The sequence below is a fragment of the Ascaphus truei genome, chromosome 2, assembly GCF_040206685.1.
Source record: "Ascaphus truei isolate aAscTru1 chromosome 2, aAscTru1.hap1, whole genome shotgun sequence".
Classification (NCBI taxonomy): Eukaryota; Metazoa; Chordata; class Amphibia; order Anura; family Ascaphidae; genus Ascaphus; species Ascaphus truei.
The window spans coordinates 119,007,154-119,079,242 of record NC_134484.1 but is presented as its reverse complement, the minus strand read 5'-3'; positions in this window follow the sequence as shown (position 1 = coordinate 119,079,242).

Sequence of the window (72,089 nt, the reverse complement as noted above, 5' to 3'; positions counted from 1 at the left end):
GGGATAGCCTGTTAACTAGGTCAGGACTCCTGGAGAGGGTCTGCACTAGGCTGACCAAGAGAGGTAGATGCCCAAGTACTGCATGGAAGCCCCAGAGTACTCTAGCCATTCCAGATCACTTAGCGAAGGGAGCACAGACTGGGAGGACAGAGATACAGTAGACACTGAGAGAGTGAGCCTAGCCTGAGGTAGTGCAAACACGAGTTAGACCTATGTTAGGTACACAAGGTGGTGCACAAGGCATGTTTATTGTACGGATGTGGTAGCTGCCCCACAGAGCGGAGCTCCATGTACAATAATCCAGTATACAGTGAGCAAGCAGCGACCGTCAGAATGGAGGATTTGCAAAGAGCAGAAGGTCCAGGATGCCGGGATGAGGAAGGAGAACAAGCTATAGGAGAGACTCTTGTGTGTTTGTTATGGAATGGCGTTAAATCTGTGGCTGCGCCGTGTTTGTCATGCCTATGTTCTCGGGAAGATACCCCCGAGAATAGTGAGGATGACAGCCTAGCGAGATTGGAGGAATGAAATGGACTTTGTTACACACCAATAAACAAACAGCCAGACACTACCTCAAATATGAAGAAGGACAGTACTTACCAAAATGGCGGTTCCCGCGTTCCCGGGACACCGCGGGGGCCAGCTGCAGAAAGTCTTGCAACTTTGCAGTTTGCTAATTGTTGGCCAGGATTGGCGGCAATGAGGAAACTCCACCCAGTTGGGGAGTTTGGTGCGGAAGCTGGAGCCGCGCCCTCATGGACTATGACTCACTCCGCCCCAGTGCTGGGTCAGCCTACAAAGCGGTGAGACATCCCCCTAGTTTCAACCAGGGGGAGTGGTCTGCAGTTCCACCGGATGCCGATGGAGGAAGTGGGGGGAAGGATTGCTCTACCATCCCCTGCACTTCAGTTGCGAAGTGCCATTGATCAATACAGACCGCTAGGACTAGTGCTTCCATTGGTGACCATGGCTGAGCAAGCGGAGAAAGTGGAACAGAGTCCCTTGATATCCACCCACCCCTATTCGGCTCCAGGAGGCTTCCTGATTATCCGCGTAGAGGGTGTGGAGACAGTGGTCTGTCTCTGCCTGCAGTGCAGACTGCCTGGCAGAGCCGTGGACAGTGAGGCTCGATGCCCTCATTGTGGACTGCAATATATGTGGCCTATGACGACATTTGTGCCTGTACAAGCCGTGGGGATGAAAGATCCTACCCCGATGTCGGCTGCGGAGCTTCCGGGTGCACTGTGGAGTGTGAGTGCAGGTCCCACGGAGCCGGACTCAAGCCGAGTTCTTAAGGCCGAGAAAACCAGTCATCGGAGAGGTGACCGGAAAGGAGCCCATCGACGGTCCCCTACGGGAATACCACGCCCGAACTGTAAATTAGAGTCCTCGGACGAGGAGTGTGCCAGGTTGGCAGAGGCACAGGACTTGTTGGCGGAGTACCATACTAGTTGTATTCCATGGCGAGATGCTATCCCTCGTGGTGTGGAGACACGGAGTCGAGTGTCTCCAGTACCGCGACAGCCCGATCGCCGGAGTCCCACTGCCATGGTGACTAGCGGGTCGGAAGGAGGTCGATCCACCCCGACCCTGCGGAGCAGTAGGTTAACTCTGTGCTCACCGCAGATTCCGGTGGTGGAGGTGAACGAGGAGCGGATCCAGGGTCAGGCTGGACCGCGCAGCAGAAGGGCATTGCCGGATGTCCTCATGGAGGAAGAGGTCTCGATTGGGGACCCAACCCCTTTTGGCGTTGCAGCACGTGCGTGTCCAGAGGCAGTTCAGGATGACCTGAGCTGTGTCGAGTGGGAGGCGATTGCGCCTCTACGGTCGAGCAGTGGGAGTCGATCCCCTAAGGACAGACGGAGTGGGCGCTCGAACCGGAGAGCGAGAGGCTCAGCTGCCGAAGGAAAGAATGAACTTTGTGGCGGACGTGAGTCAGGTATAGCGGAGGAGCAGGCCGTGACCCTGCCGGTACCTACCGTCCGGCCCCGTCCCCCAACCCCGTCCATCCCCAAAGTTAGCCCCAAGGCCCTAGTTCAATCCCCTGTCCCTGTCACCTGTTCATTCGGGTCAACCTCTAGCCTGGGGATGTCAGGGGATTCCCTGGGTCCTACCGAAGAAAGGACTGGAAGCCTGGACTGGGGAACTTCGGATGATGGGTCGGAGGGTGGAGGGAGGATTTCCCGACGAGGGTCGGTACCCAGTGATAGCACTAGTATGCTGAGTATCACGGGTGGACACTGGTCAATGCGTAAGGAAAGGGTTGCGCCATCTGAGGGTACTTCAGGGGTATCATCTGGTGGGCCTGAGGAGGAAGAGCCACTAGAACCCAACTCAGGGGAGGTACGGGAGACTAGGTGGTGGGCACCATTATATGAGGGTTATGTCGCCTGGATAGACCGCACCCGTTTCATTCTAGAAAGGGATGGGGTGGTTGACCATTGGTGGGCTCCTAGGGATTTTGACGATGAGGCCTATCTCAAGGAGCTATGTGTAAGGTGGGACCGAATACAAGGAGGTCTTATTACCCCAAAGGGATCTGAAGGGTTAGATGATCCGGTGGAGTTAGATGAGCCCCTGTCATGGGTGTTACCGGGAAAGGCTCGGCAAACTAAATTAACATGGGCCTGCCGAGCTGAACGGGCTATTGCAGCCAAATATAAAAGGTCCCCTGGGCTTGAATACCCATATGTCCCTGAACCTCTGATGAGGGAAATAGAGGACAATCGCGAGAGCTGGCTTCGTTATGATATCGAATACTATATTGTTAATAAGGGAGGAGCCATTAAGGGAGTTCAGGCTGAGCAGAGGGTCTCTCAACTGATGCGGGTCTGGAAAATCGGGCGCAGCGTTTATATGCACAAGGTGGTGTATTGTAATGAGTGAGGCTTGCCCCGAGAGTTTAGCGTAACAGTCACTGATGCAGCAGAGCGGGAGGTGAAGAAACCAGACCCTCGACACTATTATTAGGTCCCATCAAAGAGTGGTCTGCCTTTTTCCTTTGATGCTCTCTGCTGGTCAGTGAGCGGATGTTATGTCATTATTATGTGAAGGTGATAATGTTTAACGCTTAATTTGTGTGTTATTTTTCAGTGTTTCCTGGAGCAAGGTACACCAAATTTAGGCCCCAGCCGGGACGGTGGGGATTCACCAGGGGGAGTATATAGCCATGCATAATAATGGTATATTACTTTCCTCTCTGTTGGCAGTAAGTCCTGGTAAGTACAGGTATGCCAGCAGAAGTTATGGGGGGTTTCCCTCACACCATGGTGAGGTGCCCTATGTATGGAGGGGAGTGGCTGTATGCTCTGAGTCCCTGGATAGTGATATTAGGGATGCGCCTGCCTCCTGAAGTATATAAGGCACAACACAGTTAGTGTTAGAGTGTTCCAGCAGCTGTGGAAAGTTGTTGGGAAGTTGTAGTTTCCTGCATAAGGGATTGTAGGAACACTTTGTGACCCTAGTGAAGTAACTAGCGGTCCAGGTTGACCAATCAGCCTGTCTAAGCCACTCTGTGTCCAGGGACCTGGCACAGAGAGGATCTCCCTAGGAGAAGAGGGAATCCCACTCCAATTCGGGAGGGCGTACCTGGCGAAGGGAGAGCACGGAGAGATGTGCGGCTAGAGCCGTCAGCTGCATGGGGCAGTCTGCAACATCACCGTCTACAATAAAGATGACCTTGTTAACGATACCCCCACTGTGTGAGTATGACATTACTCAGCAGTGGATGGCACCACCAAGAAGGAGTTCCTCACCAGGACCATCTCCCTGCGGAAGCACAGATCCTGATGAGGTGGAGGCGCTGCCCATGATGTAAGTTGAACTCGCACCCACTACCTCAGCTACCTGTCCTGATGACATCCCCTAATACCATCCAGCGGGAGACTCAGGAGTCCTGTTGCCTACAGGTGCACCACCAAACACAAACACGTAATGGGGGTTGGTTATTAGAGTACCCGGGCCAATGTGAGATTGGGGGGGGGGGGGAAACCCGTTACATATATATATATATATAAATCAATATATATATATAATTAAATATATATAAATATATCAAAATATATATTTATCTATACATAATTAACTATATATTGTGTGTATATATGTATATATGTGTATATATGTGTATATATGTGTATATATATATATATATATATATATATATATATATATATATATATATATATATATATATATATATTGCTACATTGAAGGCCTTGTGTGCAAACAGGCCTTGTTGTAATTCTCTTAACAGTTCATTACAGTTTATAACATTGCTGGGTGAGTATGTTTGAGGGCCTATTTGAGTCAGCTGTGTAGAAGTTGTATTTAACAGCAAACAAGGCCTCTTTTGAGCCACGAAGGCCTGTACTGTTCATTCTGATTATATATTATATATTATATATATAGAGTGCTAAACTAAAGCCATTGATGTGTGTGTAAGTACAGTAGGCCTTGTTGTAATCATATTGAAAGTTAAATACAGCTCAGTGAATAAGGGGCTCAATCATAGTGATACCATAATTTTAGCAAGTGTCCTAACATTTATATCTCAATAACAGAAGGCCTGTTTGCTGACAACAGTGTCAGAGATATCTATATATATATATCAGTTTATATATATATATATATATATATATATATATATATATATATCAGTTAATACACACACACACACACACACACACACACACACACACACACACACACACACACACACACACACACACACACACACACACACACACACACACACACACACACACACACACACACACACACAGACACACACACACACACACACACACACACACTGTGTGTGTATACATATTTCCATAGAGATACAGAGATAATAAAGATATATTCATACACACTAGCAGATCTGTTATTGTAACCAAAAATCATACATGATCACATGCCAACATTATGAACTATGAAAGAAGATTAAGGTAAGTAATGTGTTACAGAGTTAAGACACCAGAAAACATATCATCAAAATGTATGCTGTTATATGGGTAGTTACTTAAAGTTGTATGTCAATAATATTAGCATGAAATGACTATCTACATTACCAAACAAACCCACATACATCTCATCTTGAACAAGAGCTAAGTGAATGTCAGCTTCTATTAACATGGCAAGTGTGTAATAATGTTGTACCATTAATCAACTGATGATTAATACATATTCATATCTTATTAAATATTAATTCAGTCAGTGAGCATTTCTAAAGATTCATGCGTAAAAGGACATACTTGAATGTTATCAAGCATCTGTACATGATCATACATACACTATGCATGAAATAGTCTGCAGTAAACACCACCAGGACACCAACAAATTTAGGGAATGTGATTATTTATTTTTGTTTATCCTTCTGAGAGCGAGTCACAGGCCTGCTTGTTGGCTGTTGTGTTTGCCTTTTCCCTTTGCCAAGTACTTTGGACTTAACTGTACGACTTGTACTGGCCTGTGGCAGTTCTGTGGCACTGTTTGTGGGCTGTTGCACTTCAGGGGCACTGGTTGTGGGCTGTGGCACTTCAGTGGCACTAAGTGTGGGCTGTTGCACTTCAGGGGCACTGGGTGTGGGCTGTGGCACTTCAGTGGCACTAAGTGTGGGCTGTTGCACTTCAGGGGCACTGGGTGTGGGCTGTGGCACTTCAGTGGCACTAAGTGTGGGCTGTTCCACTTCAGGGGCACTGGGTGTGGCCTGTGGCCTGTGGCAGTTGTGAAGCAGTTGCTAAACATTGCACGACTGATGGTGGAGCAGTTTCTTGTTTTGGTGTTTTAATCTTTTTCCAAAAGCTGTTAGTATTAATTATTGCCCTAACTTTCTTTTTCGTGTCTCATTTGTAGGTGTCCGTTCCTGATTTTGAACAGATGTAAGCAGTTGTATGTTGAGAGGGACCTGCACAGAACTTACACCTACTGTACCGGTATCATCCAGAACTGGGGAATGAAGAACTGATGACTCTGGAGAAAAAGTAGCAGCATGTAAAGATCCATCCTCAGATGGGGTAAAGTGGAATTGTTGTTCTCTTGCTGTAATTCGCAACTGATTTGCTTGGCTTAGATTCACAACTATTGCTTGTAATGTACTGTTTACATTTTGGATTTCTTTAGGAACTTGGATGATGACTCTTTCAATTTGTGACATTTGTGATATTGACCTTTCCTGCAGTAATATCATCCTTTCAAGCACTGACATCATTTCTGAATGGCGACGACTTTCTTCACCCAAGATTCTTTCTTCAGAAGCTGCAATAGCTGAGTAGGTGTCACGAGCAGGAGGACTTGAATGCTGGGTTAATCCAGGAGTGGGAACATCTTCATGGTCACTTGTGTGAATTTGTCCTTGAGTGGCAACATCTGCTTCTACAAATAAAGAAAGACATTATGAACTGCCATGGAACTTTCACTTTTTTTTCAATATAATGATAGTTGTTCTCATAATGTAACACATAACATGTTTCCATAATTTTTAATTTGTGTCAAATTAAAAGTTTATGCTTGAAGTAACAATGATGTTTCGACTCAGTGTGAAAGAAGAATGAATGAAAGTTTGTTGTAACCTCACAACTCCTAGCTGATAGTTTACAACACACACAATACATGTAGTCAGGAAACACTACATCTTCTGTGACAATAACTGATGTGAAGTTAATTACACGTGAAAGGCATTTATTTAGCATGGCAAATTAACATCTACAAATGTACACATTAGATTTGCTACACCTCATACACTCACCTTCCATGCTTGATGATGAGCTGGATGAGCCAAGTGATGAGACATGTTCAGTGTCAGGTGACACATGAGCTTCAGGAGCAACTATATAGAAGAATAACATAAGAATTTTATTGACATGTGTACATAATTAACATTAAGTTTGTGTAGTGGGAGTATTTATGGCTAAATATCAGCATCACATAACGAAATGACAATGATATGTTTCTGGCAAGCTGTACATTATCCATCTTAACATCAATGAACATGTGAACCTAATTGGCACATTTATTGTAAAAACCATACAACATACAATGTTCATGCAGGAATGCGTTGTAAAATTAAGTGTTCTGTTGTACATACACTGCATATGTTGTGTAATAATCTCACAATAATAATTTATATCACTACCATGACAGCAAAGTTGACTCTGCTTATAATTCAGTATCTAATTTTGGAAATGTGAATGAATGTTTTTAGTGATCTGTGTGAACATTTAAGAGAAGCAGGTGTAGCGATCAATGTGGCTGACACTCATCAACACATGCAGTGTGTAGCTCACAGATGGCACTGGTGTGATAATGTGGTTAAAAGAAGATATGAGTGAACGAATGACTAACGTACGTTTTCATATATAGTGGCCTGGTGGGTGAAAGTCTTCAGAGAATTACCATTTCAAACGAATGTGATGAACTTCTGTTCACCTTGTCACCTTCTAACAACATTAGTCCCTCCCCCAAGACGTGACAGCACCCTGACCTTTTATTTGTTTCTACCACCTGTAAGCCATCCCACAAGACTTGACCGTAACATGACCCTGTGATCTGGCTCGGTGCCCAACCCCACCCCCTGTGTTTTCCTCTATGCTGTGATTACATATTAATTGCAGCTGGTTTCACACACTGGTACATGAGCGAAATAAAAATCTATAGTGAGCTACATATGAACACAATTAAATACCATATGGTACATGTTCCTATTTATGCTCTCAGTATACTACATGAAGCGAAAAAAGAGCTTTAATTAAACATAATGAAATGGGTTCGTGCAAATTATGAATGTTCGCCTTTGAATGCACAATCTTCCATGCAAGACTTGATGAGGCAGTAATGGCCGGTTTATAGGTGTAACATAGATAATCTCTAATTTATTTTTATATATATATATTGTATATATGTATATATGTATCGACACATACATGAAAAAGTGAATTAGACATTTGTGTGCACAGACACAGTATAACGAAGTTATACATTACTGTGACAAACAATGAGTGCGGATGTGCTTTGTGGTTATGCATGTTAACCCATTGTTTGTACAAAGATTCACACATACATTCTGCTTTCAACTATAGGGCAAACATGTTGAATGCTTTGTAAGGTAGAAGGTTGTATTGTGTGTTATTTGGAAGATCATTACACATAATCCCTTCATTCAGGTCAAGTTGTGTATGTTTACTCATAATGATGTCACCCACGATAGCTGAGCAGATACATGTTTCCAAACACATAGAGATATATATATCTATATATATATATATATAAAGCAACTGTAAATATTACTGTATGCTCATTTGCATGTCTTAGACAGGTCTGCAAACCTGTCTTTCCCCATTATCGCCCAGCATACAGCGCTTCCACTGCAGCAAGGGATTCTGGGAAATGACATACAAATGAGCACTCAGTGCCACCTTTTGCCACCATATATATTAATTTTTACTTTTTGTAGGACAACTAGATATAAAGATAGATAGATAGATAGATAGATAGATAGATAGATAGATAGATAGATAGATAGATAGATAGATAGATAGACATAGAGAGAGAGACATATATACAGATATGTATGTAGGTATGCTTATATTGGTAAGAAAGTATAAGTTGTAGCGGAAATATAGATAAGAACTGTAACCTACGACACGCCTAGTACAGTAACATTTGTCACCTGGTGGAAATGGAGCAGAATAAATTCCGATATCTCTGTCCCTGGGCAAACCCTCCACGACGACAGGAAGGAATTTTTCCCGCATCTGCTCCTCCAATGGTGTTAAGATTAGAGCTTGTGCTGGCGGCCCACCTCCAGTGCCAGAAGCATGCATGCGTTGTGCTTGTATTTTTTTCTTTAAGTTTGCCCTGATATCATCGAATCTCTTCCGACAATTCGGCCGGTCCCTGACATGATTCCCACACGCAGACACAGCCAAGGTTATTTGATCCCACATTTCTTTTTTTTTATGCTGTACTTGTCCCCCCTTGAAATACATACAAAATATATGACGTTAATTATTATTATAAAAACGAGCAGTTTCCTAAACTGCTACCTGTTCCAAGAGACACCAAACATGCTGGTTTAGGTGTAATATGTGTACCACATGAGCATTTATGTGTAAACATACAAATGTAAGGAAGCTTGCATGAATATTGTATCAACTTTGCCAAAATTTTTACACTGATTGTTATGGTCGTTCTAAAGCATGAAGGAATATGTGTGTAACAATTACATTTAATTGATAGATATTATAGAATAATATTTTGATATTAAGACATCTCACATGACCTAGGATAAAATGTCTTTGAAGAATCAATGCAAAGATAGACTTACCTAGTAAATGCCCATACAGACAGTCATAGTGCTCCAGAATCCCTGTGACAAGAACTGTGTTTTCCTCGTCATTGAACCGAGGATTACATGGCCGCTCAAGACGTTTCTTCCGAATACGTGCAGGCCCAGAGCTTGGCTGCTGCTGACTGGACTCTCCTTCTTCCAATGGAAGAGACTCCAAAAGAGGGCCACCAGCAACCACCCCACCACCAGATGCACCAGCAGCAGACACTCCACCAGCACCAGCAACAGAGCCACCAGCAGCACTCGCACTCCCAGCAATACCACTCACACTCGCAGCCACAGCACTCCCCTGAATCCTACGTTCACTCAGACGCGTACTCACACGACTACCAGTACCACTCCCACCAGCATCACTCTTCCCACGCCTTTCGGCCATACCTCTAGCACTTACAAAGAACAGAAAAGAAATTTAAAGACAATCGCACTGAACACTTACAAAGTGAAAACAAGACAAAGATGTAAACAAAACAACACAGGACAAACCTCTCACAATACACCAGAACTGTCTCAGTCAATATGAAATATGTAAATACAGAGTTAGGGTGCTCAAACCCGCAGCAACTACATCCAATGACATAAATAATGTAGCCCCTGGAGATACCAGTGGGAGTGGGTACGTAAATGAAGACTTGTAAGTATCACAGTGACAACAGTCAGACTTAACTATAACAGTCTAAACCAATAAGCCCCACTCACGTCATCTCCAGGGTTTTTCTACTGAATATGAAATATGTAAATCGCCCAGCTCTGTGTGTCTCTCTCTCTCTCTCCCAACAACACGGAGAATGAATAAAAATACACGCTGCCTTTAAATGGGCCGCTCAATCCAAAACATGCTTTCTTCGGCAGATTCAGCAAGAAGTTTAATTGGGGAACCTAACACAACCTCGCCATGCACGCTGACACACCTGTGTGTGATCGGCAAATCATCGGCAGAGTGGGAGCAAATGTTTTCGGCTTAATTCAGAAGGGATTCGGCACTTATTGCATATGGAGAGGGAAAATCGGCAGAATCATGCCGATAAGGTACCCTTGGCGATTGCACTTTTTCGGCGCTTACTGCATAGAGCCCTTTATGATCCTTTGGTCACTTTTTTGCAAGTTATACAAGTTATATGGTCATAAATAATGCAGTGCTTAAACTGCTTCTTCAGTTCATGTATAATGGCTCTCCTTAAATTGAGGGGAATCACCAACTTCCCCCTCGAGCCATCATAGTTCAATTGTTTACACCACTGAGAATACTGCTCAAAACTGACATGGTGTTTGAAATTAGCACAGCATATCGATGAGGCAATACTCCGCAATTTGATGCATATCTTGACAGAGTTTCCATTGGTATAATGTAAAGCTGGATGTCACCTAGTGCATGCCCATGGATTATCTATTGTTTTTCCCTTTGTGGTGCCACAGGTATTGCTTTGTAAAACAAGTATAGCTAACAATTGGGGATGATGCTCTTCTGCAGGTCTCTCCCTACTTCAGGGGGGCTGAATGTCCTGTTATGTACAGTCTGGAGACCCAGTGGGTGGGGAGCTGTCTTGTTCTCTCCTGCTGCAGAGGCCTAGAATAGAATAGAGTCCAATGATATCCCACCCCATCCTCCCATTCTGTCCAATATATGGTCCAACTTTGCTTCCACTCTGTCCCTGTATGGCTGCATTGGGACATGTGTTCCAAATCCACCTGGCAGTGCCAACATGTGTCTGATTGAGCTGGTTCCAGGGTGAGGTGAGCTGGGACCGGGTTTGGCTGAGCTGGATTTGGGGAGAGATGAGCAGGGAATGGGTTGGGCTTTGCTGATTATGGTGCAATGTGAGCTTGTATTGGTTTGGGATGAGCTGGATCTGGGGCAAAGTGAGTAGGGACCGGGTTGGGCTTTCCTGGGTCCTATGCAAAGTGAGATTGGACTGGATTGGCTTGTGCCAGATTCAGGGTGAGGTGAGCAGAGTCTGGAGCTGGGAGCGATTGGGGTGCAAGGTGAAGAAGCAGGTACACTGCCCCAAAATCTTGAGTGGAAAGGGTTTTGACCATCTTCTTCTTTCTCCACGCCTAAGTGTACCTGGATGTTACCTTAACCCTGTATAATAGTGTTAGACAGAATAAAATGTTTGACAGTAGTACTGTGAATTTATCTGAATGTGACCCTGTCTCCGTATAACAGTGTTACATTTGTTTGTTTTTTTATCAGAAATCATACATAAAGTGTATTTCTTCGATAGTACCATACGTTAGACAATAATTAACACCTGGTCACTGTTCTACCAAGATAACGACCAAAAGTACTGTCTCTTCTACTTTTGTTTTTTTTTAGCTCGTTGGGGTTGTGTTTGTTAATTTCAATTTTTGACTGGCATTAGTTGTTTGGAGGTTAGTGGCCCTTCCTCCCAGGGATTAAGATCATCCCTCCGCACTTTTTAAAGTAGGGAAGTTTTTTTATTTTGCTGTATAGACAGACTCACTGCAGTCATTCTCCCTCCAACAGAGGTAAAACAGAAGTTTCACAGTAGTGTTAGCATCTGCAAATTTGGTTATGCCTTGGCACAGCTTGCAGGCTTATAACGCTTTTGCCAAAGGGATAACTAATGACCTTTACTCATGAAAATATTATTATTGAAGTATTTAACTATATACTATTTACTATATATTTTGTCACATTGGATGTAGCATTGGGCTCTTCTGTCTTTTGTTGTATACATTTGGCCATGCTCAGTAGCACTCCTTTTGACGTACGTATGTATGTATATATACAAAAAAAGAACAGAGAGTGCACGCCCCATAGCGTAAAATTGTACATTTAATAAAAATAGGGAGAGGGATTAAAAACACTCACAAGGGTAGTAATTAAACAGGCAATTTGTGATTATATCACCACCAATGAGGTAAGCAGCGTCCCGGATAGCATCAACAGTCCAAGGAAGGTTCCTGCTGGATCACCAGTAAAAGTTAATCCTCTGTGTGGTTCTGCAGATGGTATTCCGCGTGTCAGCTTGCAGTGAAGCTTGCGAGTAAAACAGCCTCAATACAGCTCCCTGCACGCGCCGGCCGTAAAACGTGCACTTGCGTGATGACATAGTGTCGTGATTGGCATACCCTGACATGTTTCGTCACACTATGCGACTTTGTCAAAGGGATTACTACGAACATGGAGGACTGTATATTTATATCTATGCATCTGGGGTGATTGGTGGTGACCCTTCATAGGCCACTCCCTTAGCCCCATCAAACATTCTTCTTTTTTCATTTCTATAGAATCATCTTTGGAACTGGTTCTTCCAATTGAGAGCAGCCGTGGACCCCTGGAATGCCTATTATTCTGTTAAACCTATCCGGATTCATTTAGGGTTGGACGTTTGCACTATTTTTATTTTTAAAATGTATTATATGCATTTATATTCTTTCATGTATTATAGAGTATAATTTTCCAGTTTGTTTAGTATTCATCAATTGTGCATGATTCTAATTTATTTTGTAATACACAGGCTCTTATGTAAATTTAATAATTATTATTTATCACTTTATACACAGCACATATATTTGTATATATACACCTTATACCAGTTCACTAGTGGCGCTACTTATTTTCTTTTTCGTATGTATATATATATATATATATATATATATATATATATATATATATATATATATATATATATATATATATATGTTGTGTTTTTTGGGGTTAGAGCTTTCTGGGGTTGTGTGTTTGTTACTGTTATTAAGGAATGTGGAATCAACTGGGTTAGAACACTGCCAGAGTAAGTACTGAAGGACCATCATTTATGTTTAATTGTCCCCAAATAGTGTGCATCTCATCCGCAACCTCGCCTTGCACCTCACCGAACCGCATGAACCTTGTTTGTGGTCAGATGGAATTATTAATTATGTTGTTGCATGTCAGGCAGGTGAAGCACAGAATACTGTATCTTTGCCTATGATACTCTGAAATATACAGTACAATGCAGTGAATGCAGGTGTTTGGAGGAGAAGATAAATGTACACGTGTCTTTGTCTATTGACCTTGAACAGTACTATACATATTTACTATTGCAGTTTCACACTTTATTTAAAAAAAAACACCATGGGGCCTATTCTGGTAGCTTCGATAACCCCCTTATCGAGGCTTTTGGCAGTTATCGCACAAAAAAATCTCGTAGCTATTCAGAAAGCCTTGATAAGTTCACGGCGAAAGCATTTATTCACCATTTTTGGCTCTCGCCCAAACACGCCATGCGGTGTGCAGCGATAAGACCTAAATCGCAATTTTTGGAAAATCGTGTAATCCTAGTAGCCTTGATAATATATTCGGGGCTTTAGATTTGCAATTTTATACTAAATTCAGAAAAAGTTGGCGTGAAGCTGGTGAGAAGGGCTGCGAGAGAGTGACTTAGAAAAAATGCGTTTTTCCTGCAGTGGATTGATGTGAGGGTCTCCAGAGCTGATGCACATTAACAGTGTTCGACAAACCTATACATTTACTCGCCCCGGGCGAGTGGATTTAACCCCCGGGCGAGTAAATATTGGCCCAAGCAGCACACGTTTGGTACTAGGTGACGAGTAGATTTTTTTGTGTGGCGAGTAGATTTTGTGGTGATTTGTCAACCACTGCACATTAAAACCAGCACCGGGAATCAATAAAAAAAAAAACCCCTTAATCAATACGTTGCAATAACAATGCATTTAGAGGCAACTTCATTACCTAAGCGGCTAACCGCTAAGGCAATGAACGGGTTAAATACCAGTGCCATGTTTATTGTGGGTTGCGGGGGTAGGTGAAGGTGGAATTTGACCCTTGGTGGTTTTTTTATGCCTTGCAGGGGGCTTGCGAGAAGAGTTAATCCCTTCATTACCATAGCGGTTTATACTGCTGTTGCTGCTGGACTCGGGATCAGAGGGTGAAGACGTCAAAAGTAAGAAAAACATTGATTGTATTTTTTTCAATGCGCTTTTTTGAATCTTGGTTTTTATAAATTGTTGTTTTTTTTCTTGTTTTTTTATTCAGTTTTTTGTTGCTTGTTTTTTCTAATTGTGCTTTTTTTTTCTTGGTTTGTTTATTTGTGGGTTTTTTTTATGAGTTGGCTACCAAACCTGCTCTAATAGGCCCCATAATGTGTGAGTAATTAAGAATGTGGTTATTATTTAGAGAGGAAGGGGTGTATTTTAACAATATTGCAGAGGTTACAATGACAGGATTTGGTAAGGTACTGAATATACGAGATAAAGGAGAGGGAGGAGACAAAAATGACACCTAAGCATTTGAATTGGTGTATCGGGAGGGTAGTGGAGTCTTTTATTGCAAGTGGGAAATCAAGTACAGGTGTGGTGTTGGAAGCATGGGAAAAAATAAGGTCTCATTTTGACATGTTAAGTTTGAGATAGTGGCGGAACATCCAGGAGGTGATAGCAGAAGGACAGTTAGTGACATGAAACTGGAGAGAAGGGGAAAGATCAGGAAATGAGAGGTAGATTTTTTTTATCATTAGCATAGAGGTGGTAGTGAAAACCGAAAAATTGTAATAACTTTCTAAGGAAAGAAATATATTAGAGAAGAGTATAGATCCTATAACAAAGCTAACTGTAAGTAGGAACAAAGAGGAGGATGTGCAAGCAAAGAAAACACTGATGGAGTGGTCAACAAAGTAAGATTTAAACCAGGAGAGGCCAGTGTCATACAGGCCAATGAAATGAAGGGTGTGTACAAGGACGAAATTGTCAATGGTATTGAAAACCAGCACAAAGGTTCAATAAAATGAGTAAGGAGAACTGCCCTTGAGATTTTTCCTTTAGGAGATCAATTGTTACATTTTTAGGCTTGTCTCAGCTGAGTGGTAATATTTTTTGTTGTCTGAGCAGGACGGGTTCCTGATTGTACATTTGCCTGTCTTGTCATTTACATAGCAAGTGAGCTTATTCATGGATATCTGTTTTGAAGATCTTATCTGTATCCATGTTATAAAAGTATAAGGTTTATCAGGACTGGGTTGGACCCGCTGAAGTAATTCAAGTTTTTTCTTTGGTATAGTTATAGTGAGAAAATATGATTGGGGAACAGTCTCGTGACAGGTCCTTATTTGCATATTTCCACTATTCAGAACAATAACATGCCAAAAGAGTTGTACGTAATCAGCTTGCGCTGATTATTGTAACGCTAAATTGTACAGGTCAAGTAAATTTGATTATTGTATCAGGAGTATTGTGCAGGTCAATTAAATTTGATTATTGTATCAGGAGTATTGTACAGGTCAATTAAATTTGATTATTGTATCAGGAGTATTGTACAGGTCTATTAAATTTGATTGCTGTAACAGGGGAATAATAGGAAACCAAAAATTCTCAAAAGATTGTGTGTCTGCAGACAAAAATAATAAAGAATGGTTACAGAGAACGAAAAGAGACAATATAAATATATTTTGTTGGCCAGTGAATGGCACTGTTTGTACTATTATCAACAATTTGCGCAGATGTTTAAATGAAAGAGGGGTCTTTTTCTGTGGGATTGAGAAGCTGAGGGAGCGCCGTCTCGTGTGTTTTTGAATCCCACAGGGAAACATACCTTACGTTAATATGGGTCAAAATAATTCTGTTGAGGGACAGAAAGGTCCCGCTGAATTTATTTTAACCATTGCCAGGATAGAAGTTAATATATAACAAGTGAAATAGAAAGTGAATAGGAAAGAATTAGCAAGTGAATTTGCCGATAGAGAATCAAGGCAAATGATGGTGCTGAGGAAGTACTGTAGGTATTGAGGGTTATTTTTATGAAAGGTTTATATGCAGAAATTGGGATACAATTAGAGACTGTGTATATTGTTTGGAAGGGACAGAAAGTGTTATAATTGTAAAAAAAGGCAGGACATTTTGCTAGTAATTGCAGTGCAGCCTTAAGAGAGAGAAGAGAACGAAAAAAGAATGGGCATATGATAAAGTAGCCATGTAACTGGTAAAAAAATAAAAGGTTTGTTCGTACTGGCCACACGAATAGGTCTTTTAAACCAGAAAATATTATGTTTCCTTCTGTTCTAATGGCAACTAGAAAGAGAATCAGAATAACAGCAGCACAGACCGTGGCGCCCCCTCTCCCCTTTCTCCAAAGGAATGTGCAAAAGATATGAAAATTAACTCAAAAGCTCCGGAGCATTAAAAATTAGTTTTAAAAGCAGGTTATTTATGAGAAGTTGATTGGCTGTGTTTGAGAGAAGTTTGTGTCTCTGTTCTTTGTGTGTCTGTATTGTGGTTTCTGTATGTGTAAACCAGTAAAAACATGTAAATTGCATTTCTATAGGATTAGGATATGTTGGAAATATTTTAAGCTCACACATATTGTTTAAATTATATATGGTGTGTAACTAACCTCAGTTTAGTTAATTGTCCCGTTTTTATTTTTGAGAGGCCATAATTTTTTTCGTTTTTATTGCTGTGGAGAGAGCTCCATTTTTAACTTTGAGCTGAAGTTTCAATCCAGTAATTAATATTTAGAAGACGGAGAAACTGTTTTGTTATCTGCTAGGTCTGCATTTGGCGAAACGCCCGGGCTGGCTAATTGCCCAAGATAAACAAACTCTGAAATTATTTTGTAGTCAAATAAAAAAATAATGTTGAGTGTCTTTAAAAATAAAGCTGGCAGTGTGCTCGTCACTGTGCAAAGAGATTATATTACAAAAATTAGTGTGAAGTCCTATACAAAAGCATTTGACTATCAACTGAATATGTGATGTATTTTATAGCTTCTAAGCATTTATTTTTCCATAGGTGTTCTATTTTATTATAAGTAGTAGTTACTGTTAAAATCACTGCATAATATATAATTCTAATTCTGCTGATTAAGCAAACAATATCCTAGTTGCTAATTTATTTATTTGTAGAATGTTTTGCCAGGAAGTGGTGCATTGGGAGTCACCTCTCGTTTATGGGTGTGTCCTGGGTATAGAGTTAAAGGACAGGTAATACATAGTTGCAAATATAGTTACATAAGTGAGCAGGGTATATATTATATGCAAGGCATTTCACATTTTTAGCAGAATAGTTACAAAGGAGTGTTTGAGGTGGTGACCAGACTGGAATTGGCTAGGGGCATTTGTCTTAGTATAGTAATTGTTTAATTGGGAGTGAACACATTCTTTGTCCATAACTTTGGATAGTATTGTATTGTAGTGTATGACTTTATTTATATATAGCCTCAAAAATGTACTCAGCACTTCACAAAGAGCACAGTAGAGGGAATTATAATAGAATAGAAAGTGCAGCAAAATCAGACAATAGGAAAGGAAATCCCTGCCCTTAAGAGCTTACAATCTAAGGTTTGAGGGGAATTTACAGAGATAGCAGGTGATGGAATAAGTGCTGTAGATGGCAGTGCTTTGCCACAATGGGTGGTAGGAGTGACTGGGTGTGTGATAAGAGCCATGAGTGCAGGCGTTTGGGATGCTTGATTGGTAGGAGTGCGAGTTTTAAGGTTAGTTAGTATTTAATGAAAAGGTTGATACCATTTGCATTGGAGAAGATGACAGTAAGGCATGAATGACAGTAGGGTGTATGGGGAGAAGAGAGATTGGCCTATAGTTTGAGACAATGTTTTTGTCCCCACTTTTGAAGATTGGGAAAGCTCTGGTAGTTTTCCAGGTCTAAGGAATATGGCCTGCAGAAAGGATAGAGTTGATTATGGAAGCAATTGGTTTGACTATGGATGAGGCCCCAAAGTCTTAGGAACTTAGATTGTAGTACAGTCAAGTCCACATTAGGTGCTTAGTTTTAAATATGAGGAGCAATAATAATAATAGCATGTTTTTGTATAGCGCTGCTAGTTATACGTAGCGCTTTTACAGAGACATTTTGCCCCGTGAAGCTTACAATCTATGTTTTTGGTGCCTGAGTCACAGGGAGATAAAGTGACTTGCCCAAGGTCACAAGGAGCCAGGCTCCCCTGCTTCAAACTCTAGGTGCTACTCAGTGTCTTTTACTCACTGAGCCACTCCCTCTCAATAGGAGATACCTCTGTCTATATGCGGATGTTAAGACAGTAGAAAACACATTGAAACAATAATTTATTCCTAGGTATAAATTATCTCCCTATGAGACACTTATGGGATGACTTATGACTATCAGTAGTTCAAAGGAACAAATTAAGGACCATCTATTTGTAATAAAACAATTAATAAGTATTGTATGCATCTAATATATTTTTTGAGTCTCTCTAGGCATAAGGTATGATAAAAGTGCACCTACGCGAGACAGAGTTAATAGGTCAAGTAGTTCCTACACAAGCATGCTCTTCATCCCAGATGAAAAGACCATTTCAATTACTTCTCACCACTAATATCACAATTAAAGTGTCAGAGATTCCTGGATCCACGTGGCTCACATAAAACTCATTCCAGCTCCACCAAAGACCAAAGTCATCTAAAGCACAGCCGCATCAAGTTAATGTTTTGACTAGTCATAAAACTCTGACCGTTAACCAACGAGGAAAATAAGATACCAGGCAGAGGCCTGGTTTTATCAGAACATTTCATTTTTTCAAAGACTCAATATTTTTATTCTTTTATAGTGTGTTTAAGTTAGAATTTTAAGATATATGCACCATTGGGTCTGCAAAGGTATAACCCACAGAGAGATGACAAGATTGTCATGGGAATGCTCTCTACAGAGCCTTGTCAGCAATACTCATCTGCCTGTGTTCCTTATACATCGCAGATATCTATCACCATGGTCAAGGTAACACTACACTAAGCACCATCGCACCAGAAACATCACAAAAGTCCATTGTTTCCCTGGAAGTGAGGCTTGTGAATGCTCTTGTATGTGTTTTGGCAGTACTCATCACTCTCTATGTATGTGTCATGTGCAGCAAAACTTTGATCCAGAAGTGTGTTGCACCCCCACTGAGAAGAGGGGGTCACCCAGGGGCGTGTGTCAGCCACAAGGAAAGGATCACAAGTCAGCCATTTTTTGACCATCACAGACATTTTTTGTTCTGTTTTTCTGAGTGAATGATGTATATGATGCGTGCAGGAGTGATGATCATGCATTCACTTCCACAGTTACCAAACCCCTTAAATTCTCAGTAATAGAATGTTGTGCTAATTCTCAAAATATATGATGGTAGAGATAGATGCCATTTTCTTTAGCTAGCAGCAGAAAGGTCACTTGCATAAAATAAGGTTTTTAGCATTTTTTTTTATAACTTTGGTTTTATTGAGTTTTTCAGCAAAGAACATGTACAACAAAATCTTCACCATAAATTGTACAAAGAAGTTGTGTTACAAACTAACATTTCTCACAAACAGGTATTGGGATACAGCTAACAGAAAAATAAAAATAAAATAAAGGGGGGGGATGTAGGGGAGAGACAGGACAGGGAAGGGGGAGCGGAGGGTGGTGTGGTGCGGGAGTCAATCCCACTAGGACTAATAGAATCGTGGAGTTTCAACTCCTAAAGGTTGTTATACCCTTCGCCCATCTAGGGGAACCTATCCGCTCGATGTCTGAGATATCCACCTCACGAGCCTGCCGAGGGTGTTCTTGGCACTATGTGTCCTACGTGATTCCTACACTCAGCGTTATTCAAGGGAAAACGCATCTATTACTATCAAAGCAGGATAGTATCTCGTCCTACCCCCGGGATGTCCCTCTGGTCCAACCAAGGTGTCCAGGTTTTTAGATAAATTTCGCAAGTGTCATTAACTAGACTTGTTAATTTCTCCATCTGGCATACAAACCAAATTCTGTTCCGAATCTTGGGAATCAGAGGAATTTCGGGTTGCTTCCATAATGCTGCGATCTCGCACCGAGTAGCTGTTGCGAAATGAGCAACTAGTTTATTAATTGATTTAGTCCACCCCATGGACGGTTTGTTCAGCAGAAACCGCCACGGGTCCATGGAAATTTTAAGATTTAGAATCTTCTCAAGCCAATCTCTGATTTTTCGCCAAAGCGGTCTAATCCTCGGGCAAGACCACAGCATATGTAACAGATCAGCCGTTGCTCCGCACTGTCTAGGGCACAGGGGGGAGTACCCTGATACGAATTTAGATAATTTCAAGGGAGTATGATACCATCTCATTAAAACTTTATATGCGTTTTCCCTTAAAGTTGTGCATATAGAGCTCTTGGCAGATGCCGTGATTATTCTAGCCCACTCTTCAGTCTCCAAAACTTCACCTAGATCTCTCTCCCACTGTTCCATGTACCTCAGTTTGTGGTCAGCTTGTACTCCTGAACCGATCACCTCTTTGTACAACAGCGATAGAAGTCCCCTGGTATCCGTCTCAACTAGACAGAGCTTTTCAAACTTGGTTAGTGGGGTCGTGGGGTAACGCTAATGTAAAATGCTCGCAGTTGGAGAAATCTAAATATTTCTGAGGGGGGAATGTTTGATTCCTCTCTAATTTGTGCAAAGGGCTTCATATCTTTGCCCCCCTCTAGATCTCAGAGTCTATGTATGCCTAATTGCTTCCAAATCGAAAATTCCTTTCTGTACAGGCCTGGAGCAAAATCTGGGTTTCCCCATAATGGAGTAATCAGAGATCCTCTAGATAACAGATTACATTTACTTTTATTGGCCTCCCAGATAGCCAGCGAGTTCGCCACTAAGGCCAGCGGCTTATTCATCAGCTTCAAGGTTTTTTTGGGTAACCATATCAAGCTTTTAACTCTATTGGGGAGCAAGCTTCACTTTCCAATGCAACCCACCTTTTCGAATCCGGGTTTACGTGCCATTGGGAGATTTGGCTTAATTGTGCCGCTTTGTAATAAGATAGCAGACAAGGTAACGCCAGGCCCCCTTCCAATGTTGGCTTTTTTAGAATCATACCCTTTACTCTCGTTTTTTTCCCTTCCCATATGAATTTGGATATAACAGACTGAAGTGAGAGTATATCCGTCAGTCTGAGTGGCACCGGTAATGTCTGGAACAAATATAGTATGCGTGGGAGGAGATTAATCTTTATACTATGTATCCGTCCGATCCATGAGATTTTAAAAGACGCCCACTTTCTCAGCTCTTCCTTCAGATCGCGGATCAGTTTGGGGAAGTTCGCCTGGTAGATACTATTGTAATCTTTGGGGATTATAACCCCTAGGTATTTCACCCCTTTTTTCGGCCAATTAAAGTTGAAATTGAGCTGTATCAAATTTTCTGTCTCTTTCGGGAGGCTTATATTCAGGGCTTCAGACTTAGATTGGTTGATCTTAAAGCCTGATATATCATTAAATTTCCCTAGAAAGTTGAATAGGTTCGGTAAGGAAGTGAGCGGCCTTGAGATTGTGAGCAAGACATAATCTGCGTAAAGAGCTATCTTATGCGTTTGTGTGCCCGCCTTTTTGCCTCCCACATCTGGATTATTTCTAATCTGTGCCGCTAAGGGCTCTATACACATTGCGAATAGAAGGGGGGATAATGGGCACCCCTGTCTGGTGCCGCTTCTGATTTGGAACGGGTCCGACGGAAATCCCTGGTGGATCACCCTGGCTGCCGGTCCCTGGTATAGTGACAGGATAGCATTGATCACCCGCGCTCCCATCCCAATCTCTCCAAGCGTGGCCCTCAGATATGGCCAGTCAATCCTGTCGAAAGCTTTTTCAGCATCCAGACTCAACATCATAACTGGGATCTTACGTGTATTGGCTATATCTATCAGATCAATGATCCGTTGTGGTGTTATCTGCAGCTTGTCGATCCTTAATAAACCCGACTTGATCTGGATGTATGAGTCTGGGCAGGATGTGACTTAATCGATTGGCCAGTAATTTAGCATATATTTTGATATCGGTGTTAATGAGCGAAATGGGCCTGTAACTTGAGCAATCTAATGGGTCTTTCCCAGGCTTATAAATTACTGAGACGGACGCTTGGAGCATCTGTTCCGGGAATGCAGCCCCGTCTAGCACCGCATTGAACATTCTGAGGAGGTGAGGCCCCAGGAGCTCAATGTATTTTTTATAATAAAGGTTGGAGAACCCATCAGGTCCAGGTGCCTTGGCGGGTTTGAGGCTCTGAATAACCTGGGTAAGTTCCTCTAAAGTAAAATCTGCTCCTAAAACTTCCCTTTCCGAACCACTCAATCTTGGTAGGTGTGCGCCCTTCAGGAAATGCTTCATGGCCCTTTTGGTTTTACCATTATGTGCCACCTTTTCACCATTATAGAGGTTCTCATAGAAACTCCTGAATTCCTCCACTATCAGTTTTGGGTTAACTGTTTTGGCTCCTGTTTTTAGCCTTAACTCCCGAATACTATAATTTGGCTGTCTATTCCTCAATTTGTTGGCCAGTAAGGTATCTGGTTTGTTTGTTTGACTTATCATAGAATAGCCTTTTGGACCAACTCACCGTGTTGTCTGCCTGGGAGGTCAAGACTAGGTTAAGCTCGACTCTAGTATCTTGAATTTCTTTGAGAAGGGCCGAACTCTGATCTTGTTTATGTTTGAGTAGTAATTCTCTAAGCTTATTTTGTAAGGTAGTGATTTTCCAATTCCTTTCTCTTTTTCTTTTAGCCGCTAATTTAATTAGGGTCCCCCTCAAGGTTGCCTTGTGTGCTTCCCACAGTACAAGGTGGGATTGAACACTACCCGTATTAATTTGGAAAAATTGATCTATCTCTTTACTAATTATTTGTTCAGACCCTGGGACCTTCAACAGTGCCTCATTAAGTTTCCAATTTGCTCCCGGCCTGTCCAGAAATTTTTGTGTGCACCGTAGCTCTATAGGTGTGTGATCCGACCATGAAATATCATGGATCCCTGAGTGGGGGATCTTCGGGACCAGTCTGCCAGAGACAAAGAAGTAATCGATTCTGCTATAGGATAAATGGGGGTGCGAGAAAAAGGTGTAATCTCTATCTAACGGGTGCATCTCCCTCCAAATGTCTATTAGTTGGCTATCCCTAAGACCTTTCAGGAGGGCATCTATATATGACCTTTTTGTTAGTCTTATAGGGGCCTGACCTGTCCATCCCTGGGTTGATCGCTACATTGAAATCCCCTGCCACAATTAAATCACCCTTGGCCACTGATCTCAGTGTGTCAAAAAACCCGTTAATGAATGAGGGGTCTTGCTGCATGGAGCATATATCGTAGCCAGCGTTATAGGCTGGGCTTGTATAGTGCCTACTAAGACTAGGTATCTACCTTCTTTATCTCTCTTAACCACCTCTTCTATAAATGGGACGTTGTTATGAAGCAGGATTGCCACTCCTCTCTTCTTTTCCGTCCTTGCAGAGGAAAGGTAAAACCGCTTAAAGCTCTTATCCCAAAATTTGGGGGCACTTTTGGCGCTAAAGTGCGTCTCTTGTAGAAACACTACGTCGGCCCGCTTGCGTTTGTAATCCGCTATACCTATTCGGCGTTTGCCCGGGCTATTTAAACCTTTAGTGTTGTGAGAGATGATAGTCAACGACATAGTGTAGTGGGGTTGTTGTTATCGCTGTAAGTGCTGTCTATATTGTAGGCCCCTATAGCCTCTGAGCTCTCTGGCCCAGCTACTTCATTCGGGGGTTGCGCCTGCACCACAGAGGGAGGGGTGGAAGGGGGGGGGTGGGGAAAGGTAGGGGGGAACAAAACAATTGAGGGGCTGAAGCTGACCTTGGTCAGCAATGGTCCCTTGGCCCTCAGGCGAACCTTGCGCCCTGGGATGCCCGGTGGGGGCTTCCTAACTCCCAACCACATCTCATGGCCGGGTGCCCGAGGGACTTGTCTGTGCATGATGGAGTGACCCATTCGTGCACAGCTTGAGTCGCAGGCGGCCGGCCCAGGTGGTCCCGAATCCGGCACCATCTACGCAATATATGTAAGCAATATAGAGAGAGAAAGAGAAAAAAGAAAGCAATGCTTCTCCCCTTCCTCTCCCTCTCCCTTAGGCATACGTTGTGTGTCATAGCAAACCGACATGTGTAAATCACAAAAACTATTTACAGTCAAACAGTAGAACTAGTTATGTCCTTTTCGTCTTCCCCAGCCTTCTTTGTGTCATCTCACCAATATGACCGGTGGCGATCATAGTGACCCAATAGAGAATGCGGTGTGTGGCCCCCCTCTCCTCTCAGCCGTGGGCTAATCCCGTGGGCGTCTCCACCTTACGCTAAGTGTGACCTAGGGTTAACATTTATGAGAGACAGAGTAGTGAAAAGTCTCGGACTGTAGCCTCCATCATCTCTCCTGTGCGTATCGTTTATTCACGTCATCCCTCCCCCCCTCCCCTCCCTTCCCTTGCTACCGGACTCTTTGACTCCATAGAGGGGGTGCTGATTGTTCTGGAGTCCTCGGGTAAATGGTGTCCGGTCCCGGAGCAGCGACCATGTGTGGCGATGTCCCCTTAGATGGCCACCCCTCTCGTCGAAACAGCCCCAAGCTCCGCGCTCCTCCTCTCAGGAGCTCCCGACTGTAAGGGTTGGAGAGATATGTTAATTATATGACAATGTATAGGGGCATTACTCCCTGAGAGGGAACCACCTTCAGCCTACTCTTCCTATCTCTCCTTCTTCCTAGCTCTCTCACATGTGATTATCATCCTCTCTCCCTCTCCTACCTCCCTTCCGGAAGCAGGGCCCTTTCTCTTGTTTACGAGGGTGTTCTCTCGTCTTTGCCTATCCCCTTTCTAGGTTCTCTATTCGATCGCTCCCTCTTCCCTCCCCCGCTCTTTCTTACCCCCCTCCTGCGTTTCCTCTCCCTGTTCTCTCCACCTTCCCCAATACTCTTCGTCCCTTCCACCTGTCATCCTTCCCCTCTCTGACCCCTTCTTGTTCTCTCCGATTGCCTTCCCAACCTCCCTCCTCTTGCCACCTTCTACACCTCCTCTGGTACCCCCCTCCCCCCCTTCTCCCCTCCCCTCCCCCCTCCCTTCCCCACCCCTCCCTGCTATAGAGATCAACTTATGTAGTGCTGCTGGAGTCTGTGTTGCTCATCCTCCTGTTCCAGTCCGGCTTCTGCTTCCTCCGTCGCCAAGGTTCCTGTTCCGCTTCCAGTCCTTTTGTTAAATGGGTCCCCCGGATCTGTTTGCTGCTTCGGGTCATCTTTTCGCCACACAGGGGCGCCCTCCGCCAGTCTATCGATCGACTAACCTTCAGTCGAAATGCCGCCGTCATCCACTAGGTGTCTCTCTCCGGTCGGACCCCCAATGCCAGAAGCAAGATGGCAGCGGCTCTAGTTCCCACCACCAGGGGATCCCTGTGACAGCCTTGTTCCCCAGCTTTAGGAAAATGGCCGCACCACGCTCTTCTCGTCACCCGAGGGGATCAGATCACAAAGTACTTCTCACTGTTAGATTTTGGGCCGGGGAAGGCTCCTTTAACTCCTGGCACGGGGGCAGAGAGCCACGAGGCAGCCCTCAGTCTTTGCGCTTGCTCCCTGACGGCTCCACACGCTGCCAGGAAGCCGCCGGAATAGGAGCTTCATCGGGGACCTGTCGTTCGGGGCTCGGGGGAGAGACCGGTAAGTCCAACTTTTTTAAGAATTCTGCTCCTCCCTCCAGTTGTTTCAGGGTAATGGCCACTCCGTTTTTGATTACCATTAAGCCGAAGGGAAAAAGCCAGCGGTAGCGAATTCCATGATCCCTTAGGACTCTGGTGACAGCTGCGAGGGCTCTCCTTTTTAACAGGGTTTGTGGGGCCAGATCCTGGAAGACCTGCAGTCTCACCCCTTCAAATTCCAGGGTCTTGGCAGCTCGGGCGATTTGGCACACCTTATCTTTAATTTTGAAATAATGAAGCCTAATGATGATGTCCCTCGGGGGGTCACCCTGTTGTGGTTTAGACCGCAGGGCCCTGTGACATCTGTCGAATTGCAGTTCAGCCTCACTCTTATCTGGCAATATATGTTGGAGCCAGTTTGAGGTGAAGTCCTCTGGATCTGACACGGATTCCGGGACTCCTCGCAGGCGTATGTTGTTATGCCTGTCCCGTTTCTCCGTGTCCTCCTGCCGGTCCTGCAAGTCAGCAATCTGTCTGTGTAGTTGGGCCATGGACTTGTCATTTTTTTGAAGGTAAGTAGCATGTGCGTCCACTTTGTTCTCAAGTGTGTTTGTTCTTTCCCCTATGCTGTCTATGTCCTGCCTAAGCTTCCATAATTCCTTTTGGAAGAAGGTCTTCATGTCCGAGCAAAATGCCTTAATATCAGTTCTCGTGACCCAGTCCTGATCTGCGGCCCCCGCTCTGCTTGCGGGTCTGCTCGTGGACCTGTCGCTTTCAGAGTCCGAGCCCGCCATTTGCCCGCTGTCTTCTCCTCCACTCACTAGCGTCGGCTCTCCTTTTTGGAAATAGTCGGTTACCACAGAGGTTCTTTTGCGTGTAACCACTTTCTTTGGCATCCTTAGGTGTTCCGAATTTCTAGGCTGCTGTGTTTCACTGTTGATCGTCGGTTTTTTATGCTTTTATTATTTAATGTTGGTGCCGGCTGGGACGGAGCCTCTCACTTAGGCATCCATAACCATTGCCGCCGCGCCTGCGCCCTTTCCTTTATTTTTTAATCTGAGGTGGCCATGCATTGGGGAGCTCCAACATCCGCGGAGGCGTTTCTGCACAGTGGCCGTATGATTCTGACAGGAGTTTAGTGAGGCAAGGTGATCTCTCCCCTCCGCCCCCAGCTGCAGCAATCAGCTCCTCAAATCTACCTTTCTTGATTGCAGGGAACCAATTTGTTGTTGTAAACAGTGTAGTGTCTTATAAACCTGCTTTTGCAAGTGATGTTACACCCTCTACAGTCCCTTGGCTTGGTTAGGCTGCTTTTTTTTTTTTTTTTAATGTATATTTATTTATTTTCTGTCTTGTGGGGAGCTGTCTCTTTAAATCAGCCATGCGGTGGCCATTTTGGATTTGGCCGACACGCAGGCTGGAACGCAGAGAGCCCAGCTGCTTCCGCCCCTGCAGCAGCTCTGCCCAGACTTCGCCTCGGAGGCACCGGGAGGCAGAGGGAAGCGGAGGGAGCACAGGTAAGCAGGGGGAGATCGGTACGGCCCACTATTTTTGGAAATAGTCGGTTACCACAGAGGTTCTTTTGCGTGTAACCACTTTCTTTGGCATCCTTAGGTGTTCCGAATTTCTAGGCTGCTGTGTTTCACTGTTGATCGTCGGTTTTTTATGCTTTTATTATTTAATGTTGGTGCCGGCTGGGACGGAGCCTCTCACTTAGGCATCCATAACCCTAGCCGCCGCGCCTGCGCCCTTTCCTTTATTTTTTAATCTGAGGTGGCCATGCATTGGGGAGCTCCAACATCCGCGGAGGCGTTTCTGCACAGTGGCCGTATGATTCTGACAGCAGTTTAGTGAGGCAAGGTGATCTCTCCCCCTCCGCCCCCAGCTGCAGCACTCAGCTCCTCAAATCTAACTTTCTTGATTGCAGGGAACCAATTTGTTGTTGTAAACAGTGTAGTGTCTTATAAACCTGCTTTTGCAAGTGATGTTACAGCCTCTACAGTCCCTTGGCTTGGTTAGGCTGCTTTTTTTTTTTTTTTTAATGTATATTTATTTATTTTCTGTCCTGTGGGGAGCTGTCTCTTTAAATCAGCCCTGCGGTGGCCATTTTGGATTTGGCCGACACGCAGGCTGGAACGCAGAGAGCCCAGCTGCTCCCGCCCCTGCAGCAGCTCTGCCCAGACTTCGCCTCGGAGGCACCGGGAGGCAGAGGGAAGCGGAGGGAGCACAGGTAAGCAGGGGGAGATCGGTACGGCCCACTATTTTTGGAAATAGTCGGTTACCACAGAGGTTCTTTTGCGTGTAACCACTTTCTTTGGCATCCTTAGGTGTTCCGAATTTCTAGGCTGCTGTGTTTCACTGTTGATCGTCGGTTTTTTATGCTTTTATTATTTAATGTTGGTGCCGGCTGGGACGGAGCCTCTCACTTAGGCATCCATAACCCTTTCCGCCGCGCCTGCGCCCTTTCCTTTATTTTTTAATCTGAGGTGGCCATGCATTGGGGAGCTCCAACATCCGCGGAGGCGTTTCTGCACAGTGGCCGTATGATTCTGACAGCAGTTTAGTGAGGCAAGGTGATCTCTCTCCCTCCGCCCCCAGCTGCAGCACTCAGCTCCTCAAATCTAACTTTCTTGATTGCAGGGAACCAATTTGTTGTTGTAAACAGTGTAGTGTCTTATAAACCTGCTTTTGCAAGTGATGTTACAGCCTCTACAGTCCATTGGCTTGGTTAGGCTGCTTTTTTTTTTTTTTAATGTATATTTATTTATTTTCTGTCCTGTGGGGAGCTGTCTCTTTAAATCAGCCCTGCGGTGGCCATTTTGGATTTGGCCGACACGCAGGCTGGAACGCAGAGAGCCCAGCTGCTCCCGCCCCTGCAGCAGCTCTGCCCAGACTTCGCCTCGGAGGCACCGGGAGGCAGAGGGAAGCGGAGGGAGCACAGGTAAGCAGGGGGAGATCGGTACGGCCCACGGCTCACCCCGCGCGGCCGCCGGTCAGGAGAAGATAGATCCTGTACCGAGCCCCTCTCCTTTACTAAGCGGCCATTATAGGCAGCCAGTAGCCGCACCAGAGCCCCGCACCACCTCGGCCAGCACCACCGATAGCCCCAATCACCCCCACAGCGGAGTGGAGTAGGCAGAGGAAGGGGGATACAGAGAGGCGCTCTCCATCCGGGGGCAGGTACGCCCGGAGCTCCGCTCCGCTCACTCTCTGTTACAGGGCAGTGACGGCCATTTTGGATGGTACCCAGCCGCTCCTAAGCCTCGTGCTGCCCCAGGCTGGAAGTTTATGGGCTACTCACCCAGTTCTACCTCCTGTGAGTTTGCCCTTATTATATCTCTTGCTCTCTGCGGGCAGGGGAAGCCAGCGGAGAGCTTGACACCGGGCCACAATCCTTGAAGGAGCTCTGCTCTGGGGCTGCAACTGCTGTTCTGCACAGTAGGCCCCAGTACCCAGGTTATTCGTGAGATGTCCAATTTATGTCTTATGTGTGTATTTATGTCCTTGAAATGATCAGCGCTTCTTGGGCTATTCGGATTTGAACAATATCAATTAGTTTGGTGTATTATGAGCTAGGATGGTTATAGATGTTTGATCACACTTTTGTGGAGCTACAGCATCACACAGCAATCTTGTTTCGGCTCCAAGCCACGCCCCCTGTTTTTAGCATTTTTGTATCCATTTTTACACACAAGCAACACCAATCATTTATGGGTCTAGTGCCACCAACAACCAGAAACAAGAGAAAAACACCAAATATTTCAGGGCTGAAAAGTAGTTTATGGAAAGAACAATTCTGGGTTAGTTTAGTTCTAAATGTAGGAGTTGGGTTACTATATGACAGGCTTAATACATTAACAGATCTGTTAGATGATGTCCTCAATCACACCACTACAGCTATTGCATCACTAAACCAAGAACAAGTTCAGATCAGGCTTATGGCCTTAAAAAACAGAATGGCGGAGGCGGGGCTTGGAGCCGAAACAAGATGGCTGTGTGATGCTGTAGCTCCACAAAAGTGTGATTAAACATCTATAACCATCCTAGCTCATACTACACCAAACTAAGTGATACTGATCAAATCTGAATAACCCAAGACGCGCTGATCATTTCAAGGACATAAATACATATATAAGACATTAATTTGGATATCTTATGAATAACCTGGGTACTGGGGCCTATTGTGCAAAACAGCAGCTGCAGCCCCAGAGCAGAGCTCCTTCAAGGAGCGTGACCCGGGGTCAAACTCTCCCCTGGCTTCCCCTGCCTGCAGAGAGCAAGAGCTATAAGAAGAGCAGGCTCACAAGAGGGAGAACTGGGTGAGTAACCCATAATTACCCCATAAATATTCCAGCCTGGGGCAGCACGAGGCGTAGGAGAGGCTGAATTCCACCCAAAATGGCCGTCACTGCCCTGTAGCGGTGGGTGAACGGAGCGGAGCCCCGGGCATACCTGTCCCCAGCCGGAGAGCGCTTCTATATATCCCCCTTCCTCTGCCTGCTCCCCCTTCCTCTGCCTGCTCCACTCCGCTGTGTGGGTGATTGGGTCTGCCGGGGGTGCTGGCCGAGGTGGTGCGGGGCTCTGGCGCGGCTTCTGGTGGTCTAAAATGGCCGCATGGTGAGGGAGAGGGGGCTCGGTACAAGATCTGCCTTCCCCTGGCCGGCGGCCGCGCAGGGTGAGCCGTGAGCCGTGCCGATCTCCCCCTGCTTACCTGAGCTCCCTCCGCTTGCCTCTACCTCCTGGTGCCTCCGAGGTGAGGTCTGTGCAGAGCTGCTGCAGTGGCTGGAGCAGCCGAGCTCCATGCGTTCCAGCCTGCGTGTCAGCCAGATCTAAAATGGCCGCCGCAGGGCTGACTTAAAGAAACAGTACCCCAAAAGACAGTAAATAAATAAATATACATTTAAAAAAAAAAAAAAAAAGCAGCCTAATCACACTAAGGGACTGTAGAGGCTGTAACATCACTTGCAAAAGCAGGTTTATAAGACTCTACACTGTTTGCAATAAAAAACTGGTTCCCAGAATTCAAGAAAGGCAGATTTTAGGAGCTGGGTGCTGCGGCTTGGGGTGAAAGAGGAGAGATCATCTTGCCTCACTAAACCGCTGTCAGAATCATACGGCCACTGTGCAGAAACGCCTCCGCTGATGTTGAGCTCCCCAATGCATAGCCACCTCAGATTAAGAAAGAAAGAAAAGGGCGCACGCGCGGCGACTAGGGTTATGGATGCCTAAGTGAGAGGCTCCGTCCCAGCCGGCACCAATATTAAATAATAAAAGCATAAAAAACCGACGATCAACAGTAAAACACAGCAGCCTAGAAATCGGAACACCTAAGGATGCCAAAGAAAGTGGCTACACGTAAAAGAACCTCCGTGGTTACCGACTATTTCCAAAAAGGAGAGCCGACGCTAGTGAGTGGAGGGGAAGACAGCGGGCAAATGGCGGGCTCAGACTCTGAAAGCGACAGGTCCACGAGCAGACCTGCAAGCAGAGTGGGGGCCACAGATCAGGACTGGGTCACGAGAACTGATATGAAAGCATTTTGCTCGGACATGAAGTCCTTCTTCCAGAAAGAATTATGGAAGCTTAGGCAGGACATAGATAGCATAGGAGAAAGAACAAACACACTTGAGAACAAAGTGGACGCACATGCTACTTACCATCAAAAAAATGACAAGTCCATGGCCCAGCTACACAGACAGATTGCTGACTTGCAGGACCGACAGGAGGACGCGGAAAACCGGGACAGGCGTAACAACATACGCCTGCGAGGAGTCCCGGAATCCGTATCAGATCCAGAGGACTTCACCTCAAACTGGCTCCAACATATACTGCCGGATAAAAGTGAGGCTGAACTGCAATTTGACAGATGTCACCGGGCCCTACGGTCTAAACCACAACAGGGTGACCCCCCGAGGGACATCATCATTAGGCTTCATTATTTCAAAATTAAAGATAAGGTGTGCCAAATTGCCCGAACTGCCAAGACCCTGGAATTTGAAGGGGTGAGACTGCAGGTCTTCCAGGATCTAGCCCCACAAACCCTGTTAAAAAGGAAAGCCCTCGGAGCTGTCACCAGAGTCCTAAGGGATCATGGAATTCGCTACCGATGGCTTTTTCCCTTCGGCTTAATGGTAATCAAAAACGGAGTGGCCATTACCCTGAAGCAGCTGGAGGGTGGAGCAGAATTCTTAAAAAAGTTGGATTTACCGGTCTCTCCCCCGAGCCCCGATCGACAGGTCCCCGCTGAAGCTCCTATTCCGGCGGCGTCCTGGCAGCGTGTGGAGCCGTCAGGGAGCAAACGCAAGGACTGAGGGCTGCCTTGTGGCTCTCTACCCCCGTGCCAGGAGTTAAAGGAGCCTTCCCCGGCCCAAAATCTAGCAGAGAGAAGTACTTTGTGATCTGATCCCCTCGGGGGATGAGAAGAGAGTGATGCGGCCATGTTCTTAAAGCTAGTGAAGAAGGCTGTCACAGGGATCCTCTGGTAGGGGGATCTGAAGTCGCAGCTATCTTGCTTCTGGCATTAGGGGTCCGACCGGAGAGAGATACCTAGGGGATGATGGCGGCATTTCGACTGAAGATTAGTCGATTGATAGACTGGCGGAGGGCACACCCGTGCGGTGAAAAGATGACCTAAAGCAGCGAACAGATCCGGGGGACCCATCTAACAGAAGGAACCTTGGCGACGAAGGAAACAGAAGCCGGACTGGTTCGAGAGGATGAGCAACACAGACTCCAGCAGCACGACATAAGTTGATCTCTATAGCAGGGAGGGGTGGGGAAAGGGGGGGGGTAGGGAGGGGGGAAGGGGGGGACCAGAGGAAAGTGCAGCAGGTGGCAAGAGGAATGAGGAGGGAGGTTGGTAAGGCACTCAGAGAGAGCAAGAAGGGGTCAGAGAGGGGAAGGATGACAGGTAGAAGGGATGAAGAGTATGGAGGAAGGAGGAGAGAACAGGGAGAAGATAAGCAGGAAGGGGGTAAGAAAGAGCGGGAGAGGGAAGAGGGAGAGAACGAATAGAGAATCTAGAAAGGGGATCTGCAAAGACGAGAGAACACCCTCATAAACAAGAGAAAGGGTCCTGCTTCTGGAAGGGAGGTAGGAGAGGGAGGGAGGATGATAATCTCAGGTGAGAGAGCTTGGAAGTAGGTGAGATAGGAAGAGTAGGCTGAAGGTGGTTCCCTCTCAGGGTGGAATACCACTATCCATTGTCATATAATTAACATCTCTCTCCAACCCTTACAGTCGAGAGCTCCTGAGAGGAGGAGCGGGGAGTTCGGGGCTGTTTCGACGAGAGGGGTAGCCATCAAAGTGGACATCGCCACACATGGTCGCTGCTCCGAGACCGGACACCATTTACCCGAGGACTCCAGAACAATCAGCACCCCCTCTATGGAGTCAAAGAGCCCGGTAGCAAGGGAAGGGAGGGGAGGGGGGGAGGGATGACGTGAATAAACGATACGCACAGGAGAGATGATGGAGGCTACAGTCCGAGACTTTTCACTACCCTGTCTCTCATAAATGTTAACCCTAGGTCACACTTAGCGTAAGGGGGAGACCCCCCCGGGTTTAGCCCACGGATAGGAGGAGAGGGGGGCCACATACCGCACACTCTATTGGGACACTATGATCGCCACCAGTCGTAATAGGAGACGTCACAAAGAAGGCTGGGGAAGACGAAAAAGACTTAACTAGTTCTACTGTTTCACTGTAAATAGTTCTTGTGATTTACACATGTTGGTTTGCTATGACACACAACGTATGCCTAAGGGAGAGGGAGAGGAGGGGGAGAAGCATTGCTTCCTTTTTTCTCTTTCTCTCTCTATATTGTTTACATATAATGCGTAGATGGGGCCGGGTTCGGGACCACCTGGGCCGGCCACCTGCGACTCAAGCTGTGCACGAATGGGTCACTCCATCATGCACAGACAAGTCCCTCGGGCACCCGGCCATGAGATGTGGTTGGGAGTTAGGAAGCCCCCACCGGGCATTCCAGGGCGCAAGGTTCGCCTGAGGGCCAAGGGACCATTGCTGACCAAGGTCAGCTTCGGCCTCTCAATTGTTTTGTTACCCCCTACCCGTCCCCACCCCCCCCTTCCACCCCCTTCCCCTGTGGTGCGGGCGCAACCCCCGACTGAAGTAGATGGACCAGAGAGCTCAGAGGCTATAGGGGCCTACAATATAGACAGCACTTACAGCGATAACAACAACCCCACTACACCATGTCGTTGACTATGATATCCCACAACACTAAAGGTTTAAATAGCCCGGGCAAACGCCGAATAGCTATAGCGGATTACAAACGCAAGCGGGCCGACGTAGTGTTTCTACAAGAGACGCACTTTAGCGGCAAAAGCGCCCCCAAATTCTGGGATAAGAGCTTCAAGCGGTTTTACCTTTCCTCTGCAAGGACGGAAAAGAAGAGAGGAGTGGCAATCTTGCTTCATAACAACGTCCCATTTATAGAAGAGGTAGTTAAGAGAGATAAAGAAGGTAGATACCTAGTCTTAGTAGGCACTATACAAGCCCAGCCTATAACGCTGGCTACAATATACGCTCCATGTGAGCAAGACCCCTCATTCATTAACGGGTTCTTTGACACACTGAGATCAGTAGCCAAGGGGGATTTAATCGTGGCAGGGGATTTCAATGTGGCGATCAACCCAGGGATGGACAGGTCAGGCCCCCAGAAGGCTAACAAAAAGTCATATATAGATGCCCTCCTGAAAGGTCTTAGGGATAGCCAACTAATAGACATTTGGAGGGAGATGCACCCGTTAGAGAGAGATTACACTTTTTTCTCGCACCCCCATCTTTCCTATAGCAGAATCGATTACTTCTTTGTCTCTAGCAGACTGGTCCCGAAGATCCCCCACTCAGGGATCCATGATATTTCATGGTCGGATCACGCACCTATTGAGCTACGGTGCACACAAAAATTTCTGGACAGGCCGGGAGCAAATTGGAAACTTAATGAGGCACTGTTGAAGGTCCCAGGGTCCGAACAAATAATTAGTAAAGAGATAGATCAATTTTTCCAAATTAATACGGGTAGTGTTCAATCCCACTTGGTACTGTGGGAAGCACACAAGGCAACCTTGAGGGGGACCCTAATTAAATTAGCGGCTAAAAAAAAAAGAGAAAGGAATTGGAAAATCAATACCTTACAAAATAAGCTTAGAGAATTACTACTCAAACATAAACGAGATCAGAGTTCGGCCCTTCTCAAAGAAATTCAAGACACTAGAGTTGAGCTTAACTTAGTCTTGACCTCCCAGGCAGATAACACGGTGAGTTGGTCCAAAAGGCTATTCTATGATAAGTCAAACAAACCAGATACCTTACTGGCCAACAAATTGAGGAATAGACAGCCAAATTATAGTATCCGGGAGTTACGGCTAAAAACAGGAGCCAAAACAGCCAACCCAAAACTGATAGTGGAGGAATTCAGGAGTTTCTATGAGAACCTCTATAATGGTGAAAAGGTGGCACATAATGGTAAAACCAAAAGGGCCATGAAGGACTTCCTGAAGGGCGCACACCTACCAAGATTGAGTGGTTCGGAAAGGGAAGTTTTAGGAGCGGATTTTACCTTAGAGGAACTTACCCAGGTTATTCAGAGCCTCAAACCCGCCAAGGCACCTGGACCTGACGGGTTCTCCAACCTTTATTATAAAAAATACATTGAGCTCCTGGGGCCTCACCTCATCAGAATGTTCAATGCGGTGCTAGACGGGGCTGTATTCCCGGAACAGATGCTCCAAGCGTCCATCTCAGTAATCTATAAGCCTGGGAGAGACCCATTAGACTGCTCAAGTTACAGGCCCATTTCGCTCATTAACACCGATATCAAAATATATGCTAAATTGCTGGCCAACCGATTAAGTCACATCCTGCCCAGACTCATACATCCAGATCAAGTCGGGTTTATTACGGGTCGACAAGCTGCAGATAACACCCGACGGATCATTGATCTGATAGATATAGCCAATACACGTAAGATCCCAGTTATGATGTTGAGTCTGGATGCTGAAAAAGCCTTCGACAGGATTGACTGGCCATATCTGAGGGCCACGCTTGGAGAGTTTGGGATGGGAGCGCGGGTGATCAATGCTATCCTGTCACTATACCAGGGACCGGCAGCCAGGGTGATCCACCAGGGATTTCCGTCGGACCCGCTCCAAATCAGAAGCGGCACCAGACAGGGGTGCCCATTATCCCCCCTTCTGTTCGCAATGTGTATAGAGCCCTTAGCAGCACAGATTAGAAATAATCCAGATGTGGGAGGCATAGAGACGGGCACACAAATGCATAAAATAGCTCTTTACGCAGACGATGTCTTGCTCACAATCTCAAGGCCGCTCACTTCCTTGCCGAACCTATTCAATTTGCTAGGGAAATTTAATGATATATCAGGCTTTAAGATCAACCAATCTAAGTCTGAAGCCCTGAATATAAGCCTCCCGAAAGAGACAGAAAAGTTGATACAGCTCAATTTCAACTTTAATTGGCCGAAAAAAGGGGTGAAATATCTAGGGGTTATAATCCCCAAAGATTACAATAGTATCTACCAGGCAAACTTCCCCAAACTGATCCGCGATCTGAAGGAAGAGCTGAGAAAGTGGGCGTCTTTTAAAATCTCATGGATCGGACGGATACATAGTATTAAGATGAATCTCCTCCCACGTATACTATATTTGTTCCAGACATTACCGGTGCCACTCAGACTGACGGACATACTCTCACTTCAGTCTGCTATATCCAAATTCATATGGGAAGGAAAAAAACCGAGAGTAAAGGGTATGATTCTAAAAAAGCCAACATTGGAAGGGGGTCTGGCGGTACCTTGTCTGTTATCTTATTACAAAGCGGCACAATTAAGCCAAATCTCCCAATGGCATGTAAACCCGGATTCGAAAAGGTGGGTTGCATTGGAAAGTGAAGCTTGCTCTCCAATCGAGTTAAAAAGCTTGATATGGTTACCCAAAACAGCCTTGAAGCTGCTGAATAAGCCGCTGGCCTCAGTGACGAACTCGCTGGCTATCTGGGAGGCCAATAAAAGTAAATGTAATCTGCTATCTAAAGGATCTCTGATGACTCCATTGTGGGGCAACCCAGATTTTGCTCCAGGCTTGTACAGAAAGGAATTTTCAATTTGGAAGCAATTAGGCATACATAGACTCCGAGATCTAGAGGGGAGTAAAGATATAAAGCCCTTTGCACAAATTAGAGAGGAATCAAAAGTCCCCCCCTCAGAAATATTTAGATTTCTCCAATTGCGAGCATTTTACATTAGCGTTACCCCACGACCCCCACTAACCAAGTTTGAAAAGCTCTGTCTAGTTGAGACGGATACCAGGGGACTCATATCGCTGTTGTACAAAGAGGTGATCAGTTCAGGAGTAAAAGCTGGCCACAAACTGAGGTACATGGATCGGTGGGAGAGAGATCTGGGTGAAGTCCTAGAGACTGAAGAGTGGAATAGAATAATTATGGCATCTGCCAAGAGCTCTATATGCACAACTTTAAGGGAAAACGCATATAAAGTTTTAATGCGATGGTATCACACTCCCTTGAAATTATCTAAATTCGTACCAGGGTACTCCCCCCTGTGCCCGAGGCAGTGCGGAGCAACGGCTGATTTGCTACATATGCTGTGGTCCTGCCCGAGGATTAAACCGCTTTGGCGAAAAATCAGAGATTGGCTTGAGAAGATTCTAAATCTTAAAATTTCCATGGACCCGTGGCGGTTTCTGCTGAACAGACCGTCCTTGGGGTGGACTAAATCAATTAATAAGCTAGTTGCTTATTTCGCAACAGCTACTCGGTGCGAGATCGCAGCACTATGGAAGCAACCCGAAATTCCCCTAATTCCCAAGATTCGGAACAGAATTTGGTTTGTATGCCAGATGGAGAAATTAACAAGTCTAGTTAATGACACTGGCGAAATTTATCTAAAAACCTGGACACCTTGGTTGGACCAGAGGGACATCCCGGGAATAGGAAGAGATACTATCCTGCTTTGATAGTAATAGATGCGTTTTCCCTTGAATAACGCTGAGCGTAAGAATCACGCAGAACACATAGTGCCAAGAACATCCTCGGCAGGCTCGCGAAGTGGGTATCTAAGACTTCGGGTAGATAGGTTCACCTGGAGGAGCTAAGGTTATAACAACCCTTAGGAGTTGAAACTACACGATTCTATTGGTTCTAATGGGATCGGCTCCCGCACCACACCACCCTCCCCCCCCTTCCCTATCCCCTCTCTCCCCTACATCCCCCCCCCCTTTTTTTTATTTTATTTTTATTTTTCTGTTAGCTGTATCCGAATACCTGTTTGTGAGTAATGTCAGTTGGTAACACAATTTCTTTGTACAATGTTTGGTGAAGATTTTGCTGTACATGTTCTTTGCTGAAAAACTCAATAAAACCAAAGTTATAAAAAAAACAGAATGGCTTTAGATTACATTTTAGTATCAAAAGGAGGTGTATGTGCCCTAATTAAAGAACAATGTTGTGTTTTTATCCAAGATCAGAGTGGCAAGGTACAGCATGAGTTAGACAAGATAGAAGAAACTCAAGAAAGACTTACAGTAGGAAGAAAGGTGACACAGACTGGGACCCTTTGGGGCTGGGTGGATTGGTAGGATCACTAGGAGAGAAATTTTTGAATGCGGTAATGTGTGTGCTTGTGATACTGATTGTCATCTATGTTTGTGTCACGTTTGTCAAAGGCATGATCCACAAATGTGCTACCCCCTCTGCAGACATAATGCAATTGTTTGCAGATCCAATTTACAGCAGTCCCTTGAAGAAAGAAGATGCCAAGTACAGTGTTCTAACTCTGGAAAATAATTTGGTCGCAACGCCATACGAGACTATGACTACATTTGGCAGGCACCCTCTTGCACTGTCCTATACCCTCAAGCAGCATTATCAGATGATGGAGCACCCCTGTGCCTCCCAATGTGTTTCTGGACTAAAATCATGCCAATAATTCTCAAAAAAAAACAATGTTTCAAAGAATTAGAGGAGGGACTGACGAAGTTGAGACATTAGGGGGTATGACATAACAGCATTAGGATCTAAGAAGCCATTTTGTTTGACTATTTTAGTCCGCCATCTTGTCTTGTCTTTGTGAGTTTTTATTTCTGTGTGAACGAAAGTGTGAAATAGAGAATGGAATGTTTTCGCTCCTAGCTGATTTTATTAATCTTTCCTCATCCAATCAGCTCCAAATGAAAGTGTAAACAGGCCAGAAATTATGAGTAGCCTCTAAGATAAGCTCAGATTCTTGCAATGAAACTGTTTCTCATACTATATGCCAGGTGGCAGAACAGACACATCCCATTTAACCCCATAATGATTTTTAGCTTACATACATTTATCCAGTATGATTATGTATTACAAAATTACATCAGCTTTAATATTGTTATGTATTACAAAATTATGTCATATTAGTGACACGCAAGCCCCCCATAGAGGGAGGACACTTTAAGTTTTTAGGGTATAAATATATGGCATACCGTGTTATCTGTTAGAGAGCTTTTTTCAAAGCTGTCTCCTATGTGCACTTGATTTGAATAAATTCACGTGTTATTCTGTTCCAATATAACCTCAGACTGTGTTTTTTATTTACGCTTTTTCTCAGTGTAATGCTCTTTCAAGCCCACAGAAACCAATCTATTTAAAGAATTTTGATTAGTTCTTCAATATGTTGAGATATTAAGGTGAAGGTTTTTTTTCTCAGTCTTTTACCTAGCATAACCTTATAGTGTGTGTATAGAAGAACTTTTTACATTCAGTCTAATATCTTCTTTATTACAATATTGCAGTTATTGAAAATCACGTCAACTTATCATGGGTTACTGGAAAAGCTACACCCGTCAGCCTAAGAAGAATGTAAGCATTTTTTTTCTGAAATACAGTAGATTTTAAAGAGAATAGATAATATCAGTCACTGGGAACATAGCAGAGAACAGCATTTAAAAGCATGTTCATGCACATCACGTAGATAAGAGAAAGAAATGATCAATGTAAGAGCATTTTTTTCTTCAGAGTCAGCTGGTAAAAGAGCAAAACTAAAAGTTATACTAAAACTCTGACCAAGCATGTTTAAAAAAACAGTACCACTTACTATCCCCAAACGGTTTCTATTACTAAAATGAAACAGAAAACCACTATTTTCACAAATGTTATATTTATTAATTGTCAGCACAACAACCAAGATTGTAAGAGAAAAACTATAAAATAGCTGAGAGACTAAATCATTAAGTATTAATACTCCATATAGTGAACTCAGAAAGCAGGAGACAACGGTGTCAAAATTAGTCGCAAAATGTATAACTCTTTTTCTAGCTACATTTGATTCATGGTGCATCATTTGAGGGCAGAGTTTTGAATGTTACAAATTTGGGCAAATTATTCTCAAACCACCACCATTTCAACTTCGCCCCCCTTCTGTGAATGTGATAACATTCACCCGATAATTTGCAGATAATCAATTTTTTAATATACTCAATTCGCCCACAAGTTCTAGAACTCAAAATATGGTTCTTGAGAGACTGAGAGTCCTATTTTACTAAAATCCAAAGTGCTATATACTGTATATCCCCTCATCTCCCTTCAAATAAAAAAAATAGCACACCTGGGATATATACAAATTGGAGAGTATGTAAAGCATATTTAAATAACTCCTAATTGAATAAATTCCCACATGTATCTATGGTGTGCTCCTTTTTGCAATCAAGTATCTCTCTTTGGGGCCTATTCAGGTAGCTTAGATAAGATCCCAGCCATTTCGAATAGTTTAGCATGTTCCTACCGACGGGTCTGACATTTGTGTTATTACAGTATTCAGAAAGAGTTATCCCAAGTCAGATACCATTTGGTAGGAACATTGCACACCGCTCGAGTTAGCTCTGTCTTTTTCCAAAATCTGCCTGTGTGATATACTTGCAGACTGTAAGGGAACTACAGAGAGAACTACATTTCCCTGAACAGCTGTTACAGACGATCGCACTGTTTTTATTTTGTTTTAATAACACAGTATTGAAGCAGGGGATCTCCAGAGCCCCAGGGACCGCTTGCTTCCTGAGTTACACACCCCGGTATGGGGGGCTGGTATCTTCACAAAGTTTAAATGTCACGGTGCAGGGACTTATGCCACACCATACTGAGGCCTGTAACACAGGAGGCAGGGGTCCCCATGGCTGAAATTAATGTGGTTCAGCTCCAGGGAACCCCTGCTTCAATACTATGTTATTAAAATAAAAACAACATCATTACCTTAACTGGGATGAACACCGTCCTCCTCATCTTCATCGGCACCCAGCGATATATCTCATAAAATCCCAATGGCAAATAAAATAAAAAAACAACCAAAAACAATTCAAATTAATGCAAGCATGCTGGTAAAATTAATCCCCATAAAAGCAGTCAAAAATAATCCAAGCTCGATGGTTCAAAAATAAACAGACTAGCAGGAAAAATAATTCCAGGTCCAATGGCCTATTTGTTTGAGAAAGAATAATGTGAGCGCTGTCCCTTGATATTCCTCCCTTTAAAAACGGGTCCTCCCTGCTGCTCCCAGTCTCACATGATCAGCGGGAAAATATGACCGAAGAAGTGTCGTATGACACGAAACGCGTAGGTGACATCATACGCAGCGTCGCAACGTCTGTGACGACGGACATCCGGGCTGCAGTTCTGAGACTCCACAAGGATGCTGACAGAAGCTCTTTAGCTTGAGGTCTGTGTGCTTTCTATCATCTTGCCCCAGACTCTTTCCCTGCTATTATACCTAGGGATTGCATTGAGTATCCAGTCATGAGGTTCTGTTTTAGCAGTTCCTCATCCTCTGTGGATGTCACGGATCATTACATCATTGTGATCTTTACCTGTCATGTTGTGTTATATGTTCTGTCTTTTTTACCTATAAAGATTTTGTGTACTAATTTCGGCTTTGTTTCTTCCCATGCTCTCCTATTTTTGTGTATTCCAATGGCCTATTTGTAATCCATATTCATCCTGGCTGTAGGACGTTGGATGATCAACTTTACCAAATGCCTTGGATCTGGTAATTGATAGATGAGCAGTCTCGGGTGAGTATTTCTTAATTTCTTCTTGTTATCTTCTAAGATGTCGTCATTCTTTTTTTCTCTTTACCCCAGAATGTGGCCTCCTCCCCTTCTTCCAGTCTTGTGAGACATCCCAAGGCTTATATAGTGCCTAAGACATCACAGAAGACCAGTCACATGGTACACAACCAATCCTATTGCTTGATGTTACTGTACATGTGGTCCCCTCACTTTGGTATGCCCAGGACATACTTGAAAACGAGAGGTAACTCTCAATGTATTACTTCCTGGTAAAATATTTTATAAATAAATAAACATGGTACATAAGCAACCTGATCGGTGGATGTACCATGTTTTCCTTTCCTTTTTTTGTGATACCTACTAATGGGTTAATACATACTCTACTTTTTCAACCATAACACTACAGTAACTAACATGACCCTCCAATAGGACTCTAAACTTTGGCATCTCCATGGTTAATCAGACCCCATGTGAATAAAAATCAAATTAATATAAATACATAACATATCATACTGTATGTAGCCATGCTGTAAAATGGCTAACAGTCATCTCTCCTACTGACAGTAAGGCCTGGTAAGTTGTGGGCATGCCAGTAGTAATCATGGAGGTTTGCCCTCACACCCTGGTGAGGTGCCCTATGTGAGGATGGGAGTGGATACATACTCTGAATCCACCCTTAGTGACATCAGAGTTGTGCCTGCCCCCTGACGATATAAGGCACAGCACTGCTCAAAAAGTTGGGTTCGGTTCTGCAATGTTATGCAAGGAGTAAAAGTAGTTGGTGTAGTTAGACACTGCAAAGTGATGAGACGGTGACCAGGGACCTGGCACAGGAAAGACATCCCTGCGGGGATAGGGAATCCCCAAATCAAAGACAGAGACATACCTTTCATAGGGAAGCAGCTGAATCAGTATGTGTGGCTAGAAGATCACTGTGAGGGGCAGTTAGCCCACAACCGTCAATAAAGATGTTCCTGATTAAAGACACTCTCGTGTGTAAGTGTGGAGTAATTGCACAGAGAGAAGCACCACAGAGGAGTTCCTCACTAGGACCATCCACAAGCTCAAGCTGGGATCCTGATGAGGTGGAGGCGCTGCACTGGATCTAGGTAAGACTCAAGCACACTACCTCAGCTGCCTGTCTGGGTTGGCAAATCCCCACACACCATCATGCGGGAGACTCAGGAGTCCTGTTGCCAACAGGTGCACCACCAGACATCACACCGTAATGGGGACTGGTTAGACTACAGGGGCCAATATGAGATTGGGTGGATCAGGACAGTCCAGAAAAGCCGTTACATTTAGAGGCGCTGCTGAGATAGACCTGTCAACAGGACAGGCTTTTTCTAGGTCACTTGGAAACAGGGAGAGTGTCTGCTGCCACTTTGTGCTGCATTGGGACGGACCTAGGGGTAGTCAGGGGGCTGACAGAGTTGTCAGTTCGCAGGGACGACCTAGGGGCCTGAAAGGAGTTGGGGGTTTGGAGCCGGGCTATAGCTGTTCTAGTCACCTTGAGGTAGTGCTAGTTGGTAGGATGCCTAAAGGGATAGCCTGTTAACGTGGTCAGGAATCATGGAGAGGGTCTGCGCTAGGCTAACCAAGATAGGTAGACGCCCGAGTACTGCATGGAAGCCCCAGAGTACTCTAGCCCATTCCAGACCACTTACCGTAGGGAGCACAGACTGGGAGGAAGGAGAAACAGCAGACACTGAGAGAGTGAGCCTAGCCTGAGGTAGTGTATACACGAGTCCAGCCTACATTAGGTACACATGGTGGTGCATCAGGGAAATCTTTATTGTGCCGGTGTGGTAGCTGCCCCGCAGAGAGGAGCTCCATGTACAATAATTACGGAAACAATACATCTATGGCGACCACAAGAGTGGAGGATCCGCGCGGTGTGGATGGTCCAAATAGGCGACCGGAGGCTGATGGGGAGAGCACACCTGGCGTGTGCCCCACTGAAGAGCAAGCTGTTACTGATATGTCTGTCACGAGCCTGCTATGGAGTGGAGAGAGAGCAGTGGCCGCCCCGTTTTGGTCCTGCCTAGGACACCGAGGCGCTACCCTGGAGGACTGTGTTGAGGACATTGCTATAACAGGAGGAGAACACAGTGAGCGTTACTGTCAGTCGGCATACAAACAGATGAACGCTACCTCATTCATTGACCAGACTGACAGTGCAACCCAAAATGGCGGCTCCCGCTTCCCTGGGAGACCGCGTGGGCCGATTGCAGAGAATTCTGCAAATGCAAAATTTGCAAGGAGTTGGCCAGGAGCGGCGCCAACAGGAGAGACCCGCCCTGATGGGGGGTATGGCGCGAAAGCTGCGGCCGCGCCTTCATGGACAGTGACTCACTCAGCCCCAGTGCTGAGCCAACCGATTACCCTGTGGGACCCTCCCCTAATCTCAACCAGGGGGAGTGGTTTCCAACTATGCCCCGTGGGTATGAATCCAGTGGAGCAAGGAGCTGGTGAGCAGGCGGTGATGTTACCAAAAGTAGTTTCTGCAGCTGGTGCTGTGTGCGGGAAGGAGGGGTATTTTGCACGCAAGGTCGCTGCAAGAAATCGGCTGGGATTGGCGCCAAAGGAAGAACCCCACCCTGTTGGGGATAAGGGCGCGAAAGCTGTGGCCGCGCCCTCCAGGACTGAAAGAGGTGCGGTCTTAATTAAAGGACATCCTATCCCGTTATGGGACCCGCCCATCATCGCTACTACTGGGGGCGGGTTCCAACTATGTCAGATGAGGGTGGAGCTGGACCAAGGAGTGGCTGCCAACTCAACCCCTGCTGATCAGTCACGAGGAGCCAGCTTAGCGAGCAGACCATTGCAGCGAGTGACTTCCACCAAGAGGATGGATCAACCCCAAGAAGTGATGGGCATGGTGACCACTCAGCCATACTCGGTACCAGGAGGCGTGCTGGTAATCCGGGTGGCTGGAACAGAGACTGTGGTAGGCCTCTGCCTACAATGCCGAATACCAGGTGGCACCGTGGGTACAGCGGGGCACTGTCCACAGTGTGGTACGCGGTATCTGTGGCCTATGCCCACATTTGTGCCGATCCAGGCAATTGACCCCCTGGGGGATATGGCTAGGCTGTCCGCCGAGTCTCCCGGTGCACAGTGGAAGGAAAGTGCAGGCCCCGGAGAATGGGGATCAGAGCCAGTTACTACGGCTGGGTCAGGAAGGAATGGAGCGGCCGGGCAGATTACCGACCGAGGGAAGAGAAGGCGGTCACCATGATCGGCGACCCCAAGTACCCTTAAAGTGGATTCCTTCGACGAGGGACCCAAAGAACTATCCAGTACCCTGGTCTGGCCGGTGGCAGTGTCCTGTGGAGGCAACAGGGCGGCAGAACCACTTACCGGGAGTGACGGCCGGAAGAGCAGAGTGTCCCCCGTGGATGGAAAAGTTGAAAGGCGGAGCCCATCCGTCCCCGGGGTCGGCGGGACCAGCGGTGACGGGCGATACACGCCCACCCTGCGGACTGGTAAGAATAGTCCTTGTTCTTGCCAGGCTCCGGTGCTGACACTAGCGGAGGAGGGGCCGTGCCAGGCCAAGACGGCGCACGTGGCAGCAGGTGGACTTCCGGATATCATCGTGGAGGAAGAGATCCCGCATGGGGGTCCATCCCAAGATGGCGGCACCTCCGTGTCCGGTGATGACGTCATTTCCGGTGGAGGTGGCGGAGCAAGCGGAAGTCGAGTACACGCATCTCAGCGATCAGGCAGAGGTTCCCGATCACCCCGGAAGACAAAGAGCTGGCAGGCCGAGAGGCGGATCGGGAAGGGTGAGGCTCAGCCAGCGGAAGCCCCGCTCAGTGGTACGGGACAGTCCGATAACGAAGAGCGTGTCAGAACCCCGCGGCTGCCAACCGCCTACCCCTATGCCCAACCCCATGCCCTAGATAATGCCCCTGCCCCAGTCACCTGTTCCCGGGGATCCTCGTCCAGTTTGGGGGTTGGTGAGGAACGGACTGGGGAGAGACTAGGCAGCTTTGCCACCAAGGGTGGTTCAAGGGGTGGAGGACAATTAGGGCACGTGTCGAAGTCCCGATGGGTGCATGAAGAGGCTGATGTGCAATTGGAGGAGACACCGAAACATGAACGGTGGTCCAGACCCTGTTCAGCGGGGACCTCCGGGGTATGCTCTTGGGGGGGTACCGATGAGGGAGACTCTCTAGAGTCTAGGCCCGAGAGGCCTAGGGAGACCCGTTGGTGGGCTCCATTATTTGAGGGATATGTGGGGTGGATGGACCGCACGCGGTTTCTGTTAGAAGGGGATGATGTGGTGGACTACTGGTGGGCTAAAGGGGAGTTCACGCCCGCCGAGAGAAAGAAAGAACTGCAATTCAGGTGGTTCCTGATAGGCCGGAACGAGATTGAACCAATGGGTCCTGAGATATTATCAGACCCTGTGGACCCAGATGTGCCCTTGTCCTGGGTATTACCAGGGAGAGCGGGGAACGCCAATTTAACTAGGTGTAGCCGGGCTGAAAGGGCCATTACAGCAAAATACAAGTACTCTCATGGCTTGGAGTATCCATACGTTCCAGAACCCCTCATGCAGGAGATTGAGGATAACAGGGACCAATGGTTAAGGGAGACCATAGAGGAATACATGGTCAATAAGGGGGGTGCCATTACTGGCAGTAAGGCAGAGGAACGAATAGAACACTTAATAAGGGTGTGGAGCATAGGCCGGAGTGTTTACAAACACAAGGTGGTGTACCGGCCTGAGAGGGGTTTGCCGCGCAGTTACAGTGTGACTGTCCTGGACATGGGGGGTCGGGAGGTTAAGAAACCCAATCCCCAGCACTATTATTAGGAGGTACTGGGTAGCATTGCGCGGGTTCGTGGCTGCTGGACAGGGCGTGCTTGGCGCGATGTGGTTTGTTTCATAAATCTGCGTGTTCTAATAAAAATATGTGTATGTTCCATTTTACAGTGCTTCCTGAGGATAGGTACTTCAAATTTAGGTCCCAGCCGGGGCCGGTGGGATTCACCAGGGGGAGAATGTAGCCATACTGTAAAATGGCTAACAGTCATCTCTCCTACTGACAGTAAGGCCTGGTAAGTTATGGGCATGCAAGTAGTAATCATGTTGGTTTGCCTTCACACCCTGGTGAGGTGCCCTATGTGAGGATGGGAGTGGCTACATACTCTGAATCCACCCTTAGTGACATCAGAGTTGTGCCCGCCCCCTGACGATATAAGGCACATCACTGCTCAAAAAGTTGGGTTCGGTTCTGCAATGTTATGCAAGGAGTAAAAGTAGTTGGTGTAGTTAGACACTGCAAAGTGATGAGACTGTGACCAGGGACCTGGCACAGGAAAGACATCCCTGCGGGGATAGGGAATCCCCAAATTAAAGACAGAGACATACCTTTCATAGGGAAGCAGCTGAATCATTATGTGTGGCTAGAAGATCACTGTGAGGGGCAGTTAGCCCACAACCGTCAATAAAGATGTTCCTGATTAAAGACACTCTCGTGCGTAAGTGTGGAGTAATTGCACAGAGAGAAGCACCACAGAGGAGTTCCTCACCAGGACCATCCACAAGCTCAAGCTGGGATCCTGATGAGGTTGAGGCGCTGCACTGGATCTAGGTAGGACTCAAGCACACTACCTCAGCTGCCTGTCTGGGTTGGCAAATCCCCACACACCATCATGCGGGTGACTCAGGAGTCATGTTGCCAACAGGTGCACCACCAGACATCACACCGTAATGGGGACTGGTTAGACCACAGGGGCCAATATGAGATTTCGTGGGTCAGGTCAGTCCAGAAAAGCCGTTACACATATTAATATGCTTAATAAATAAATACATAACAGTACATTAATTGTTAACTCTTTCAGCACCACCACCAATAAGAGCCCAGTTAGCCCATATCAGGTGTCTGCAAACCTGTCCTCAAGAGCCGCACACAGGCCAGCTTTTATGGATATCCTTGTTTCAGCACAGGTGGCTCAATCAGTGCCTCAGTGCTTGACTGGGCCACTGATTGAGCCACCTGTGCTGAAACAGGGATATCCATTAAAGCTGGCCTGTTTGCGGCTCTTGAGGACAGGTCTGCAGGCCCCTGGCCCATATGATTCTGAAGGGATTAACATTTTAAAACATTCACTAACCGATGTCTCCATCTTCAAACTGATGCAACCACTCCCACCTATCCCCCAGAACTAATACCATGCTGACTTGCATGAAGGTGACCACTCAGAGCAGTTACCTGTGCCACTTTTCCAAAACAGAGCTGTGCTAACATACCATGGAGGAGGAGTTGTGTCTATTTCATTGGGGACCCTCTCCCTGACACCCCCTTTCCATGATTTCAAAAGAAATCATGACTAAATATTATGCATGTGTTTTTGTCTCCCATCTCTTGAGGTGCATGTTCTTCTGAGGATTCGAGTTCATCTTCATTTATATTCCACACAAAAACACTTGCGGTGTTTTCAGTCCTATGCGCCAGAAAGGTCTGTTTTGTTTGCATATTCTAACTGGTTGCAAGATATCCAGTGGGACTTTTTAGGCAGCTATTTTGACATTTTTCACAGGACTTTATGTTTATTATGGTCACTAACACTATGTTTGTTTATCTTTGATATCACTACTTGGTTGACATATTTGCAATATTAGAGCTTTTTGTATGCACTATTTTATCACCCATCCGGTTTCATGCACTGCTGTACTGAGGCTTTTGTTTTCATCCAGGTTCTTCAGTTTAACATCTTTTTCATGCTTCAACCCCATCCAACGGCAAATAATTGCTATATAGTATCAAGGAAACATATGCCTCTTCTGCAGTTCATAGTGCTGTAGATGCTACAGTACATAAATACACAATAATTCAATGGAACACACGTGTTCAATACAAAAATCAGAGAGTGAGCATGAGCACTTGTTTTGCTACAGAAACCATGCTATGGAGCAACAATGTAGGTGTTCTTAATGGACTTTTATATCCATTTTGTGGGTCTATGACTTTGAGGTAATTAATTAGCAGGGTATTTCACTTTCCTTCATGTCGTCACAGGAACAGTAATTCTGGTTGCATCTGTATTTCTTTAAAGATCTAATTATTGAATAATTTTTATTTTTTTGATTCGCATATCTCTGTGCATACAGTAAAGTTACAAAAGATGACTTTCTCATTGTGGCTGCATAATCTGATGTCTGGACTTTAATCATTATTTTGGATGCTTCTGTGTAATTTGTATCAGATACTGTATCTATGTATAGTTAAATCAGCTTTGCCCATACTTATTTATTTCAGTTATATTGCAAGACAGAGATTCGTGGCTAATCCTTTTATTTAGCATTTTCAAGCGACTGAATTATTCATAGCCACTCTTTCAGAAAGAGACATTCGCAAAAATACAGTTTCCTAGGCTGAAATGGTGTGACATGAAATATAATTTTAACAAAAGCAGTTGCAAATGAGGCAAAACATTGTGCATTATTGCTGCTTAAAATAAATTCTGGATACACAAAAGAGCAGCTTTTAAATGAAAATAAGTATTTTTTATTTTCCTCTCCATTCAAACATTTTACCAGTTGAAGAATTCCTTCTCCTAGAGCTTCACTGTATGCTTCTTTTGTATGCAACATCAAATCATTGAATATATTTGTTTCATTTATGTTTAATTATGTATTTTATTTTTTGTGTATTTTTATTCCCAGAACAAACTGATTCTCTGGTACAATAATCCCTTAGCTACATCTCCAATAGAGATGTTAGATCGTGTCCACATCTGGTTCCCCTATGTTCCACTCAAACTTTCCAGAAGATTCAAAACTTGCCAAAAATTGGATAGAACTGTTTCAAATAGTACTAATTGACTTGTATAACTTACAAAAACACTCATCTAAATAGTTGATACTGTACCTGTGTATACACCTGAAATACCTATGACATTATCCTATTTACATATTTGATTTGGTTTATTTAAATTATCTCTATTACATATCTCTAGTCTCAAGGATAAAATATGATCATTCATTTTTAAGACTTCCCTGATCGATACAATTGTCTTTTGATGTTCCTTTCTTTGCCTCCCCTCTTAAAATCATTTGAAGAGAAAGGAATGGAGAACATAGTTATATATACACACCGCACCATAGCCATGATAGCACACGCAAGTAAAATCCTTCTGAAGATTATCCAACAACGCTTGGATACAACCGTCGATAGGGAAATGCCAGATGAGCAAGCTGGCTTCAGGAAAGGCAGAGGCACTCGTGATCACATTTTCAACCTTCAATGGATTATGGAAAAAAACAGGATGTATCAGAAAGATCTCTACATCTGTTTCATCGGTTATTCGACGGCGTTTGATGTAATTGAGCACAATAAGCTCTGAACCTGCCTGAAGGAAATGGGCACACCACCACACCTGACCAAACTCATCAGATCACTCTATCAAGACCAAGAAGCTACAGTGCGAACGCCATACAGAGACACGGATTGGTTCAAGATTGAAAAGGGCACACGCCAAGGATGCATCCTATCACCAGCAGCTTTCAACATGTATGCAGAAGCTGTCATGCAGCGAGCAGGCCTGAATGAGCCCAAGATTGGCATGAAAATAGGCGACAGAAACATCTACAACCTCCGGAATGCCGACAACATCACCCTGCTGGCTGAAAACAAGAATGAACTCGAACATCTGATCATGAAAGTCAAAGAAGAAAGTGAGAAGGTTGGACTGCGCCTGAACATTAAGAAGACAAAGATCATGACAACAGCAAACAATGTGAAAGTTAATATAAAATATATAAAAGTATACTTAACATTTCAGGTGCTCGCAGACTTACAGGGAACACCAACCGGTCCAAGGATAAATACAAAAAAGATCAAAACTGCAGCACTCACAAGTGAAAAAAAGAGAATTTAATCCAAAATCATCAGGCAGTCAGACAAAACACCAGAGCGACAAACGTTTCAGACCTACTGGTTTTTTCTCAAGCTCTGTAACAATGACATACACAATACAAGATATATAGAGGCATTGACCACATCAAAAAGTGACAGACATAATTATATAATGTGCAACAGCTGCAGAGTCAGGGATGAAGTGAATGTTTACTCTGTAAGGCTTGAAAAACATCAGAGACAAGCGCCCAACTGATGATTGGTTCAATTAGTCCACCTGTGTGAACTCAGATCGCATTGTGGATCATTTCATAGCGCATGCGTCAGCATATACCCATAGTAACAGCGCTGACATAGTCTGTTAACAGCCCAGGGAGAGAGCAGAATGGGCGAGAAAAAAGCCTAGCAATGACATCCATTCTATAGATATACATGATCAGTATACAATAAAGCTTACTACTTTTATCCCTTCTGTCCCGATCGAGCGGGGTAGCCTTTCAGAGGCCCGCTCGCGTCCCTGGCAACCAGCCGCGTTGTCAGGTCCCATGCGCATGCGCAGGTCACACGTCAGTAAAAAGGTAAACATATTAATATTTTACATTTACATAGTACACATTAAATGTGCTGTAGAGAATAAATATATTTATAGGGTCTGCCTTGTCACACCAAGCCTGTGGTGTAGAGGTAAAGCATTGGTACCAGTATATGGAAGGTCCTGAGTTTGATCCCTGCATGTGTATTAATTAAAATTTATTAATGTTCAATTCCCACATGGTGTAGGTGTGTGTACGTGTCCATTAGCAATAAAGCATTGAATGTTTAAAAAATTAAACATCCGATTGTAGTGTAATATCATTGATATATAATATATTATATATATATGATCAGATGCACCGGCGCAATTTAGAAATAAGGCAATGTTAAAATAGATCTGTCAATAGAAGGTTAATATGACTATATACCTTTTGAAGAGGGTGAGAATTATATCTCTACTTGTACACAATTGGATAAGATACAATATATCAATGTTTAAACCACTTGCAACCTTGTGCCATACAAGACATTAACACATTTGCTATGAGAGAATGGAGAGAGTTGGAAATAGATCACAATGTCTCTGTGGTTCTACGTGGAGAGTTCAAATGAAAATTAGCTGAGGGAAATCAATATTAGATGTTTGCGATTAGCATATTGTCACTTTTCTGGATGTGAATGGGTTAAAGTGGGTTTTGGGACCTTCACGCTGCCAGTTTGTATATTATGCCTGTTCAATTTGGCAATACAGCACCTTAGCTAATAGCCTTAGGGATGTGGGGGAGAGGACGACTTGGCTATTAGCTAAGGTGCTGTATTGCCAATCAGTCCAACTGCAGAAATGGGTAGGTTCACATGTGGTGCTGATATCCCGGCGTTGACTTGAAGTTTACCTACACTGAAGTATTAGGGATATCCGCTGTACTACTATATTCACTCCCTGCCCGGAACCAAAAACACAAGAGAATTGTCTCCAGAGGAATGATTTGTCAGCTACTGACATCGCAAGTTCCTGCTGGACGGAGACTCATGGTAGACGATTTAGAACTCGGAGCAGTGGAGCAGAGGAGCGGAGTTCCAGTTACTGGATCGGGGCAATAGTGTATATCTCATAACACGCCTGTCTACCATTTATTGTTTGTGAGTTTTAAATTGTGAGCTTTGGAATATATTAAATTTACTTTTTAAGCATAATGTACTAGGATTGGGCGCTTTTCTTTCTTTTTTTTTTTCATGCATGTTTGAGAGGGGAGGTCATTGTCCCCACAAAGAAATATAGTTGAAGTGGGAAGTGAATCCCAAAACGTGCTGCCAATATCCATTATGACAGTAGCAATATAGCTTTTAAAGTCCAGGAAATTATATATCCTCTGTAGAGTAGTATGTGCAATGAATAGGCATAAAGCTCATAGTACAGCCATGATATGGGACTCCAATAACAGGACAAAACCCCACTGTGGATGTGTGAAATGAATTCCCAATTAAGAGAACTCACCCCACACCCACTAGTAGGAGTAATGATCCTATATCGTCTTATTTATATCTAGAAATAAGACGATTCAGACCGATATATACAGGAAGCCCAACTCTCGAAATGCATTTCTCATGGCCAATAGTGATCATTCTAGGCCATTGAAGAAAGGCATTTTAAAAGGCCAATCTTAAGATTAAGAAGACTTTGTTCTATAGAGGAAACATTCGAGATGCAATCTAAAGACCTGGCACATAGATTCCAAGAGAGGTGTTATCAACACGCACATATTAAGGAGGCTTTGGATGTGGTTAAAATGATGCAAAGTTCCGACCTTCTCTCGGAAGTTGGCAAAAACAGTAGGATAAATAATAAAGAAGATAAACGTATGGATTCATTTCTAAATAAGAATAAGGGTCAAACAGGACCTTTTTCTATTACACAGCAATCTAAACAAGCAGACTCTATCAGACACATTGTTTATAAACATTGGGATACACTTAAGTTAGATAATGATTTAAAATCTTTGGTGAGTGAGGGACCGAGATTTAAAAAAGCGAAGTCATTGGCAGGTTTCTTATCACCTAGCATGTTTCATTCATATCGTCAACAACATATCACTAATATTCCCAGAGGTTTTTTCAAGTAAGGCCACTGTGTCATTTGCCAATATGCCACCCCTATCACTAACATTCAAATTGTAAAACTTAAAAAGAATTTAAAAATTATGTCTTTTATTAATTGTAAGATGAGTCATATTGTTTATATACTTCATTGTGGCTGTGGGAAGCATTACATTGGCCGTACTATTAGATCCTTGAAATTTAGGATTATGGAACACGTAAGAGCAATTAAAAAAAATACTACCAGTCATCCAGTCTCAAGACATTTTGCCTGTTGCCCACAAGGCGGCATCCAGAACTTTTCATTCTCTGCTGTTGAGCATGTTCCTATGCCACCTCGGGGGGGAGATAGGCTGAACATGCAAATGACATGCAAATGAGCACACAGTGCCATTTTTTGCTTCAAAACCATTCAACGTGGTTCCCTATAGGCTTAAGCTTGCTGCATGGTCACAGCTTTGAGCACTGCCAGGGTTAAGATGCATAGCCAGTATACCCACACACAGACAGCTGTTTCGACCTTAATGTGTCTCATCAGTATGGGGTTTGTTATACTGGCTTTGCATAAATGAAGCAAGGATATGTTTTACCATACCTAGTTAAGTTATGGTGGGTAAAAAAAAGTGACAAAAACCCTCCACAGCAAAGCATATAGCAAATGGAAATATTACTGTACTGCACCGACACACTTTATTCGAGCAAATACCCAGTATGTACCTGGCAGATACCTGGAATGCGCCGCTCCTCACCTCTGACAAGCCCCGTTGCGTTTGCCTTCCCAGCCTGGGTTCATGCCTGGCTGACGGGCGGCTGATCTGTTAAATTATAATGATTAGGATTTAATAGGCTGCAATGCTTCGCGTGTCTACCAGATGGCATAAATTCATGAATTGTAATGCAGTATATATATATATACTGTGCAGTATTGCAGCCAGCGGGAATAAAATGCTTCAATCCCTGCCTGGAAAATACCTCAATGCACTCGGGCAGAAAACAGTCACAAACCTCAATACACCCGGGTATACCCGAATTCGTGGGACTAGCCGAGCTCGAATAAAGTGTGTCGCCAGTGTATGCTCATTTACATGTCTTAGACAGGTCTGCAACCCCACCTTTCACCATTATCACCCAGCACACAGCGCTTCCACTGCAGCAAGCACTTTACACAGCAGGAGTACAGAAGAGACTTGTTTCTGATAAGGACGGTTTGCCTTTTGCTTAGCTCTTTATTGCTTTCGTTTTGGAACTCCTGCTGCTCAGGGACTACAGTTAGCTTCGGCTTTGATTTTGTTGATGTATGCTGTTTACACAGTTGATTGTATTGTAGGACAGGGCTGGATTTTGTGTTGGGGAAAGAGGAATTAGGGAAGTACCTCTTGGTCCCTTTGGACCAGAGGAATGGGCCTGAAGAAGAGGTTCCCACCTCGAAACGTTGCCCCCTTAACATACCCTCCTTCCCTTAATGTGTTTTCTCTCTCATTGTGTTACTTCCTTTCCCTGTGTCCTTTCCCCACACTCCCAATCCCAGAGACATTGCTTCCATTGTGGTACATAACTCCAAGTTATTTTTCTCTTATGTTTATATTACTGTAATGCCGACGAGTATTCTAAAACCAATCTGGGGCAATCACCAACAAGACCCAGGTACATACTGGGGACATGCTGAAAACATGCTGAGTACATGCTGCAACATTTCTGAAGACAGACTAATGGCCCATTGGATTAACAGCTGGTGTCCGTGGCAGTCCCATTCAAACTGAATGGAACAGCCAGGGACCCCTGCTGTGTTAATCCGATGGGCCATTAGTCTCTGCAGAAATGTCACTGAAATGTTTGCAGCATGTACCCAGCATGTACCTGGATCTTGTTGGTTATAGCCCCAGATTTTCCAAGGCAAGTTTAAGGCAAGTGTTAGAAAACTCATCGGCGCACCTGTAAATTGATTGTCCCCTGTCATTTGTTATATTCAATTGCCACAGCCCAGAGGCACTCTATGTGACATTACATATAGACAAGATTAGGTGGGTGTGGGCGTTTGAGCTTGCTGGGATTGTGTGTGCTAATTTATTTCTGACTGGAATCAGTTGTATGGAGGTTATGGAACCTCCCCCAGAGCTCACGTCACCTCCCCCTTTTTAATGGTGGATCCTCTCATCTTGCTGCAGGTAAGGAATCTATTATGATTCTTCCCCCTCATACAGAGGTATAGGGAACAGTATGCAGTGTAGTGTAGGACTTGCACTTATTATGGTTTACCTTGGCGATTTGGTGCGCAAGCTTATGATGCTTTGGCCAAAATATCTAACTAAAAAAACATATTTTATTATTATTAGTATTAGCATTATTATTAGTACTGAAGCATTATTTCTTGTAATTATTACCATGTATGTTTTGTCATTTGGATGTAGCACTGGGCACCCTCTGTCGTTTTTGTAAAGCATATAGCAAATAAAAATATCAATTGTGAGCACATACACATGTTTTTGAAAGCTCTGCAACCCTGCCTTTCACCATTATACAGCATACAGTTTCATGAATTGTTTTTATTCTTCATTTACAGACTATTGCAAAGGAGATAGAATAGTATGCAACAAATGTAACCACTAAGTATTCTACAGTATTGTGATGTATTTGATTTTGCAAATATTTGCAAATTGTTTGTCTATTTTCAATGTACGTAAATGTGTTATGTTACTTAAATACCCTGAGCAGAGGGTTGTGTCAGTAGGGACCTTGACAAAGCGCTTGCAGTGCAAAACATGTTGGCCCGGTTTTTGCCCTTTTTATGATCAAATAAACATTTTTGGAGTTACCCTCTCTACCTTGTTTTTGCCTACTTCCATACGTCACTATCCACTTTTGGCTATTCACAATAAGAAAAAAAAACATATCATAAGCAAAAAAAAACATTAAAAATATAGTTTAAAAAAAACATATACAGGACTAAAAGAATTACTTTTTTTTAATTGCAACTTTGTATACCAGCTGCTTACTCTGTCAGATGTCTCCCAGACAGAAGATGACATTTTTATCCTTTTACTATCAGTGTAATATTGCTATGACAGTTTAACTATCTTGATAGCAGCCAACTTTCTCCAAGCTCAGAGTTATAATCAGTGTGAACCCTACGGCTGTGGTTTCTTACACAAATTCAACAAATTAAACACAGCAGGAAAACAGATCTATATTAAACTATATTGGGCTGCTTCTAATAGCCAGAAGCTGATTTCTCCTTTTTGAAAGGCTGTCCTAGTAACAGCAGAGGATTTCAGCCACCTTTTTTGTCAGTGTAGCCATATATCCTCTTGGCTACTGATCTACCCTTCCTAACACATAAGCCCTTTTACCAGTGCAGGCAGTGTTAGGGTTAATCTGGGGTTTCCCCTGTAGTAAGCAGCTCCCTTGAATGACAGGAGGGGCGGGCGTAGAGTCTGTGTGCTGCCCAATCAGAGCTCAGACCTAAGACCTTCCCCTGTGTACATAAGGGGTTGCAGAGTCTACATTTAGTTGTTCTCTGTTCCGGTTCAGAAGCTGGGAGTGTTGGAGAGATGCTCTCCCTTAGGGGAGTGGGCAACTACCCCTTATTCCGCCAAGGAATAAGGGAGCTAGGGATTGACCTTTGGGGCCTCAAGCTCCCTGGGTTGAGTCCAGGGACCCAGCCAAGTGTACCTATTGTATGCTGTACTTTGAAGAAAAAAGAATGTTCATGTTTTATATACTCCTGCCTGAGAGTGTAGTTAATCAGGGGGAGTACCAGGGAGCTTTCCTGCAGGGAAAACCCAAACCAGACCAAAGTTTCTGAATGTCTCTCTGTGATATCATCCTGGATGGCCCTTTGGCAAACATGGCAAAAATTGAACTGCTCAAACTTCCTCCCAAACCTGGCCCTACTACCTCCTTCGATATTACTGTTGGAAGTAATATCATTCAACCAGTAGCACAAGCACGCTGCCTAGGGGTCACACTCGATTCCTCTCTCTCATTCTCCTCTCACATTCAAAACGTATCTAAAACCTGTCACTTTTTCCTCTGCAATTTTACAAAGATACGCCCTTTCCTCTGTTACTCAGCTGCTAAAACTCTGACTCAGGTCCTCATTCCCTCCTGTCTCGATTACTGTAACCTCCTTCTGTCCAGCCCTCCTGCCTCTCACCTGTCTCCCCTACAATCTATCCTAAAGGCTGCAGCCAGAATCACTCTACTCTTTCCTAAATCTGTCCCAGTGCCTCCCTTGCTGAAATCACTCTCCTGGCATCCTATCAAATGCTGCTTCACCCACTCAATTCTCATCCTCACTTTTAAAGCTTTACACTCTTCTACCCCTCCTTACATCTCAGCCCTAATTTCTCACTTTGCACCATCCCGACTCTTGCGTTCTACGCAAGGATGAATTCTCTCTATCCCCTTAAACCTTTCTACTGACTGCCCCACACCTCTGGAATGCCCTTCCCCTCAATATCTGACTAGCATCCTCTCTATACACCTTTAAGATCCACCTTAAGACACACTTGCTTAAAGAAGCATATGCGTAGCACCATGGCTAATACTATACACGATACATAAAGCTTGGCCCCCTGCAGACGCAATTACCACAATGCCCTCCTACTGTCTCTGTACATTCTTCCTACCTGTAACCTCTTCGGAGCAGGGACTCCTCTTCCAAAATGTTACTTTTATGTCTGAAGCACTTATTCCCATGATCTGTTATTTGTCTTATTTGTTATTTATATGATTGTCACGTGTATTACTACTGTGAAGCGCTATGTACATTAATGGCGCTATATAAATAAAGACAGACATACATACTGTACATACATACAGGGACTACACACAGCTCTGTTGGGGCCTGCGGGATATGGAGGCACTGAACTGAGTGAAGAACTGAGAAAGAACCCTAAAACCTATCTTCTTCGTCACCCACTAGTACCGGCAGACATTCAGGGCCATCCTGTGAACCAACAGGTAGCACCATCACAAGGTAATCGCAGTGATTCTCCCTTAGATTGGCGGAACATGGGTTACATCAGTATTGCAATACTGTTGCATATATTTAGGGAGTACTAATGTAACATATTGTATTTCACTCTGCTGTGGTCACATCTTACTATTATACACATTACCATTGGTTCATGGGGGCAGCAATTGGCTATTTTTATAACCCTGCCAGTAATGAGATTGCTCTACAGGCTGTCTAATACACCTTAATAGATGCCATATCACCATAGTCCTATTTAATTTATTTTCGCCGTGTTTTTCATTAGATACATTTTTTATATGAGGTTAATAAATGTTAAGTTCTAAAAACACTGACAACTCGTCTGATGAAAGGGAGTTAAGTGCCAAAATAGAGGGATTTATTTTCTTTATAGAATATATGTCACATAAGCTGTTTCGCTGTGTAAAACTTCCTTATATAATTATGTAATTTAATTTAAACTTACCAAGGGATCATTTGTATTTATATTCTCTATACTCTACAAGAGTATATACTGTACATGTTTTTTTAACATTATTATTTAATAATGATTAAGATTTTTGCTCAATACTGTACATTATAAATGACAACATCTTAAATGAGAAGTTAATATCCGCGATAAATTACATGACATTATATTATGTTTAATAAATGTAATATTTTCCCCATAATCTAAAACTTTTTAATAAATGTTGACAAAAATAAAACCCGAAATAAAATAGAGCCAAAACCAAAACACAGAGTCAAGTGCACCTCTCTAATAAAAACTGTATGTTTCAGGCTAAAGTAATATACTTTACACTGCCCTTCCCAAAATGAACATAGAGCTTATGAACATCTGTACAGTATGTTCTTTAGGTCTACAGCTTAATTTACTCAGTGAGAATAGCAAACAATTTCAGAGCACCTTTATAACTTAAAGATTGTTTATAGGGTTGGCTGACCCCACTGCCATATTGCCAATAGTAAAAATAAACCCTCCCGTACAGTACAGAATGATGTATTTAATTTTTTAATACATTTAAAGTAAACATGATAATTAAGATCTGTAATGAATGAGAGCAACCACTTATTCATTTTGTGCCTGTATTCTGTATGTACCTATAGATCATTTAAACATTCAAACATGCATACATGCAATGCTGCTCTTATTATTTTGACACACCTGCTAAAGTACAACCATTTTCTTAATGTGGCGCAACAGTACAGTAACTGTCCATCCCTTGAAATAGCTGGTCTCATCTGAAGCAGATAATTGAAATGAATAATACCTGTTTGATTTAATCAGTGATGTTACATTTTTAAAAAAAAGTAATTTTACACTCCTATCAAATCCTATTGAAAACACCATAACCCTTAAATTGTATTCATTTTCTATTAACAATTCAAGTACTGTATCAGTTTTCTTGTACTCATAAGCTTGTTTAATCTGATCTCGCTTACAGATAATGCATTTGATGTTAACCATACCATTAAGAAAAAAATAAAAGATCTGTACATGGTTCAAAAGCAAAGGTAACTAGTTCATTTTTCATGGAAGGCTACAAGTTCTGCTGGAGCTTACAAAATTGCTTTTCATGTTATGAATACTGAACTCCTCTTGGGAAAATTATTACCATTTAAATGGTAAAGTAAGAATATTATTCTTGATAAGTTTGAGATATTCTAAATAGAAAGAGAGTTTCGTATATTACTCTCTTGTACTAAACTGAATCACCACTTTATAGAAGCAAGGCATTTGCAAATTACACCGCCTATTTAGAATTTCAAACACTGAAATTGTAGAAAACAAGTTTTGTGTTTTTCTGTGGGTAATATGATTCAAATCCTCAAGCTATCATGATAGCTTGTGAATGATTAATTTATACATGATTGTTCTTTATTACAGCATAGCAAAGTAATGTCAAATTTGAATAGAATCATGTAAAAAGATAATGATGTAGACCAGTGAAAGTGTTCCTATGGTATTAGAAATACTCTGGGGCTGATTTTAATCGACTTTGCTTGAAAGCTTTTCAAATCATAATGTTCCTTTCTTATGTTAATTTTGTTTATGTTGTATAAAAGTATGAGAAAAAATCTGAACATACCAAAACATTGCAGAAAGTTTTTTCTATACTCTTATTATGGGATCTGGAAAGAAAATCTGTCAAGATTTTTAAAAATTAGGATAAGGGATCTGCTGCACACCTATAACAATCAATATATATATTAAATACAAATACCGGTGCTCCTGATTCAGGATTCTATGTGAAGTAATCCAATAATCACTGGAAAGGTTGAAAAGAATATGGCACTAGATTTTTAAAAAATCATTACAATTTTATCTTGATTAATTGTGCTTCTTACCTTGTGTCAGGAAATAGCCCTGACATATTTTCCTAGATCTCCCTCTCTCCCAGTTCCTTTCTCTGTCCACCAGGTGTGCTGCTGTTTTCTGTCTGCTCTGGGGTTCCTCTATCTGTCTGTCTCCTTGTTGCTCCTATCCTCTGTCCTTATAGTTTTCTGTTCCTTCCTTGCCTTTGTTTTGTGTCAGACTCCTTATGCCCATGCTTCTGCCTCTGCTTCTGTTCCTGTTCCTGCTCCGTGTATGAGTCCTGTATATTATTAAAGGCCCTTACTGGTAATCTGGCTTGTCCCTGTTTGTTCCTTGCATCATGGTCATAGTCCCTGCTCCCTAGTCAAAGTTCCTGCTCCCCTGTACTGCTCCTGCCTTTCTGTTGCCAAACCCTGCTTGTGAACCCCACCATGCTAGCTGCCGCCTGCCTCCGACCTTTGCCTGTGACCCATCAATCCTTGCCTCCCCGACTGTTCCGGCCACCAAGATCCTATATATATATATATGTAACCCATGTTCCCCCCCCCAGTCGCAGGGTGTAGTGAGGGCTGGTTACGTGCTTGTGGGTGGTGCGTACCTGTGAGGGACAGGAGGGCCTGAGTCTCCCGTGATGGTATTGGGGATAACAGGGACAGGCTTCTGGGGTGTATGCCTTCATCTGGTTCTAGTGGTGCAACACCTCCATCTTTATAAGCCCCAGGCATATGGGGTGGAACCGTTACAGAGAATTCTCACTCAGGGAAGAGAGATTCCAGTCTCAGTCAGTTCTTTCTATAACAGCAGCAGCTCTCTTTATTGTACTCACAGCAGATCAGTAGCAGCACACAGCAGCAGCAGTAGTCACAGCACACACGCTGGTATCAGGTACAGGGTCTCTTCTCTCCTCAGACTGCACACCCTCAGGATGGTCTGTGGGTGCTCACTCTGTACCTGCCTCCACCCCAAGCCGCAGGCGCTCAGGGTGGGGCTAGCTCTTCCCTCACCCCCTAGGCAGGGTGAGAGGCACTGGTCCACCTCTTGCTCACTAGGCCCTACTCCTCTGGAACCTAGCTAGCTCCCACAGTCTGACTGTCAAGCCAGACACTCCAACTCCAACAGACTGACCCAGAACACACAGGAACTGCAACTAAATTGAGACAGCCCTGCCCATCATGATGTCAGCAGGCCCCTCCCCTGTGTCTCTGCCTTTTCACACATAGTCAGGGGGCCTACCTCCTCCAATCAGGGCAGGGCTTGAAGCAGGGAAAACCCATGATACTTACTGGCGGCCTGCCCTTAAAAGGACTTACACCCGTAGGAGAAAGATATATAGCCCCCATTTCTTACCGGGGCTACATATATATATTGGGGCTACTACCTTCACCCACCCCCACACTCCTTTGGATATATATATCCAAAGGAGTGTGGGGGTGGGTGAAGGTAGTAGCCCCAAGGATGGAAGTTTAGGCCTACCAGGTGGGTAGAGGGAGAGGTTAACCCCTTCATTACCTTAGTGGTATTAACCGCTAAGGTTATGAAGGGGTTAACTCCACCCGCTAACCCCCCACAAGGCATTAACAACCATCCTTGGGGCTACTACCCCCTTCACGCATCCCAGCTACCCACAATAAAATAAAATACAAATAACAGCCCTACTACCAACCTATCAAGGACAAAATATCACTGGTGTTTAACCCCTTCATTGCCTTAGGGTATATCTGCTAAGGTAATGAAGGTGCTTTAATGTAATTTTTATTAATAGTGTGTGGGAGCAGGGGGTCTCCTAAGCTGAACCACTTTTATTTCAGCCTTGGGAACCCCCGCTTCCCGAGATACAGGCCCCATTATCGGGTGCCGGTATCTCCTATGCATGTAAATGCCCCATGTCACGTGACCGTGGGAATCAAATGCATAGGAGATATCGGCACCCCAACGGGGCCTATATCTCGGGAAGCAGGGGGTCCCCGAACCTGAAACAACACGGTTCTGCTCCGGAGACCCCCTGCTCATCTACACTAGTAATAAAATATATATTTGAAAACATAAATTTAATTTCGGGTGCGATTTGCACTGGGAGAGGTGGCTTTCTCTGATCAGCTCTCTCTGCAGCAGAAAGGAATCGCCAGGTAAGGCCTTTCCAGAGAGGCAATCATCATGCTGCCGGCAACTCGCCCGTTTTGTGAATTTTGCTATCACATGTACTCGACGCTTTCTGAATACTGTTATAGCAACGCTTACAAAAACGGCGATTTAAATGGTCCAGTGATTTTTTTTTATGAACCTTTACTGCGTAGGCCCGTAAGAATTAAAATATTGTCACAAATAACACATCAAAAAAACCATGTCAGTGTCTACGCTCTCAATGGTGCACATAGAAAAAATATATAATAATAAATAATAAGACCCATATAAGAAAAAACTAAAAACATGTCTTAAACTTAAAAAACATCGCTGAAGATATTTACCAATTGGACTGCTGATCACCTTATATACTACCATCTAACTCGCAAAAAAAATATTTTAGGTGACAAGAGGTGAATGCTGTTTCTAGACACATATCCACAAAATAGTTCTGAGGCTAATACTGTATCTTCAACATCAATATAAGAGCAAAGGATTAAAACAAAAGGTAGGCACAGAACCACTAAAGACAACTGTTGACTCACAATGTTGAGAGAGTTATATATTACCCAAACTCTAGAAATCAAACAGTGGTTCAAAATAGTTCTTGTATTTTTGGTAGTCATGCGCATAATGGACAAATAATAGCTATATTCTAAAGCCAGATCTTTACATGATCTCAACATCCTCACATATAATACTTAATGAATAAATTGAAACCTTCACCTTGATCTGTAACCAGAATACAGCTATCAAGTACTTTAAGTAAGGTAGCAACTAAAAGTTAGCGTTACGGACAATACACAGAATGTTACTCAAAGACATCATAGTGCTCTTAAAGGAGAAGTCATATTTATGTACAATACAAAGGTTGTAGCAATGCAAGATGGCTGCACACACTAGGTGGGTGCCTGTACAGGCAGATGTGCTACAAGGTAGAGAGGGGTTAACTTTAAGTCTGTAAGGGTCACAATTGTGATCCAAAATACCAGCATGGTATTCAATATTCAATATTGAGACCCTGTGGTACGTAGTTCGTAAATCCAAAAGGGACAATTCGGGACACTACCCCATTCCCCTGAAGAAGGAAGCAGCGCTTCTGAAACACGTAGGGTGGTCTTACTGTCTGTACTGCTGTTTTTACTTATCCCCATCGTGGCTTGCTGAGTACGACTCTGCTGTTGCAGTTCACATGATTTTTTATTCCAACTTTGGCGAATCTGCTGCTGTGGATCCCTGGCTAAGAACGCATTCGGAGTAACGTGTCAAGGGGGGCGCTCTGCCCGAAAACACCCACCGATGTGTGGGACGCTGACCACAAACAGGATCACTGCAACCAGCGGTTCCAGGCCACAGATGAGAGGGGATATTCTCTGAATTATCCACTGCCTGCCCTTACCATCCGTCTGGTGAGGGGGCATTTTAACCATTGCAGCTATACCTTCTGTCTGACTTATTCGATGTCATATTTTGTGTTAAATTTTTTAATGTCCTTTAATTAAATGTTTATGTAATTTGTTCACCCGTCTGACATCTGAGCTGTTTGTTATATGTTTTGTGTGTCATGTTCACCATACAGTATTATGCTATGTATTTCATTTGTTTTCTTTAAGCACCTATTTCACCATTTGGAGATATCCTGAGATCTGCACATCTACCAGTCCTGGTTATAAATATCCTTTTTTCTTGTTAATTAATGCTTGGCGCCATAGATATTGATTCTTTGTTATTTCAGTGTTTTTCTGACCAGGGGGTCAGAGTGATATCATAGGCAGCCACCTATATCTTTTTTCACACAAGATATTGGGTTATTGTATTATATTATATATATACAGCAAGTTCAGTTAGCGCTACCCATCTTGTTTTTTCGTTATCCTAGATATATTGCTATAGCAATCGCCCTAATTTTATTGAGGAATGTAACAAGTAAGAAAAAAAAAGTACCTTAATCACATAACATTTAAAAATGGTGCGGCGGACAGTACCCTGGGTATAATAAATGTCCAACAGTCCCTCAAGCAGTAAAAATAAATAAAAATAAATTAGGGCACTGATTCAGTAAGGCTGTGAAAACATGTTGGTCATTCTTTTATTCTTGCTCTGAAAGATCTATGATGTCTTTGAGTAACATTCTGAATACTGTCCGTAATGCTTACTTTTATTTATTATATGTTTTTGCACCTGTGAGGACCGCACTGTATTTTGGAACTTTTATACATTCAAAGAACATCAAGGCTGATGCTCTCTCTGGAAAGTTTCTGGCAGATGAAGAAGAGACTAATACATTATCCCACTGGCATACATCATCTCCTCGGTCAAGCACCAACATTTGCAGAAGATCATTGCGGCACAACTAGATAACACTGTGGATCTTTCTGGGACTCCCACTAAGCTCTTTGTTCCCAAACTCTATCCTGAGTGTAACAATGCGCTCACCACAAACAAGGCGTGACGCGAGGCCAAGGTGGGGATTTGACAAATGCCAACCCACAGCCGCGAGGGCGCGTCTGGAGTGTAGATAGGTTGAGGTAGCCGGGTCAGGGTAGGAGAGGTCAGGAGAAGTGCGGAATCCAAAGAACAAGCAAGGTCAGGCAACACAGAACAATACAGGCAAGGCTCAGACAGGAGGCAGGACTGCAGTGAACACAGCACACATAAACAAGGTTATGCTCAGCCAATGTGCTAGAGGGCAGGCTGAGCATATATAGGAAGAATATAGAGGAGACATTTTGAATAAACCTGTGGTAATAATTCGCAAACCCCAGGAAGAGCTGTACAGCCTTGAGGGTAGTGGGACGAGGCCAATCCAGGACCGCTTTTACCTTAGCTGGATCCATGGTGTGACCGTGTTAGAAATGATATATCCCAGGAAGGCTGTGGAAGTTTGATGTAAGTGACACTTTTCTAGCTTGGCAAACAAATGGTTTTCCCGTAGGCGAAGAAGTACCTGTTTAACATGGCTGACATGTTCCTGTGAGGATTTGGAAAAGATCATTATGTCGTCCAGATAAATGACCACAAATTGATTGAGTAGATCTCTGAAAATCTCATTAACAAAGTCTTGGAAGACGGCAGGGGCGTTACAGAGTCCGAAGGGCATGACGAGGTATTCATAGTGGCCGTCACGGGTATTGAAGGCCGTTTTCCACTCGTCGCCTTGGCGAATCATTACCAAATTGTAACCCCACGAAGATCCAATTTAGTAAAGATGTTGGCTCCTTGGAGGTGATCGAAGAGTTCAGGAATCAATGGTAAAAGAAAGCGGTTTTTAATTGTGATCTTGTTAAGACCTCTGTAGTCAATACAGGGTCTTTTTTCTTTATAAGAAAGAAACCTGCAATGGCTGGAGAAGAAGATTTATGAATAAAACGCCTTTGTAAATGTTCATGGATATACTCCTTCATAGCTTTATCTCGGGGAGAGAAAGTGGATAAGAAGTTCCACTGGGAGGTACCGAACCAGGAAGCAAATTAATTGGACAATCGAAAGGATGAAGTGGGGGTAAGACTTCAGACCTAGCTTTATCAAATACGTTGCGGAATTCGGCACAGACCTCAGGCAATTTCATCTTTACTTCTTTGGGAGTAGTGACCCCACAGATACGTTTGGAGGATACTGTACAGTTCTTGAAGCAGAGGGGTCTCCACAGGATAGGATCCTTGCCAAACCAATCAATGCAGGGACTGTGAAGTTGCAGCTATGGGAGACCAAGAATCACGTCCACCGAAGGGGTGTGGATGGCATCAAACTGGATCTGCTCTGTATGATCCTCACCAGTATGAAGACAAAGGAGGATGGTCTGTAGGGAAATAAATGCTGATTGCAGAGATCGGCCATCAATGGCTTCCAATCCCACTGGGCACCTCTTGTGAATGAGAATGTGAAACTTTGATCAACAAAATTACTTCCCGACCCAGAATCCACAAATGCCAGTACAGAAATGTGGAAGCCCTCGCTGGTGAGCATAACAGGAAGCAAAATCCTTGTTGGGGGTTTCGCTGTTATACGGGATAAAGAAAGTGTTCCCAATGTGATTCCCCTGGACCTCATTGGGAGCTGGAATTTTCTGACTTGTGGGGACAATGAAGTACCAGATGACCGGGATTTCAACAGTACAGACAGAGTCCAGCATTGCGTTTGCGTTGTTTCTCCGTGGCAAAAAACTTATTACCACCTAGTTGCATGGGTCCAGGGATATCGGGGTGAAAAGATTCCGGTGTGCTCACCTAGGGAGAAGACACTCTCGGAGTGAGCAGGCTATGACAGGATCTTTCGGACCTCCTTTACTGTAACCATTGATCAATGAGAATGCAGGTAGTGATCAGCTCCTCAAGATCGGTAGGACACTCTTGTGCAACTAGTTCATACTTTATTGTCTCAGATAGGCCTTGCTAAAAGGCAGCTGATAACGACTCGTTATTCCATCCAGTTACAGCAGCGATGGAAAAAACTCAAGAGCGTATCTTGCAACAGGACGGTTTCCCTGGGAAAAGTGGAAAAGAGAGGAAGCAGCAGTTACCTTGTGACCAGCTCTGTCAAAGACTTTGTGGAATTCCTGGGCGAATAGTCCTATGTCCTGAGTAGGTCTGATCTTTGCTCCCAGATGGGGGAAGCCCAGGCCAGTGCGTCATCGGTGAGTAGTGAAATTATATATGCCACCTTGGATCTTTGAGAAGGAAAACGAGAAGGCATAATTTCTAACTGAATAAAGCACTGATTAAGAAACTCTCGGCATCCGTGGGGATCTCCCGCGTAACAATTGGGTGTCGGAAGTTGGGGTTCGGATGTCAAGGTCATAGGAATAAGTGTAGACGTGATGACAGCCGGGACCGAAGGGGCAGGAGCAGAAGAAGGGGCTTGCGCCTGGACCGTGAGACAGGAGACAGGAGATTCTCTTGTAATAAGTCCATGCATCGGTCATTCTGCTCTAAATATTTCTCAATCGTCGAAACAAATGCTGGTGTGCATGCTCAAGACTCTTGGGCTGAGCATACTGTAATGATGCGCTCATCACAAACAAGGCGTGACCACGAGGCCGAGGTGGGGATCTGATAAACGCCAACGCAAGGGTATGTCTGGAGTGTAGATAGGTAGAGGTAGCTGGGTCTGGGTAGGAGAGGTCAGGATGATCAGTGATACTTGCCGAGATCTGGATTGGAGAGGTGTGGATCATTGCAGGTACTTTAGCCAAGGTCGGGGTTGGAGCGGTGCGGATCGTCGTGGGTATGCCAGGGTCAGGAGCAGAGAGATATGTATTGTCATTGGTAAGCCAAGTTAGGAGCAGAGAAGTGCGGAAAATAAAAAGAACAAGCAAGGTCAAGCAACAGTGAACACAGCACACATAAACAAGGTTATGCTGAGCCAATGTGCCAGAGGGCAGGCTGAGCATATATAGAAAGAACAGACCAATGAGGAGAAAGCATACTCCCTAGAATACATGACTGTGATTGGCTGATGGAGACAAGACAGGTGAATGGAGACAAGACAGGCTGATGGAGACAAGACAATTACACAGCCAAATGGAGGAGCGTTGATATGGCGCCATTATCGGCGCGAGTCTGGGTGAGTTGCTTTTTGCAGTGATGTGCGTGCAACGCAGAGGGTCCACGCGAGTCCCTGGGTGGTTTGCGCAATGCATCCAGGTGCCGGATCTTAGGTGCAACCCTGACACAAGGCTCCCATTATTCAAGTTTTGGAGGGCCTTTTCTCACTGTATAGGGATCACTCTTCACTTTTACTCAGGTTATCACACTCAATCCAATAGCCTTGGAGAAGTATCTCCATTGTTTTGTTTCAGTACGTCAGGATGACTGGGAGAACCTGCTTCCCTGGGCTGTTTGCTCACATCTTCTTGAGTAACGATTCAACCCAGGAATCATCCTTCTTCTGCACCTATGGTTACCACCCATTGGCCCTTCCAGACTTGGCTACACCTTCTGAAGTCCCTGCAGTGGATCTTAAGTTCCCGGAACTGCTGAATCTCTGGAAGGCGATCCAGGCTACTTTTTCTAGGACTGCCTTTCAGCAAAAATTCCTTACAGACAAGTGGAAGTGACCAGTGCTGCAGTTCCAAATTGATGACTAGGTGTGGCTCTCAACTTGAAATGTCTGCCTCAGGGCACATTTGACAAAGCTTGGCTCTAAGTATATTGGATCATACCTAGTCACAAAGTGGATCAACCCAGTGGCTGTTAAGTTAAAACTTTCCGAAACCATCAGGATATCTCCAGTCTTCCATGTCCCTTCGAAAACCTGTTGTCCGGAGCTCATTTTCTCCTCCTATGGACACTCTCCCAAATTCTTTCCTAATAGACAGTCAGGAAGAGTTTGAAATCCAGATGATCCTCAATTTCAGTAGCTCATGGGAAGTTCTTCAGTATCTGATCCACTGGAGGGGCTATGGCCATGAGGAGCTCTCGTGTGTGAACTCAGAGGACATTCATGCCCCAACCTTGGTCAGGACATTCCATCTGAGGCTTCCACTCAAGCCCAGAATAGAACATCCAAAGTCTTTTCCAGGGGAGGTGGAGGGGTACTCTCAGGGTCCGCCTTGCCTCTACCAAGATGGCCAACATCTGACGTCATTTTGCCCTCAATTAAGATGGCTGATGTGGTTTTATTCCACCCTCAACTTATCTGGAGGTTGTCATCGGCTGCACCTGTTCCTGGTCTTTATAGGAAGCCATTTTGTCAGTGCCCGATATCCTGATATCCTTTGACCTTTCTGAACCGGTGCCTCTACTTAGATTCTGTTAACAACTCTCCTGTCCTGATCTTGAAGCTATCACCCTGACAATGCTACCACACTCTGCCTTTACCTTGGAACCTTGACCCTGAGTACGCTACTGCACCATGCCCTTATCTTGAAACCATGACCCCTGCTATGCTGCTGCATCTTGCCCCAACCTTTTCTTGTGATTAGGATATTCTTATCAATCAAGACTCAATACCTAGGCCGTTGGCTAGCTCCCACATTATGCTTCAGCCACGCGGGTCAGCTTCTGGGTTATAGATTAACACTGTCACATCATGTTTGTGCTCATGCAACTCTTGTAAGTGTGTTCCTTTTTATTGTATTTCTATTCACATTTATTACATTATGAAAGCTTTTCATTTTGATTTTTTGGTTTTCTTTGTATTTTATTGATGCCCATGACAATCTTCCAGATTAATAGATATGTTTATTTTAGATTCTCAATCGAAGACAACAACCTTGAACAGGGACAAACTCTCGCAGAAAGAAAGTACCAGAATATCAATGATACTCAAAATAGATTTTCTTTTGTTCAATGGGGTATACTCCTGTTCAGAAAAGGGTTTTACTTTTATATAGAATAATTACTACACTGGAGTTGTGTTAACTACTTTTCTTTATTTCATTTATCGTTTGACATCTTCTGAGTGGTTAAGAGAGAAGGCAACAAGGACTACAGTATTTAATATTTTACTATGCTGGATATCTGGCAGCACCCCTTCATCATAGATAGTTTACATGACTGCCATAGTCCTCCTGCTGCCAGAAATGGAAGTGGAAGGGTTCCACTTCAGGTTTGAATGTACTGATCATCCATTAGAAATCGAGTATTTTTGCAATGATATACCTGGTACAGTATGTCAATGGGGCATCTGGCATATGCCAGGGCCATGACAAATCAGGTGCATCATAACAGCACTGTAAAGGTTAATTACATGTTGAGAAAACACATTTGAAATACACTGAATGTTTATTTTTATTCTTTGATCTTTTATAATCTGTGGGTGTTTTTTTTTTCAATCTCTATAACTATTTGATTCATTGGTTTTTATATACACTGTATATATTTTCTGCAGCACATTTTTCCATCACTTGTATCATGCGCTCTACTTGAGCACCCTTTCAAGATTGTTGAATGTTAAAGCAGAGTTTAATTTAGATTGTTACAAGTTGCAATGTCAATCTGAGTGACTGCTAATGCATTCATTTTGTGCTCATCATATTGCTCAAATAAACATTAAATTCATTTGAGACTTGCTACAGTATATTGGATAATTGTCCAGAATGTGCTGGGATCTCACACAGAAATACAGTATATCAAACACAACAGCAGACAACATTGCATTGCTTTTGCTAGGTTTTGCAACAGTTGAAAACATAAATGGTGCTGATTATGCCATGTTTCAATTTTGTTCAGGATGTACCACACACAATAGACTGTCTGTGACATATAATATGGCACTTCCCTATTTTAAGGTGCACCGTGTGTTTTTATTTCTCCAGCACTATAAATTAATAGAATTGAACATTGAAAAATAAACTCCTTTAAAAATCAATTATTTGCTAAATTACCTCTTGCAGCCATTGAGTGACTGAACACTTGCAACGAAGGTGCGGTGTGCACCAGGTGCCCCGTCCTCTGCTTTGTCCAGCAACTTGGTCATAATTGCTTTGACACTCAAGAGGGAGGATATCCTTAAAGACACAGGAGCAAACCTGGCTACTCTCCATTTAAATATATATTGAGTGAGTCTATCAGAGCAGCAATAGAGGTGGATCACCTTCAAGCTTGTTTGGACTACCTCTGATTTAGGGTACACAGAATAATTTATTTGAATCAACGTCTTTGCCCTAATTATACTTACCCTAGAGGCTTGCTGATGCTTTAGTGATATATGGGCGTGGACTGAAATTCATGTACTTTCCAGCATCTCTATCTTGAAATACATATTTAGTAATACTTACGTCATGAGGGGGGTACTATAGGACCATATTCGGTCATTAAGGGGGTTGGACAGGACATTTAAATAATTTAAACGATTTAAATGTCCTGTCCAACCCCCTTGATGATGTAATTTACTGAATATGGTCCTATGTTAACCCCTCTCCTGACAGTAACCCATATTTGGTTATCTACCACATGAAGAGAAGACATGAAGAGAGTCTGCTTCTGTCCCTCTGTGCAGCTCTTCCAGACTGGCTGACCTGGGAGGATTTACTTTGCTGGAGTCAAGCTTTAATCCTCCCAGGCTGCAAAATTTACTGTTTTTGGTGCCGCAGAATTCCTCATGTTTTTCAGCAGCACCAAAAATAGTAAGTCATACTACATCTTTTTTAGGGATTTATTTATTATTTTATACATGTGTACACAATATTTGCTTTGAACACGTGCTCAATATAGGCTATTGAGCCATCAACTGCAGAATTTGTCTGACCCCTCTATTTGATGAAGACTTCAAGAATTTAATTTCTATTACCCATTCATGTTCTATATTTTAACATATTTATTGCATCGTTATTCGGTACCTGTTGTCTCCTAAATTAACCATTAAAAGTTATATAACTATGTAGCCTAGTCTCT